General features: G+C 38.3%; 1 protein-coding gene across 1 annotated transcript; it reads right to left on the bottom strand.

The window, feature by feature from the left end:
* Positions 1-3,674: 3,674 nt before the first annotated feature.
* LOC124372329 (leucine aminopeptidase-like) lies at positions 3,675-57,473 on the bottom strand. Its single transcript, XM_046830711.1, has 6 exons — positions 57,249-57,473; positions 51,347-51,462; positions 50,093-50,229; positions 6,146-6,257; positions 3,952-4,020; positions 3,675-3,858 (listed from the first exon to the last, which is right to left on the bottom strand). Exons 1-6 carry the CDS (start codon positions 57,301-57,303, stop codon positions 3,709-3,711), a joined length of 639 nt encoding a protein of 212 aa, XP_046686667.1. The 5' UTR covers positions 57,304-57,473; the 3' UTR covers positions 3,675-3,708.
* Positions 57,474-63,639: the final 6,166 nt, after the last annotated feature.

The following is a 63,639-nucleotide window of genomic DNA, read 5'->3' as shown; positions in this document are numbered from 1 at the left end:
TATACCTAATAATTTTCCTTTCTATAACGTCTGGAAATTTTATATATAAAATTCAGAAAAATAAAGAGAACACATATTTACAAACACAGGGGCAGACTACAGTCTAATATTGCCAGTCAGAGGTCTGCCGTCCATGAACTTTCGCTAAGAGTTATATCTCAAAAATTAAAAATATCTTACCTTTAGGAATTAATTACATTTTAAGGCTTTAAAAAATGAACAGAAATGTCGCTGAAGACACATACATAAGTGTATGTGTGTCACTGTTCAGTTTTATACATCTGATTATAAGCTATTTTTTATCTTTACTTCACAGTACATAGTGAGTGTACAATATTGTTAAGAGTAAACACAGTCAGGGTGATGTATAGAAATGGATAAAAAACTATGTACAGCTTTAACCAGTTATTGTGTTAGTTAGTTTAAAACTATTTTCTTGGCAATATATATTGAGTATGTGATAGTGCTGAGAGTAAACACCGTCAAGATGATCTTAATAGTCCCTAAACCAAATCCGCTGTTCTGGGCTGCAGTCCTTTTTAACCCTGAGTATAATAAAATAAAAGGTTGATATAATTTTATATCTCTAGTTCTGTAAACCATTACTCACCAGTAATGTGGGGGTGACGAACGTGATACAGGGGTTTTCCATCCCGCCGAAGGGAAAGGAGGGGGGCAAGAGCAGCAGGTCATACTTCCCCCACACATAAGGCCCACACAGTGCCTCAGCATGCTGCAGAAAACTGCTCGGTCTGAAGACACAAACAATTTATGTAATCTTAGATAAAGTTCAACAAGTCTCAGTAATACTATGTGTAAATATAAAATGCAATATTCCACTTTGGGTTTCTGAATTCAATATATTACATACTTTTAGAAAGAAACATATTGAATATATAGTTGGTATATAACATAAATTTATAAGTCTAGACTTTGAAATGTAATTTATTCCTTACTTTAGATAATACATTTTTAATATCTTTTTTATGATTAAAAATAAACTAAAGAATAGGTAAAGTTAAGTATAAATTACAGATCTGATATTTTAGGAATAATTGTAATATAAACTAGCTATATGTCTGTGCTTTGGTAATATAAAGCCATGTATTTGTATTTGTGTTGTTAAGTAGAAAATATATTACTCATAAAAGATTATCTTGTAATTGGTGATGTTTTCTTTAAATACGAGGTGTGATCAAAAAGTGCCAGGCATAGTTATATACTATGGGAATGCAATGTCTCACAGCGATGCGTTTGGCAGCATTGTATTCCCTGACTCAACAGTAACACAGCTGTGTTTGCAGATCAATCATAATATCACTGAAAGTAACATTAGCACAGTTTGTTTGAGATTAGTTTTTATAGAGTTTGGCTATTGTTTTTTTAATGAAAATGAATGTGAAAGAAGAACAACGTGTTTGTGTGAAGTTTTTGTGTGAAACTGAACAAAACGTTTTCTAAAACCTTTTTGATGTTACAAGAGGCTTTTGGTGAAGAATGTCTAAGCCGATCATGCTGCCATCAGTGGTTCAAGAGGTTTAAAGATGGCCGAACATCCACAGACGACGATGCTCGTTCCGGACGCCCTTCAACGTCAATCAATGATGACAATGTTGCTAAAGTGAACACTTTCATACGATCAGACCGTCGACTAACAATCCGTGAAATGGCAGAAGAGTGTAACATTTCATTTGGGTCATGTCAGGAAATTTCTTCAAATGCGTCGTGTTGCAGCAAAGTTTGTGCCAAAAACTGTTGACTGAAGACCAAAAACAACACCGAATTCATGTTTCTGAGGAACTTCTTTCAAAAGGCAAATGACGACGAAAGCTTCTTGGATCATGTCATTACGGGAGACGAGACATGGGTTTTTGGTTACGATGTGGAAACAAAAGCCCAATCATCACAATGGACATCAAAAGGCTCTCCAAGACCCAAGAAAGCACGTCAAATCAAATGTGAAGGTCATGCTTACGGTTTCTTTGACTGTAAAGGTGTCGTCTACTATGAATTCCTTCCACAAGGTCAAACAATTAATCGTTTTGTTTATCTTGAAACCCTCAGAAAATTGTGTAATGCTGTGAGAAGAAAGAGACCTGAGCTGTGGCAAAGTGGTGATTGGGTCCTTCACCATGACAATGCTCCTGTTCACTCTGCATTAGTTATCCATGACTTTTGTGTAAAAAACGCAATGACTGTCATTCCTCAGCCCCCCTACTCACCTGACCTGGCTCCAGCAGACCTTTTTCTCTTCCCGAAGCTCAAGAGACCACTGAAAGGATGAAGATTTCAAACAGTTGACGAAATTAAAGAAAAAAAAACGACGGAGCTGCTAAACACCTTTACAAAAGAAGAGTTTTCTGGGGCCTTTGATCAGTGGAAACACCGGTGGGAAAAGTGTGTAGCTTCCCAAGGGGAGTACTTTGAAGGAGACAAATTCGAATAACCTGTATGTTGTATGAATAAATGTATAAAAATTTCAGTCCTGGAACTTTTTGATCACACCTCGTATTTCTATAATTACTTTATAAAATCAGATTCTTTAAAATAATACATAACATAAAAACAGTATAGTTTATACAAAATTAACTAGGTACAAACTATTTGAACAGTTTTCATTACAATTTCAACAGTACTTGTTGTAACGAAATCCGTCAAAACTCATATGACGGTACATATGAGTAGTGGACAGGGGTTATAATGTGTTATAACACTCGCTTATGTGTTATAATCAACACATAAGCGAGCACGACCACTTTAAAGATACACTTGCGCAAGCTGGGAGTGCCAAACATGGCACAGTTGAGAGGTATTAGGTTGTTTGATGCCTCTCTTTTTTAGTTATTTGACTTTTTTTATTGCTCTCTTATTTATTCAAACCTATGTACCAAATTTGGTTTCTTCAGTTTAATTAGTTTTAGGGATAATTTTTTTAAATAAAAAATATATCTTCAAAATCTTCATGGCCATCTTTGACATGTTTATATCACCTATAAACAACTTGTTTTACTCATGTTTAAATCTCACCATAGGTATTTGTTAACATTTCCCACACTTTGTATTTTTCACACAACATTCTATACAAATTCTTTGCTCCACTTTTTAACAAATGAAAATTGCTGAGTTAATAACCAGTCTAACCTTAACAGCTCCCACTAAAAAAGTAAACAATAAATACAGCTGGAAATTGTATTATACTTCATGAGCATGTTAACATCATAATATAAAAAAACCTTCCACAACCGGACTCAATAAACCAAATTAATAACCACACTAGAAAACAATAAAAATATAAAATAGTTCTAGCCATTGAACATTGAAGAAAACCAGCATCAGTTTTGTGAGATGATACTTAAATTTTCTGCTTTGTTGGATCCACTTGAAAATAATAAGCTAATATAATTTTAAAAGTTTCACTGCTTAATAAATCACTTTTCACTCATTTAAAAAATTTAACTCCAGCCGATCATTAAATTTGCTCTATCTTAAATTTTCAACCAAATTTTTGTGATTTTGTATTTAGTAAATACACATAATTTTTCAAACATTGAATTTATATATACGTTTAATTTTCTGACCTATCTCACTGTCTTCGTACTAGTTATAGACAAACAATTCAACAGCACATACCTCTGCAAATTCATACGCAGCTTTGTCAACAAACTGTGGCTCTCGGACCAAACATGTGAACGGGGACCAATCTGCCGACTAGCCAGGTTCTCCCACTACCAGTGCCAGCAGGTATGCTGGTGTCGGTACAGGTTGGTTGAAGTTATGTGTTCGCTGGCCACCACTCGATGCACTCACTCCTTCACTTAGTGCACTCATCAGAACAGTCAGCTCCTCTGGTGCTGAGATCTGTTTAAGATTATCATTTATCAATTTTATAAAACATAACTTATGTGTTTTTTGAACTCAATGAATAAAAATAAACAAAATAGAAATACTCACTTGAGCTTTGTAAGTCATCTTGACAGACGGACTGTCTTGACAAGGCACGATAGATCTGGCATGGATCGGCTGGAACACACAAAATTAAATAATGTGCAGTCAGATAGTGTATATTCGGATAATGACAAAAACTGTGTTTTAGAGTATTAAATCTCAATGTACTAGACTTAAAATGTGATTGAACGATACTTGTTAGAAAGTATCTAATGAATTACACCCATAAGGCAGATAGTTTAACTTTATGTGTGCATAATACTAAAGCTGGTTAAGAATTAGGAGTACTAAAGATAATTAATGAGTAAGAGCTAATCATTTGTTTCTGTTGAAAAATATTTCATGTAGAGGAATTGCAATTTTGGTTAAAAATCATAAGAACCACTACAGTCACAACCTATCCTTGATGAAAAAAGACTTTTGTTGATCTGTTGGTTAACCTATTCACCTTGTTTAATGGAAACCGTTCTGTGATGGCTATGTTGGGTTTAACATTTTCATGATGAAAACATTCTTGGATGAGTATGACACTTTGAAAATTTGTTGGTGTTTGCTTCGCTGTACTAATTTTGTAGTCTAGGTGTTTCTGGTATCAGAAACTGTGCAAGGAGTTCATTTTTAAACATCTTCATCACTGATTATTATGGATCTCTTTAGACAGACGTGGACTTCAAATTCCAGGAGTCAAGTCAGATTTCAGACATTGCAACACTAAACAGAAGGTGAATTAGAACTGAACTTAAAATTCCCATTGAATCAACACTTCCTACCATAACTACGTAATGTGTAGAAAACTCTGTGCTATGTAATATAGCTACCAAATTGAATTGTAATTTATTGTTAGTACTCATCTTGATGAAAATTTACATGTGATTAAATAAAGGAATTTTAACAATATTAAAACAAACATAATGAGTTCAGGCACCTAGTTGTGCACCTATTGAGAAATGTATTTAAATTCAGCATAATACCACAGTAAATGTATTGTGCAACTTTTTTACTACTTTTGATATTGGTAACAGTCCAACCAGGCCACTTCAGAAAATGAGAACAAATAGGGATATGTTAGAACAAGAAACCTACAGCACAATAAACAATAGAAGTGATGCTACTTTGTTATTTGGCTTCAAATTGTTTTCGATGTTTTTTCTATATGATTTAACCCTTTGGAGTGCCAACCACTTTTGAGAGGTTGGTGCTGTAAGTCCCAAGCATTTATGAAAGGTCACCTCTCTTGATGCCAAGCACTCTTTTGGTGTTTGTGTAATGTTCAGCCAAATAATTCATAACTTAAAACAAACAAAATATATATACACATAATGATATGATGTTTCTTTCATTATGTAGGGGGGGGGAAGTAGGCTATTATTGTAATACTTATATTGTAGTACTTGTAATATTTATTTGAACAATAAAAAATAATACAAACAAAAAGTAGACTTTTAAATTTTTGTAACTTTGGTATACCAAAACTGCAATTTTACAATCTTAATTTATTTCTATGCATCTATTTTATTGTTCCTTATGTACACAGGAAGAAAACATACCAAATTTCAAAAAAGTAAGTATCTGTATAGCTGTTATTATCTTTTTTATAACTGAGCTTTTGTGTAGTATTCCACAAAATAGTTCACAAGTTTTTCAAGAATAAACACAATGGGACGATTTTTGTTTTGTTTTATTGTGAGAAAAGTAGGATATGACTTATAATATTCCTTGGCACAATAAAATCAATTAAAATTGTAAACACAAATTCAATTTTTTTTTTATTTTCACATGTTGATAAAGAAAAATTTTACTTTTTTTATTTTAATGCATGTGTATGCAACTTTTTCATTGTTCCCTATATAAGTAGAAACAAGTATAACTTACCAAGTTTTTAAAAGTAAGTATCTGTAATAGTGAGTACGACTTCATATATATTAGTGAAAAATATTGAAAATCTGCACTCGCATAAAAGTTGTCTCTCATATATGGCAGATAGCTTTTATCACCTGTAAAAGATCAAATCAAGGTAGATAATCTATGTTTACTTGACTTATTGTGTATAAAATGAGACTTAATACAATGAAATATCTCAACATTTAGTAACAGAATAATAAATATTCGAATAGCTGGCATAGTCGGCCCTCTGCTATGTTCAGAAATGTCCGTAGGCTGATCACATTGACTCTTGGCTCTCAAAAGGTTAATGACTTACCTGACACTGGCTGAAGAGGTAGGGATGTTTACGACCTGCTGTCTGTTCAGCTGATAACCACTGTAGCGCAAACGCTGTAGGATCTGTCTCATATTGAATCACTATCTCTAGCCTACAACATCAATGAGTTACTTATAATAGGTCCCAAGCTATCACAGTAACGATAGTTTACAGTAAATCTGTACTATATATTTTAGAAAAAAAATGTACATATGGTATTATTGACTGCTTCCTGAGTAATGCACAGAACTTTGACATACTGCCTAGTTAGGATGACAGACAGTGTCACTGGACAACATGCCAGAATATGTTGAACAGTTGAAGAACCTGTGAACAGTAGCGTAGCCAGAAATTTCGTTCGGGGGGGGTCCGAAACCGGGGGATCCGGTGGACGTTTTGTGTGTAATTTGCCAATGAGTTTACTGGTAAAAGGTAAATACCAAAAATATGGGCTGTAGTAACTACGCCTTATAGAAAGTGGAAAGATGTAATAGGCAAATTAAACTCTCACAGCAACTCTAGTACCACAAATTTTCTTGTATAGGTACAGAAACTTTACGAAGTTCGATTCTGGCCGAGTAGAAGGCACCATTCACTGGATAAGAAAGAAAAAGAACAAAACAGAGCTCTTCACTCAAACGTATAATTGACACAACTATATTCTGTGGAGAAAATTAAATACCCCTTCGGGGACATCATGGGCCACTGACGGCCGAAAACCCTTAAGAAAAGGAGGGCAATTTTTGAGCGTTGCACGGGTACAGATCAAACTAACGGTCGGAAAATGCACCGGAAAAAGTACTGATTAGAAGTTCGGCTAGTTTGGATTTCACTGATTAAGGTATTTATGAATGAGTTATAATGACGATTTTTTTGTATCATTAAACTGTAGACGAGTATATAATTACCGGGAAAAATTTCAAAAAAATCACTTTCGGTCGGAAATAAAATACACCTGAAAAACTCTAATGATTAGAACTTCGACTACTTCGGACTTCAGTTATTGAGGTAAACGTGGTATTATTGATTGAGTTAGGACGACGATTTTTGTTATCACTAAACTGTACTTGACACTACCTATATAATTATCGAGAAAAAATCACTTCCGGTCGGTAAATACCGAAGAAAAGATCTCTACAGATTCAAGTTTTGATGATTTTGGATTTTACTGGTTGAGAGGTTGAGGTAAAAGTGGTACTTATAATTTTGTTAGGACATTGATTTTAGGTGTTAATTCAACGCCGACTAATAAATATATAATTATCGAGAAAAAAAAACAAAAATAATCACTTCCGATCGGAACTTCTTATCAGTAGAGCTTTTCCTCGGTATTTTCTGACCGGAAGTGATTTTATTGTTTTGTTTCTCGATAATTATATATGTATTAGTCGGCATTGAATTAATACCTAAAATCAACATCCTAACATAATTCTAAGTACCAATTTAACCTCAACCACTCAACCAGTGAAATCCAAAATCGTCCAAACTTGAATCTGTAGAGAGCTTTTCTTCGGTATTTACCGAAGGGAAGTGATTTTTTTCTCGATAATTATTTAGTAGTCCAGTCATTTAAGGTTTTATCTGCGGAAAAATTCCTATTGAGCTGAATTTTGGTATACACCATCATAATGGCGTTTAAATGAAGATGTGAAAAATCTAAATTGATATCGTGCCGGCTAAAAAAGTTCTAAGGGTTAAAATTTCACAAAAATCGGTTTTTCGCAAATATCTCGCGACCTATGGCTTGGAGGTCAATATAGGTTATTATAAACATTATTCCTTAGACGATTATTTACAAAAAAATATTTCTTGCATTTTTATGTAAAGTCAACCGTTTTCGGGCTAGAGCGCTGAGAAAGCGACTACATTATGAAGATGCACTCTTATCCGCACGATCTTTGAGGAAGAATGCAAGGCGCGTTTTTTACATGGTTTCCCCCATAGGCATAACCCATGATCTGTAATAATAGCTTTTTTATTTTTTGCTTAATAATTATATATTTTTAACATTGAAAAGTGGGGGAAAATTTTGTTTTTATATAATTTTCTTTTATATTCATTCGTCGACGATATCCTCAATTTCAACTTCATCAAAAGTTGCTGACAAAAAATCGAGTAGACTTATTGCTGTATTTAAATCAACATCATCATTTTCTTTGGACTCTGCGTTTAAGCATGACTAACCACAACAATGTTTACAAGCTTTAGAACATCTCAATCCACTTTTTTATATCAAAATTTGCCGCCACAACAACCTTTTGTACAATCAACAGATTGTGTTTATTAGATAATCGGGTGCTGGTGGCAATACATTATTTTGTTATTGGCTGTAATATATTATTTTTCAACTCCCAACCTCACAGTTCTGGATCAATTTCTTTTCCTAGCCAAGTTTAAATTTGATAATAGACTCGATAAATGTGCTGTTGAGCTGCTAAAGAAGTGGGTGGAAATAATTGAAATTTCACATCTGTGCTTTGTCTTGTTAGTTTAGCAAAGCTGCAGTATCTGTGATTAATTGTCAATTGAATTTTCTGATTTTGGAGCACCGTAAATTGCTAGTAGAAAGTATACTCCAGCATTGACAACGGGATCTCGAGCGCAATTTTCTTGTCAGAATATTCCTGCAGAATTGAGTAAATCGGGTCTTTTTTCAAACATCTTCATGACTTTAATTTTTCCTTTCCCAAAAAGTGTTGAAGTTGTTTCACATCCGGTCATGGCATGTAGAAAAAGAATATTTTTCTTGCAGTGTGGATACTTGTTGAGGCTCTCAGTCGAGTATATTTTTGTTTCACCATTGTTTTCCCTGTTTTCTTAAAAAAGTGGATGTCAAATATTTGCTTTTCGTGGTAATTACAATATTACTTCCATATCGAGCAATCAATTTGTTTATAATTGTCTTGTCATCTGGAACATAACCTTGAATTACATCTTTCAACTCAGCCAATTTGAATTGACAATCGTCATGGTATGGAAAACATTGTCCATAGCAATTCTGATATTCTCATCCGATGGACGGCCTACATCAATCTTTCTACTAAATAACAAAAAAATTGAGAAACACTTATCATGGTGCTTAGCTTCGACAAAGACAAGGTCATGCTCAAAATTTACTCGCTCTTTTACATTTCCTCCATATTTATCACCACGCGCCTCTGCAGCTTTTAATAGCCACTGTGTCTTTAAATGTAGGAATACTCACTTCTCTTATAGCGCGTCTGTATTTTTTTCTCTTTTTATTTCAATTTCTTCACTTGCCTCTTCTCCACAAAACAAACATTATTTTTTGAAATCAAAAGAATTGACTTTTGCCGGAGATGTTGATGTACTCGGCTCTTCTTGACGTCGTTTGAAGACGTCAAATTGTTCGTATAAATTTTACGACAATTACTGTGAACATTTACAAATGTTACAGTATTCAAATATTCAATGTTACCATCACTTCTAGCGACACTAGCATTTTTTAATGTTTGTAGACCACGTCTAACTTCTACTACGTCACCAGTAGATAACGATCCATTACATATGAAACATTTATCACTCATTATGAAAACTGCTCAAGAGCACAAAACTACGAAAATAACGTCTAAAACACTCAAGAAATATTTGTCCACTGAGCTAAACTCAGTCCGAGAGGCAGTAGCAGGTATAAAGGGACGAGTCTCAAAACAATAAAGAACATAACATCTGCCAGTGGAGGTCATTTATATTATATGTAGTAGATTTTACTAAGTTCCAAACCGTTTATAATATAAGTATATTCGTCACAAGACTCCCGACGAGTGTAAGTTAGAAGTGTTAAGAAAACTTAAATACATTGAAAAAAGCAATAGAGTTGACGCCTTATATGTATACGGTATAAAATACCCTATGTGAGTGCCTTCTACTCGCTTTCTCAGCACTCTAGTCCGAATACAGAAAAATGCAAGAGACATTTTTTGTAGATAATCGTATGAGAAATAATTTTTATAATAATCTTTATTGACCTCCGAGCCATAGGTCGCGAGATATTCGCGAAAAACTGATCTTCGTAACATTTTGACCCTTATAACTTTTTTAGCCAGCACGATATCCATGTCGATTTTTCCCATCTTCGTTTAAAAACGCCATAATGAAGGGGTATACCAAAATTCAGCTCACTAGAAATTTTTTCCGCAGATTGAGGTTTAAAAAACCTAAAATGACAGGACTATAGGTACACTGTACAGTTTAATGATAACAAAACTCGCCGTCCTAAGTCAATTGAAAATACCACTTTTACCTCAATCACTGAAGTCCAAATTAGTTAAAGTTCTAATCAGTAGAGTTTTTCAAGTGTATTTTCCGACTGAAAGTGATTTTTTATATTTTTTCGATAATTGTATACACGTCTACAGTTTAATGACACTAAAATCAATGCCGTAACTTAATTCTAAGCAGTTATTTTACGTCCCCAAGATTTGAACGAAGTGGTCACTAATTTAAACTGTTCGCCGTGTTACGGTTCAGGTTACTTTGCGACGTTACGTGACCGCGCCCTATAGAAATACCGTGATTTTACTACACTATCCGAAAGGCCGAGCCCAAAAGTATCGTTTGATACTTTATGATTTAAACAAAAGGACAATTATATTTTTAACAACGGTCACTTTCAATTAAATCAATCAATTTAATGTTTGTAGACAAGAGTAATGATAACTCTCCTTTTTTTCTCCTGCTCCATGCTTTATTTTTTAATATGTCTTGAAATTTCGGGGGGGGGGGGTCCGGACCCCCTGGACCCCCCCCTTAGCTACGCCACTGCTCTTGAACACAGAGGGCAGCTGTCTCTCAGCTGTCTTCTATCATTAAACAATGTGTTGCTTTAAAGTTAGCTTAGTTTCCTTATAATATAGAGCTTAATTTTTTCCAAAACAATGGTAAGACATTAAAAAGTATACATTAATTCTTGATCTGTACAACGGTAAATATTCAATTGGTCCACCCATTTTCAACACTCAGTAAGATATTTTTTTAATCGGCACACTTTTACAATATCCATTCTACTTGTATATTGTTACATATTGTTTTTTTATCTGAAAATATAGATATAATAGGTTAAATAAAACAATAAATAAAACATTTTTGAAAAGAGATAAAGGAAATGAATAAAAATTTTACTTTCAAGCATTACTTTTGTATAATAATAAATGTAAAGAAAATCCCAAATGTATAAAAGTAGTCTAATTTATTAAGGAACCTACATATATAAAGTTTTGTAAATACACCAAATGATCTTTTTATGAATTATTATATATCAATTGTTCAACGAGGGTAAATTAATAGTATTTTTTTAAGCCAGAATATTTTCCCTAAATTTGTAAAAAAATTAGTTATATGGAGTGAATTTAAATTTACTACTACAAAGTACTAACTCTTTTGGTAGTAATATTTTATTTTCACATTGGATCAACATATGAATTTCAATGTTATCAAACATTTTATATCGGGTATACAATATTTGAAAACCTATGTTAAATCAGTGTTTTTACTCTAATATTATTTAGTCTTCAAGATTATATCTCATTATTATAGTATGCAAGTTATCATAATTTATCAAATGTAGGATTGTAACTATTCTAAACTATTTATTTATTATAAATAAATAAATAAATTCAGATAAATCAAAGTATGATTGTTTTTGAAAAATAATATTTGAAAGTAGGAAAGGCTGCCTACATAAGGAACTTCAGAGTATGACAACAATCTACAGTTTGATCTTAAACTTGTAAACAAGCTCCATATTTAAGCATATAGAACACAGACTTTGATTGGCAGAGTGAATTGGCAAATGTTCCTTACATGTTGTTAACATAAGCAGGGGTCAGCCAACACAAAATTCAACCACGGACTCAGTTCTAAAATGGATGTAGAGGTAAGAATCCACGTTAGTCTTAAACAACTGTTTGCCCCAAGTAGATATTATCGAGGATTGTTTAACCTTTAATCTCACGCCATGATGGTTAGACATGAGGCAGATCCGCGGTGTGCACAGTAGTCAATCGCTCATTTCCCCTGCTACAACATTTGTCACTGTCTAGTTCAAATAGCTAGTTTACACTGAGCTGCATAAACATGGCCACTTCTATTGATTTTCCCGCTAAATGTAAATTGGTGAGTTTTATTTATTTCCTGCAAGCAAACGGGAATATGTAACAGATATCCATTCAAGAATGTGTCATGTTTATGGAGAAAACATTATAAATGATCGTGAATTGCGTCAAAAGTTTAAAGATGGCTGAATGTCAAATTGAAGGATCAGTTTCAGAAATGTCAAAGATGGAGCCATCTGGCGATTTTTTTGGGTGTCAGTCAACATCCATTAACGTACAACACCATCACCCATGTTTTCTCGTTAATATACAGAAAGCAATACATCAGGACATTGTTATATTACAATAATATAATCAGCGGCTCTTTTTCAGTAAATATCAAAAGTGAATGTTAAGTTTAGCTCCAGTCAACCTTCCGCTTAGTGCACCATCTGAAATCTGACGCTGTCACAGACTGCTAAAATCTGGAGTCATGTACGCCTGAAAAGAACCAAAAGATTTTGGTAATGAAGAAGCTCAAAAGAACTCTTTTTCATGATTCAAGATTCAAGATGTCTTTATTAGTCATTAAGCAACGTAATAAGTTACAATAGACTTCGTCACATTATTGGGCAGTAATACTTAAAAAATTAACAATTTTAGAATTGGAGACTTATTTTAAAATTAACAGGAATGTTGCAAAAGACATAAGAACTTACAAAACTAATAATTGGTATAAATAGAGAGTGGTTGTATAAAAATATTTAAGAAATAAGAAAGCATTGTGGGGTAAAGTATATAAAAAAAGACAGACTGGATAAGAAACACAAATAACACATACAATTAAAACCCAATGAAAAATGTAACAATATAAATATTTAAAATATGTAAGTCAGGTGGTTAAAACATAAAATCTCCAAACTATAAAATAAAAGTTAAAACTTAAAACTTGACTAGACAAAATTATAAACTTAAGGAGCTAATATCACAGGCCAAATATTCATTCACAGAGTAAAATGCCTTTTCTTTAAGCCCTTTGCTTACAACTCGTTTAAACCTATTTATATTTACAATCCATCCTCCTTTTGGTAATTTATTAAATAGTTTTATTTTCATATAGATATGACTACCTTTTGTTTTTTCAAGCCTGGTCCATGGCAGCTCTAACATGTACTTTTTTCTAGTTTTATAAGTATGTATAGTTTTTCTAACAGTATAATTTTGCATATTTGTTTTCACATCCAGTAAACAATAATATATATACAAACAGGGCAACGTCATGATATTTAAGTCCCTAAAAGCTTGCAGGCAAGATTCCCTTTCATTAAGATTTTTTATAATTTTTATTGCTTTTTTTTGCCAAACACTTTATTTGAATGGCAACTATTTCCCCATAAAATAATTCCATAGACTAAGTGGGAGTGGAAAAAAGGCATAGTAGGAGGTTATTAGCATTTCTTCCGTGATGCAGAGTTTCAATTTGCGCAATAGGAAAATTACTCTCGCCAATTTAGTACAAAGATTTTCTATATGGCTTTCCCAGCTTAGTCTACTGTCTAAAAAGATTCCTAATAGTTTAACAGGCTTAAAACATTTGTAAATTACATTGTCCATTGAAAAAATTATATTTTCTGTTTTGCTATTGTTTACAACAAGCCTGTTAGCCTGAAACCACTCAGTTGCTACCTTCATTGCATTTTCTTGTTGTTTTATTAAACCATTAAGTGTACTATGGTGATTTAGAAGAGTAGTATCATCAACAAACAAAACTGACATACAGGGTAAATTGAAAGGAAAATCATTAACTGCAACGATAAATAAAAAAGGACCTAAAACTGAGCCTTGTGGCACACCAATTTGAATTGTTTTTATGAGAGACGAATTAGAACCCTGAACAACCATTTGTTTTCTATTTTTCAAATAAGATACCAACAAATTCAACTCACTACCTTGCACACCATAGCAATAAGTTTACTTATAAGTAACTCATGAGGTATGCTGTCGAAGGCTTTAGACAAATCAATTAAGGTTGCAGATGATGTTGTTTTATACTCAAAATTATGAATAACATTACCAACTAGAGTTTCTACAGCTTTTGTAGTATTCAGTCCTGGTAAAAACCAAAACTGCTCTTTACATAAGAGACCATTTAGCATGAAAAAGTTTTGTAATTGGTTTTTTGATACAATATTCAAATATTTTGCTAAAAATAGGTATTAAAGATATGGGACGATAACTGGAAGGGTTTGTTTTATCACCCTTCTTATAGATGGGAACTACTTTTGCTATTTTTAAACATTGAGGAAATGTGCCTTCAATTAACATTCAATTAAATAGATAAGTTAGTGGTTCAGCTATGACACTGATAATCTGTTTAGTAATCTTATTTGAAAAACCATACTTATGGTTTCGATATCAAAGACACCTGTGCAATAAAATCAAGTATTGTCATTGTCTCATAAGATACACAACTAAGACACAGAAGAGTTCAATGAGAACACCTCTTCACCTAGACTACACTTGATTTTTTATTCTAGGTGTCTCTGATGTTGAAATGATGAAAAAGAGTTTGATTTGAGCTTCTTCATTGCCAACCGACTTTTTTTGGATATCCTCAGACGTACATTGGAGTAGTTGTAGGCAAAACTCTCTCCTGGAATGTGTAACGAAGTGTTTGAGTCCCCAAGTAGTAACGGGGGAAAGGCCGTACTTGGGCGTGGAAGATCGAAAGAGATGAGACAATTTGTGTGGGTGGGATTAGAAATGTATAATAAATCAAGCAATGCCCTACTGCTTGCCAGCCCCCACCATAACAGGCAACCCCCACCACAACTCTTTCACTAGATAAGCAGGAGGCGTGGAGCACGAGCTCCTCACGCCTGGAATTTAATGGGGTGATCAACCGAGGCGGAGAGAAAGAGTGGGGATGGAGGGGCCCCTCCTGCCAACTACAGATAGCCCGTGTATTAGAATAGTGGAATGGGCAGTCCGCGCGTTCTCGCTCTGTACTCATCTGAATTTAATTTATTCAGCACCTGGCAAACCTATTAAAATGTATCACTGTATTTTCAAACCCCTTTCCGTAGTTTAGTACAGCATACATATATTTAAATTACATTTTCAAAGCTGGATGTTGCAGGATGCAGCACAATTTAATTATTGCAGGCAATCAATGTGACAAGCCTCTTAAAATGTACCTCTGTGTTTTTAGCTTCTACTCTGAATTAAACACATTTCAGTAATTTGGTACAACAACATATATATATATATATATATATATATATATATATATATAAGTAGATATGAATGTAAGGGTTCTAGCGCACTTTTGGGACAGACAGAAAATCAATGTAAAATACTGTCCATTGAACCATAAACAAATCTGAGAAATCACGAATGTAAAATAACCGAATCTATAGCCGTTTTACTGTTCATTGTAGGCTTCTAATTTCTTAAGCTGTTTTAATGAAAAAATCCAGAAATCTTCGAAATCTTTATTCCACGAAGTTAATTGTAACACAGTCTTTATCTTTAATAGTCTTCTTTCCAGTAACAACCAAGTGTAATTTTTCATTTTTGTTCAATTCTTTAATCTTTTTTTCATCCAAAACAGTCAAAAATCTGTTCGGCAAGTGTACTTTACAATCTTCCAACTCGGCAATTATTGTAAACCCGAATTTATCTTTCATTTTATCCAATGTCACAATTTTTATACTTCTTATTTTCTTCTAAATCAATCAATTTCTTATATTCTTTGAACTTTAAATCACCAACCTCATTTAATTCCTTTAGTAGCTCCATTTACATAAGAAAAAAATTATTGAAAAAATAGTATAAAGAATTTAAATTGCCCCCTACAAACCAATATAGTACTATTTTGTCCTATAATTATACTATTTTTTCAAAAATTTTAAGTCTTAGTTTACAGATTTTTCTATAATAAATAGAAGAATCTACAGCTGTTTCACCAGAAATTGTGCTGATTTGTGTCAAGTTGTCACAAAAATCACCACTTCTCAAAATTTTAGTTTACAAATTTTTGCTCTTTAAATATGGAGAGGAAAAAAGGTATCATGTCCATACTGCAAAAAAGATGTTTTTGAACATCATTTTACCCGACATTATAAGTCGAAAAATCATCTGAAAAATAAAGATATTTATGAAAAAGAATTAAATTATTTGAAGACTTGGGCTAAAGAAAATCAAATTGCCGATCACCAAAACATGTATAATATAGAAAAATTGCGTGAACTAAAGAAAAATTTCAAAGTTGAAAAGAAAAATCTCAATCTATTTAAAGATGAAAAAAATTCAATCAATCGCTGAGAAATTGTCCATTGAAACAAACGATAAAACTAAGTCTGAAATGATCGAAGAAATTGACAAAACTCTTAATGAGAAACCTGAAAATATCATTGATGTAGAAGTTTTATCCTCAATACACGGTCTTTTCAAGCAATACATTTTAACAAACTTGAACGATAATTCCATGTCAATTTACAAATATCTTTCTATTTTGCGCCCGGAAATTAAAAGTTTAATCGAAAAATTTCAAGAAAATGTTAAAAATAGTAAAGGATATCTCTCTTTGGAATGCGAATACGAAAGAACTTTAGTGAACGGTGAAACACAAACGTGTCCAATGTACTTTACTATAAAAGCAGACGAAATCTTTGACATAAACGACTTTATTACTAAGCAATTTAATAAATTAACACATCGAGAACAGACAAATCATCCAAATCGAGGTTCTGGATGGACATTAAAACGCTGTAAACAACTGATTTTGAGCCTTAATAAACACGAATTTATGAACGCAGGATCATATATCGATTTACCAAAGAAAATCAAAGATAAGAAAGCTTGTATAAATATCAAAAATAAAGATGATTATTGCTTTATTTATTCTATCCGATGTGCTATTGAAAAACCCGAAAGAGACTGCGAAAGATCAAAACAATATGAAAAATTTGTAAATGACGAGATATTTTCAGGTTTCGAGTATCCAATGTCTTTAAAAGATATACAATTATTTGAAAAACGAAGCAGTAAAGCAAAGTATAATTATCCGAAAATGTCTGTAAATGTCTATAGTTTTTGATGAAAAACTCAATATTGTTCCGTTGCAAATTTCAGAAGTTTATGATGCCAAATTAGAAATCAATTTATTGTATGTAAAACAAGATGAAAAATCTCATTATGTTTTGATAACAGATTTAAACAAACTTGTATTTTCTCAGTTATCTAAGTGTAAAAATAAAAAATTTCTATGCAGAAGATGTTTAAGCCATTTCTACAAATCTGGAGATTTAACAGACCATTTAGAAATTTGTAAGCAACATGAAGTTTGTAAACCAGTTATGCCGTTTCCTGGTCAAACAACTAAATTTACTAATTATCAAAAGAAGTTTAACCATCCGTACGTTATTTATATGGATTTTGAAAGCATATTAGAGAAGATTCCCACATGCAAAAACAATCCGCAAAAATCGATCACAACCAAGATTCAGAAGCACATTCCATATGGTTTTACTCTATACTTAGTGTCTAATGTGACCAATCGTATGTACAAGCCGATATGTTATCGAGCAAAAAATGAAGAAGATTTGCCAAATGTTCCTGCAAAATTGTTTGAAGAACTTAATAAATTATCGAAATACATAGCTAAAAAGTATAATTCTAAGAATAAAATACCTATGAAATTGACCGAAGAAGAAGAAAATTGCATATCAAAATTCAAATCTTTGCCATATTTGTGAATGTGAGGGTTTTGATAATCAAACAAGAAAAAAAGTACGAGATCATTGTCATTTAACAGGTAAATTTAGAGGTTCAGCTCATTTATCTTGTAACTTGAATCTCAAATTTCCTCAAAATATTCCAGTTTTCTGTCACAATATGTCATGTTACGACACTCATTTGTACATAAAAGAATTGGCTAAACAATATGGAAACGTTGATTTGATCGCAAACACCGATGAAAAATACATAAATTATTCAGTAAATTCAGGATATGGGTATGAGTTTGAAGATGATAAACCAAGAAAGTTCATCAAGTTTTCTTTCGTAGATACGTTCAGATTTATGGCATCGTCTATAGAAAAGTTAGCTAAAAACCTCAAAAAAGATGATTTCAAACATACAAATCATTTTATACAAGATGGTCTGAACGCAATTCTAGATAGACAACCAAATGACGAAGAAGAAATCTTTAAAATTCTATCTGGAAAAGGCATATTTCCTTACGAATTTATCGATAGTATTGAAAAACTTGATTACACAGAAGAGCTAAAAATTCAAGATTTTCTATTCACTTTTGACAGATGAGAGCATATCTGAGAAAGATTTTCAACACTACTTAAATGTATGGAACAAATTAAAAGTAAAAAATCTAGGAAATTACTCCGATCTCTATAACATTCAAGATGTTCTATTGCTCGCTGATATCTTTGAAAATTTTAGGAATATTTGTTTGAATTGCTATAAACTTGATCCAGCACACTATCTAACAGCTCCCAGTCTTGCATGGGATGCTATGTTAAAATTAACGAATATAGAATTACAATTAATTAGTGATTATAATATGTATTTGATGATCGAAAAAGGTATTCGCGGAGGCATTTCTCAATGTATTAAACGATATGTGAAAGCAAATAACAAATATTTAAAAGATTTTGATAAGACAAAGCCCGAAAACTATTTGTTTTACGTCGATGCAAACAACCTTTATGGGTATGGACTTATGCAAAATTTACCATATAACGAAATCAAGTGGATGGATCCTAAAACGTATACAACAGCAGAATGGAAAGAAACAATTTTGGAACTCACTGGCGACGAAGATTATGGATATATTTTAGAAGTCGATCTAGAATATCCGAAGAATTTACATGAAAATCATAAAGATTTGCCTCTTGCTCCAGAACATTATAACAACAAACTTTGCACAACTCTACTGGATAAAAACTGAATATGTTGTTCATTTGAGAAATTTGAAATTCTATCTGGAACAAGGAATGGTGTTAAAACATGTGAATAGAGTTATTGCATTCGATCAGAAGCCTTTTATGAAAGATTACATTGATTTTAATACTAGTATGAGAACCAAAGCTACAAGTGACTTTGAGAAGGACTTTTACAAGTTAATGAACAACTCAGTTTTTGGAAAATCTATGGAAAATGTGAGAAACAGATGTGATATTAGACTAGGAAATGAAGAATTTTCAATGAAACAGGCCAAGAAAACGAACTTCAAATGCTTTAACATCTTTGACGACAACTGTATAGCGAGTCACATGTACAAACAAAAGGTTAAATTTAACAAACCGATTTACATAGGATTTTCAGTTCTCGACCTCTCAAAATTGCTAATGTACGAGTTTTATTACAACAAATTAAAGAAGTTTGATCCAGATTTGAATCTGTGTTACATGGATACAGACAGTTATTTTCTAGAATTGAAACGAGATCCTTTTAAAATTATTAAAGAAAATATAGATGACTTTGATACAAGTGATTATCCAAAAGATCATGAATGTTTCACTACTAAAAATAAGAAGGTAATAGGGAAATTCAAAGACGAATTGAACGGCGAGATATTAGAAGAATTTTGTGGTTTAAGATCAAAGATGTACTCGTACAAATATCTAGACAAAAATCCAGTTAGGTGTAAAGGAATTAAGAGAAGCGTTGTAAATAAAACATGTTTGTTTTAAATATCGAAGATTCCCAGATGTTTGTTCGAAGATAAAGAAGAATTTAGGGAGATGACTGTAATAAAAAGCTATAAACATGAAATTGTATACCATCACCATAAACAAGCTGGCACTGAACGCTAAAGATGATAAGAGAAATGTCCTAGAAAATAAGATCGATACAGTACCGTATGGCTATAAAAATGAAGCAAAATCTGATATATTAGACGAATTAAATAAACTTGGAAACTTTGAAAATTGAGAAATAACCGGAAGTTTTTACGAATATGAATTGAAAAAGTCAAAGCTGTAATTTTTTCTATATAAATGGAGGCCCAAAAGAAATGTACAATATGTCAAGAATTTAGACTTTTTGAAGAATTTTCTAAAAATAAGAATACCAAAGATGGATTATACTATTATTGTAAAGATTGTAATAAGAAATATAGAAAAGAATTATATGATAAAATGGAAAAATTAACTTTAGAAGAGAAAGAATGCACACGCTGTAAAATAGTTAAGAATATTTCTGAATTTAACAATTGGCATTATAGTAAAGATAAAAAACAAGCATATTGTAAAGAATGTATTAAACAAATCTTTGCTAGACCAGTTCATTGCGTATGCGGAAGAGAAATTCAACATTTCTATAGTCTTAAAAGACATTTACAAACAAACTATCATAATTCGAATGTTTAGTAAAATTTAGAAACATTTTCATCGTGTAATTTAGATATTCTATAAATCAGTCGAGATTCTGTCATATTTGTAGTAAAATGATTTCCGTTGTATAAAATATTCAAAGATTCTTTCATTTGGTTGTAGAGATTTATACTATTTGGATCTCCATGTCTTAATAAAATTTCCATTTCTGGGTAATCAATTTCAAGTTCTTTCAATCTTTTCGGTATTTCTCTCTTTTGAGCTCTGATAACGTAATAAGGCCATTCCCACATGTGATTCTTCTTAATTAACACAAAAACATGGTGTTTTTTCTTATCAAAATCTTTACAAACAAGATCTGGTTTCATTAAGTCAATTTTTACACTTTGTTTTGCGATTATTTCCGTTTTTATTTCATCTTTAATTTGCAAGTGTTTTAACTTCGTCCTCTAAATATTTAATCTTGTTTTCAAGTTTGTACACACCAAATTTACGAATGCTTGGTAAAACATCTCTCGTAACCCATTGTTGAAAGCTTTTTGCTTCTATTTTATGAGATCTTAAAATTAACGAATAAAGTCCTGATTCATTAATGAAAATAGTATCTTTGTGAATATTTGCGAGGTGGCCCTCGAGGGCTACCTTATCTTTTAGATAAAAGTATTGAGATTTGTCACCTTCATCGACATTATTTCTAATCGCTTTTTTCTGTATTGTTATATTCCAATATTTCTGCAACATCTTTAGCCTTAAACCAAAATTCATTATTTTCGTCAACAATTGTTAAAATTTCTTTATTATTGAATTTTAGTTGATTATTTCTTAGATCTATGACTGACTCCATTTAGATAGAAAAAAATTTAACAAGCAATTTTTTATTTTGAGAGACCTGGTTCATTAACGAAAACAGTGTTATTTTGGAAGTTTGAAGGTAAGCTATTTATAGCCCCCCTTATATTTAGATTAAAATAGAAGTTTTTATCATCTTCGTCAACGTTTATTCTGATCGTTTGCATAGTATTTTCATATTCTAGAATTTTTGCTACGTCTTTAGCCTTAAACCAGATCACATTGTTTTCGTCTACAATAGTTAAGATATTCGTGTTATCGAATGTAAGTTGGTTATTGAGCAGATCCACAACTGACTCCATTTAGAAAGAAAAAATTTAACAAGCAATTATTTGAGTGTAAAGTCCAGATTCATTAATAAAATTGAACTAGGATGTAATGTTTGTAAGAGTCGCGATTCGATACCCTTGTCAGAACGTATGTTTTTGAATATTTTCTCGGGGTCTATGGGATAGACTCCAGTGATTTATACATTTAAGGGCTATTTTCTCGTCATTATCGTCATTTTAATCTAATCGCCTCTCATCAATCTTAAATATATTGTTGTTTTACTCTCATTATTTAATAGATTTCCTTCAGAGTCTTGAATAGTCAGAACGATTTTTTTAATTCTTTTAATATTTTTTCTAATTGGAATATAATCGATTTCATTTGGTTTTTTCACTGATTTTTGATCCATAAGCAACATTTGGGAAAAAAGTGTACAAAATTTCAGATTCTTTGTGTAAATGTTCGGTATGATTTTCAAAACTAGGTTCAACGAGATTGCAGTGCACTTCAATTACATCGAACGGTCTAAATTTTTGGCGTTTTATTTCCTAAATATACCTGATTTGGCTCAATAGTTTCTTGAACAAACCCTAACAATTCTACAATAATTGCTGAAAACATTATTCTTACTGGTGATTTTAATTGAATTTTATTAGAGAGATAATTTTTTTTGCATTTCAAACTTGTTTTCGTCAAAGTTTAAAGATTTATCTGATTGTTTGAATGTTTTTCAGATAATTTTTAAGGGAATTTTTTATTTGATCGAAGGTATAATATCCTTTGTTTAAACCATAGTATTTTGTTATGTTCTTCTCACTAAATCCTATGCAATAAGGAGAACTTTCACTAATATTTATTACAAAATTGTCAGAATAAAAACCGCTTAAACCGATAAAATAATTTGATTCTTCCTCTAAGTGTATAGGATGTTCCAAGTTTAAAACTAATTTAGAGCTTTCTGAAGTCAACTTGAACAGCTTCATTTTCGCAAGCGTTGCTTCAAGATGAAAATCTTCTATTTAATGGAGAAATTTTTTAAAGCAAAAAGATCAGATAAAACTTCAAACGTTTGAAGAAAATAAGAAAGATCAACCAATCAGATTGTTAATTGTTGGTTCAAGTGGATGTGGAAAAAACAACTTTATTATTGAATTTTATCTACAATAGGTTGATTCCTTATTCCAATTTGTATGTTTTTAGTAAATCTTTAGAACAAGACGCCTATAAAAAATTACAAGAAAGATTTGAAAATATTGAGAAAAACTTAAACAAAAAAATATCACATTTTTATAATGCTTCTGAGGACATAGTTCCGTTAAGCGAATGTAAACCCAATTCGTTAATCGTTTTTGATGATTGTATTTTGGAAAATCAGGACGTTATTAAGGAATATTTCGTAATGTCTCGTCACAAAAACATATCTTGTATCTATCTTTCTCAATGCTTTTCAAAGGTTGATAAACAAGTTATAAGAAATAACCTGAATATGTTGTGTATTTTTAAGCAAGATGATCACTATTCGAGAAAGATTTATAACAATTATGTGGGATCTGATATGAGTTTTAACCACTTTATTGAGTTATGTGATAAAATTTGGAAGGAAGACTACGGATTTTTAACTATTAATCTAACTTTGAAGCCTAAAAATGGTAAATATCTGAATAAATTTTCTAATATAAATGCTGCTCAGTGGTCTACTTGATAAAATATTTGTTACAATTATTTTTACATTATCTTTACTTTTTATTTACATTATGAAAATAACAGAAAAACGGTAAATCTGTTCACGTTCCACGTTGTACGTTCCACGTTTTCACGTTCACGTTTCGTGTTCACGTTCTCGTTCACGTTTTACGTTCCACGTTCACGTTTTACGTTCCACGTTCATGTTTCACGTTCGTGTTTACGTTTCACGTTCGTGTTTCACGTTCGTGTTTCACGTTCCACGTTCACGTTTTTACGTTCCACGTTCACGTTTTTACGTTCCACGTTCACGTTTTTACGTTCCACGTTCACGTTTTTACGTTCCACGTTCGTGTTTTCACGTTCCACGTTCACGTTTCGTGTTCACGTTTCCACGTTCCACGTTTACGTTTCAAAATTTTTCTAATTAAATGGTGAACGTAACTTCTGAAGAAGCGAAAAAACTTGATCAAATCGAAAAGAAATTAATCAAAGAATTTAAAGAACAGATTCGAATTGATGAAAAAGAACAAGAATTTATTCAAAAAATTAATCAACCTGTAACATCTGCAATAAAAAATGTTGAGGGCAAAATTGAAAATGTTTTAAGCGATAATCAAAATTTGATGAATTTGGTTCCAGTTGTACGACAATTTGCTGATATTTCGATACCAGAATCTGAGTTTGAATTGCCAAAATTACCATCTTCAACACCATTTAGACCTCGAATCATTGAAGACTCTACCATAGTTGAACCAATAAGTCCTGGAACAACGGATATAATAATTGGTGAAATTGGTAAAAAATTTCTTCCTAGAGCAAAGGATGATAAATTTGGTTTTGTATTGGGACAGAAAAAAGAAAAGTTTTATGATTGGAAATTTGCCCGTGAATTTTGAACAAAATGATATAATTATTAATGAAAAAATGTATGAAGGTACTCAAGGTTTATGGAGATTATTAACAGACAATGACGTTCCAAAAGATAATTTATATTCTGAAGAAGATTTGAAAAAAGTATACAGAAATTTTATGGGAATCTGACTCAATTTACAAAAATAATGATCCATCTACTAAGAAGCCTAAGTCAAGTAGAGGTAAAAAATATATCAATTTGATTAAACCAATTTGGGAAAAACGAATCGAAGGATCAGGTGTAAGAAAATACAATGATAATAAGATTGAGTACAGATATATCGACGATTTGACAAAACTCGATGGAATTATTAATTATATTTATGCTCAAGAGAAGGCTGGAAATAACAATTTTTTGAATGAAAAGAAAGCAATTAAAGATTTTATTTCGAACAAACTTGACGAAATGATTGAAAAACCTGATGGAATTAAATATTTAAAGCGAGTTTTGCCAGCAATAAGTTCATCTATGATTGAAGGTAGCGGACTTTTGAATGATTTTATCAACAATTTACCTTTTGAATTACACGTACCAACTTATCAGTATCTGGGGCCTGGCACAAAACTCGAAAAAAGACTAAAAAGAGGAGATCCTGGTATAAATAAATTAGACCAAGCTGCTATGGAACACGATATTTTTTATGCAAAACATAGAGACACAAATTCCAGACATATTGCGGATAAAACTTTGCAAGATAAGGCAATGGATCGATTTTTATCAAAAGATGCTAGCTTAGGTGAAAGATTTGTTGCACTTCCAACAGTTGGAGCAATGTTTTTGAAGAGAAAACTAGGAATGGGAATTGAAGAGAACTTGAAATTTTAACTATATAAATGGAGGTGAACGTAAATTTCAGTAAAAATCAGAAAGAAAAAATAAAATCCGCTTTTAAGAAAAAAATACCCGTTAGTATTCAATTTAAAATAGATCAACTAAAAAATGGCGAAGATAAGATATTTTTAACAAATAGACAATACAATAAACTCGAAAAACATAAGAAAAACAATAAAGGAACCAGAATAGAATTTTCTTATAATCAGTTGAAAGAACTTAAAAATGGTGGACTTTTGAAAGATTTATTAGATTTTGGAGAAAATATTCCAGTTGTTAAAAATGTTGTTCCTTATGTTCGTAAAGCTGCTCCAATCGTTAAAAAAGATGTGATTCCTATTGTTCGAAACATTTTAAATTGGTTAGATAAAGAGTTGGAAGATGTTACAGGATCTGGATTAGATGAAAAAACTTTGAATTACGTGAAATCAAACATTGAAAAAAAAATTTAAACCTTTAACATTCGGGGAATTGGAAGAAATCTGCAAAAATATTAAACATTTTAGAGGAATTTTCATGAGAGATACATTACCCGAAAAAGTTAAGAAATTCGAATGTGGAATTGTGAATTTAGACTCGATTATGGGAAGTGGAACGCATTGGATTTGTTATTATAAAAATGATAAGAATGCATGTTATTTTGATTCGTATGGAAGAATTGAGGACAAACCACCTATAGAATTGATTAAATATTTGAAAAAATCAAGCGTCTACTACAATGATTCTCAGATTCAAGATTATAAAGATCCCCCAATTTGTGGTCATTTATGTGTTTTTGTTTTGAATGAACTGAGTAATGGTAAAGATTTTAAAGAAGTTGTTAACAAATTATTGCTTAATAAATATGGATTCACAAAATATTTTTGACGTATTTGGTACACAAATTATTCAAAATGTAGATAATAGTTTGAATTTTGATAGTTTGAGAAATGAGTTTGATAACAAGTTAGAAAATGTATTACAAAACCTTCCAGATTCAGATATGTTTGCTGTCGAGATTGAAGATTTTAAAGCAGAATATGATAACAAACTTGCAAATTTCATGAGTTCAAATGAAGTTGCTGATAAAATAAAAACATTGGAAAAAGAAGTTGATGATGGTGTAAAAAAATTATTTACCAATTTAATGTCTCACATCGAAAAAGCTGATGAAATTACTGAAGCGATCAAAGTTGAAAAGAATTATGTTAGTTTGGCTAATAAAAAAAGAATTGTCGGTGTTCGACCTGGTATTGACAAACATGATGTTGTTGTTAAAGAACAAATTTTAAAACCTCTAAAATTATCAGAAAACATCGATATTGTTGATTTACATGATCCGAATGTTAAAAATGCCTTAGATTTTAAAGGAAAAAGAATTAGCGGTGTTAGTAAAGGAATTAATCCATTTGATGTTGTTGTAATGATTCAATTAGATGATCCTATTAAAATGATTAATGAACTAAAACAAAATTATGAGAATCATAAACAGCATGTTAAAGATTTTACAACAGAAGTCTATGACAAGTTAGAAGCCAGAAATAGAAGATCAGTAGACGATGTTGGTGAAATTAATGAAAAACTTACTAATTTTAAAGAGTCTTTTGATAAGTTTAGTTTAGATGCTACGAAAACTTTTGAGAATATTGGTCATAAATTTGTTGAATACAATGATTCTTATGCTGTCAAATTTCAAAAATTAGAAAAAAAACTTAATAATATGGAGGAAGATCTTACTGAAATAGGTATTCGCGTAGGGTTTTATGCACGATAAATTTTCCCTAAATAAATGGCACTCATATATTGTGTGAGGTGTAAGGCAAAAACTGAAACAAATGATATAAAATACTATGCAAATATCAATGGAGTTAAAAGAATTTCGGGAAAATGTGCTGAATGTAACTCAAAAAAGAGTCAATTTATAAAAACTTGATTTTGAAATTTTTTCCTAATAAATAGAGATGGCGGGACATTACAGTGCTTTCGATCTTTTTATCATGCAACACGAAAGAGATTTGAAAAAAGAACATTGGGATGACATTTCTCAAAAATATGAATTATCCGAAGATATGATGAGATTATACGTAAACAAATTGAATTGGTATAACATTGCTAAATATCAAACTTTATCATCAGAGTTCATTCAAGAAAATATACATTATCAATTAAAAGATCATATGTCTGTTCTTTGTCTCTATCAACACTTGAGTATAAAGTTTTTGGATGAAAATAAAGATACAGTTGATTGGAACAATATTATAGATAGCGGTTACTATCCTGTGCAAATTTTATTGAAATATGTGACCGAGATCGCAAAATTTAAGGAAGAGAATCCTGAATATGACGAAGTAGATCATTAAAAATGACTCTAATCTTTTTAATTATTTTACTAAAATTTATATCTTTTCTTATAAAAACGTACATTAGATCGATGAAAAAATGATATCTTTCTTATACATGATGTTTAAAATTTCTAAATTTTCTCTTATTAAATGGCGGACTACAGAAAATATGCTAGTGATATTGAAAGGGCGGAGTTTAAAAATTTCTATCCAATTAGTAAACAACATTTGAATGAACCGAATAAAAGAACTGAGTTTAATATTGATTTTGGAGATAACTTTTGCTCGTCTAACTTCCAGTTTTATATTTCTGGAACTTTAACAAAACAAGATGGTCAAGCATATCTTGGAACTGATAATGTTAGATTAATCGATAATTTTATACCGTTTTTATTTTCTAAGATTGAAGTAAGAAAACACAATAAATTGATAGAAGAAGTCGAAAACTGTGGCCAATTAAGCACAATTAAAGGAACTATTTCGTATTCAAAAAGTGATGTTATTTCTCAAACTTCTAATGGCTTTGAATCAGATTTTAAATTTGGTGTTTTTGAAGCAGCTGGAAATTTATCTCATTTTGGATTAGGATTTTTTGAAAATGTTACTATTCCGATCTATAAAGGAGGATTTTATCTAAGTTTTATAAGAGCAGAAGACGATGATGTGATTCTGAAGACTGCAACTGGAAATGTTATGCCTGTTGATGGAAAAATAACAATTACAGATTTTTTTATTAGAGTTCCAATGATTGATTATAAAACCACGAGTAAAATTAGGTTGATTGATGAAATTACAAAAAGTCAAAACATTATGTTTAATTTTCTAGATTGGCAATGTATTGAACAAAAAGGTATTTCCGGAACAACTTATTCGTTCGATATTACAAATATTTATAGAAATATCTTCAATCCCAAGTTCGTTATCATTGGTTTTCAAACAGGTAGACAGAATAATCAAGAAAAAAAATCCTTCAAAGTTTGATAGTTTGGATGTAAAAAATATCAGAGTAAAATTGAACGGTTCTTATTATCCAGATGAATTACAAAACTTAAACATTTCAGGAGGTCTTTTTCAGAATCATGTATCAGATGTATCAATATTTTAAGAAAGTTTACTGTAATAATAAGGAAATGTATTACAATCCTAAAGAATTTTTAGCGAATAGACCTATTTATGTCATTGATACAACAAAGAGTATGACAAATATTTCTGGTTCAAAGAACGATATAATTATCAATATGGATTTTCAAAAAGCTGTTACAAACTCGACATGTTATGTGGTTGTGGTTTCTGAGAAATTTTTAGCCTATGATGTGATTAAGAACGATATTAGAGAAATTCAGTAAAATTCACGTTATTTTCACTATTATTCATCGGATAATTTTAAAACTTTACAGAATTGTTAAAGACATTGATATAAGTATTCATTTTTAATTTCAAAAGAATATCTTAAAAAATGGGGATGATATTAACAAAAAACTATTCCAAGGTCATCTTAAGGGTTGGACCGGAAGTTATGATTTTAAAAAATACTTTAATATTTACTGATCCTATATACCAAATTTCAGCAAAAAAGCTCCAATAGTTCTCGAGATATAAGAGTTTTAAGATAAGGGATGATTGGGGTAGTTTTTGAAAATTTTGTTATTTTCATGAAATTTTAAGTTGAACTCGCTTGTTTTTGAAGTTTCAGATTTTTCTGATAATTTTTTTTATTTTTTTATGAATATTAAGAAATAGGGGATGATTTCACCCTTATGGATAAGTTAAGTCGAAAGAGTTAAGTATTTACTATATGTGTACCAAATTTCATTAAAATCGGTTGAGTGGTTTTTGAAATATAAAATTATTAATAAACTTGTAAACTAGCACTCCTAATTGAACAACTTATATAGCAGAGATATAGCTTATAACTTTCGAGACTCTCCGTAGCTCAGTTGGTAAGACGCTTGCCTTCAAAGCCTGAGGTTCTGGGTTCAAATCCCAGAGCTTCAGGCGCGCTTTTTATTGAGGAAGACATGGTTGTCGTTCAGTGGTTGGGGACAAGTCTTTACACGAGTGGCCATAGTGTAATGACTATAGAACAAGCCGAGTAATGACAACTGTGGTTGGCGCGCCATTTGCTTCCTCACCTTTCCACTTCATTCCTTAATTCCTTCTCTTCCTTAATTCGTACATTCCTTCTCTTCCTTAATTCGTTCATTACATTCATCATTCACATCATTCATTAATACAACATTACACTTACAAAACACCCGACACAAATTCCCTAATTGTATCTCTCCATCAACTTCTACACAGTAGTTACCAAAGAAAAATGAGACTTGGGAAAAAAAAAAATTCCAGAGTCTAAGACCCGAATTACAGCTCCTAGCCATTAACTTGGTTGGACAGTAGCAGTGCAGGGCCAAGTCTCTAAACAATAGACACCGTAGAAGTTGAATGTGATGTGATTCCCCATAGCGCAAACACGCACACTAACAACACTACACCAAATACACAATCATTCATTTTGTCTTTTACAATAATTGATGATGTTCATATTATTCTCTTTCATTCCTTCTAAAACTTCAAAAATATACTCTTTCGCTGATGAAAAATCTCGATTTCTTCCGGTATAATCTTTGTAATCGTACACATAATATCCTAAATAGTTGTACAATAGAATGAAATTATTTCTATTTATCTCTGTTGTAGAAATGTAAACACAAACATTTGCGCTGAAAAATCTATATCTCGGCAGACTTAGTTCCATAATCTCCATTTATAAAAAAATCTTTTTGTTTAAATGGAAGAGTATAATGCCAACTGTTACAAGTGTTCTAATAGAGGAGAAATTATCGATAAAAGATATTTAGTTTGTAGAGGTTGTAATTTAATTTTGTTAGAAAGACCTAAACCTAAGAAATTTCGAAATAAATTAACACATTTGAATAACCTGCTTACAAAATTGCAATATGGAGACAAGAAGCAAACAAAATTTGTTACAGAATTTAGAAAACAGAATAAAAATTTTTACTTATCTCTTGGAACCATTGACAAAATTATTTTCCTTTTCAAAGAATACATTAGGTTTGTAGGTATCGATACACACGTTTATTATGAAAAGATATTACCTGTATTTTTTCATTATCTGGATGTTGAATTTGTTTATGATTTTAAGCCAGAAATCCTCGATGATTTTATAGTACATTTGGAGAAATTAAACGAAGAACCTCTTGAAAAGAATGCGGTTTTACTCACATTCTCCCCGACTTCTCGAGTGAAGGTTAGCGAATTTCATTTTTTCCGTCTTTAAATTTTTTCTATTTAAATGGAGTTCTTGAAGGAGTTAAATGATATTGGAGAATGTAAGTTTAAAGAGTATAAGAAGTTAAATGAATTGGAAGAAAGGAAGAAACATAGAATCTTGAATTTGGAGAAAATGAAAGATAAATTCGGGTTTACAATAATTGCCGAGTTGGAAGATTGTAAAGTACACTTGCCGAACAGATTTTTGACTGTTTTGGATGAAAAAAAGATTAAAGAATTGAACAAAAATGAAAAATTACACTTGGTTGTTACTGGAAAGAAGACTATTAAAGATAAAGACTGTGTTACAATTAACTTCGTGGAATAAAGATTTCGAAGATTTCTGGATTTTTTCATTAAAACAGCTTAAGAAATTAGAAGCCTACAATGAACAGTAAAACGGCTATAGATTCGGTTATTTTACATTCGTGATTTCTCAGATTTGTTTATGGTTCAATGGACAGTATTTTACATTGATTTTCTGTCTGTCCCAAAAGTGCGCTAGAACCCTTACATTCATATCTACTTATATATATATATATATATATATATATATATATATATATATATATTACATTTTTAAAGCTGGATGCTGCAGGACTCAGCGCAATTAAATTTATTTCATTAAACCTTGATTTTACAACGTAATTAATGGCAGGCAATTACTCTTGTCTACATACAAATAAACCAATACAACAGAGTATCGAAAGACCCAAAAAGACGTAAGGAAGTCTAATGTAACAAAGTAACCTCGTTACATTCAGTGGCGTAGCTATAAAACAGACAGAGAAATATATTGCTATTGCTATAAGTTAAAATTTGATCATAATAATTTGAGGTTACTAAAATATGAATACTTAACAAAGTGTTTCAAATACTAAAGTTCTCAAAAGAAAATACGATAAGATATCAAAGGACATGCCACAGAAAGGAGATATGAGTCAACCAACACTGCAACCCTGCACCTGGCGTAGAAACGCTGGCTTGACTTATCAACTATCCAGCCACTTCCGTTTCATCCCAAATTGGACTGGTCTTCCCTCCAAAATTATAAATAGCTCAGAACTAACAATCAATAATTTTCAGAACGTCTCATCGGACAGTAGCAGTGGTGTGGTGTGTGTACTACACACACACACACACACACACACACACACACACACACACACAAAGTTTCTTTTTTAATCTTTTTTAATACCCTTAGTTTATTACAGCTATTACATAACTCTTATTACACATTTTGTAGTGTAATTATTAATTTATTTACTACCAATTAAGGACTCCACATTATAATATGTTGCTTTTGCCCTATTAATTTGAATATATTCCAATAGCACAAAAAGACTGTGCACCATCTCACATTTTGTAAAGTGTCTTTGGAGTTATAAAGAAAGTTCAATATTAATATAATTAATTCGATATAATTTCTATGTTTTGCAGATATGTTCGTGTAAAGTGTCTTTGGAGTTTTAAAGAAAGTACTATATTAATATAATTAATTCGATATAATTTCTATGTTTTGCAGATATGTTCGGACATAAAACGACTCATTAATTCGGATATAAAACGACTCATTAATTCGTAAGATAATAGAAATCAGAACCGTTCCGAACTGAGGTCGCCATCAGCCGCATGTACAGAGTTTGTCAGGAATTTTCGGGATTTATCGGTACTGCTCGGCTCTGTCCCCACTCTTTCTCTCCGCCTCGGTTGATCACCCCATTAAATTCCAGGCGTGAGGAGCTCGTGGCGTGGAGCTGGCAAGGCAGTCGGGCCCGAGCGGCCTGACCAGTCGGACGGGCGTGTTGAGCCCCCGACATCCCCGCATGGGCGTGTTGAGCACGCGGGACACCGGACGGGCGTGTTGAGCCCCCGGTACCTCGTCGGACGGGCGTGTTGAGCCCCCGACACCCCCGCATGGGCGTGATGAGCCCGCGGGACACCGGACGGGCGTGTTGAGCCCCCGGTACCTCGTCGGACGGGCGTGTTGAGCCCGCGACACCCCCGCATGGGCGTGTTGAGCCCGCGGGACACCAGACGGGCGTGTTGAGACCCCGACACCCCCGCATGGGCGTGTTGAGCCCACGGGACACCGGACGGGCGTGTTGAGCCCCCGACACCCCCGCATGGGCGTGTTGAGCCCGCGGGACACCGGACGGGCCTGTTGAGACCCCGACACCCCCGCATGGGCGTGTTGAGCCCGCGGGACACCGGACGGGCGTGTTGAGCCCGCGACACCCCCCATGGGCGTGTTGAGCAACCGACACCCCCCATGGGCGTGTTGAGCCCGCGGGACACCGGACGGGCGTGTTGAGCCCCCGGCACCCCCGCATGGGCGTGTTGAGCCCCCGGCACCCCCGCATGGGCGTGTTGAGCCCGCGGGACACCGGACGGGCGTGTTGAGCCCCCGGTACCTCGTCAGACGGGCGTGTTGAGCCCGCGACACCCCCGCATGGGCGTGTTGAGCCCGCGGGACACCGGACGGGCCTGTTGAGACCCCGACACCCCCGCATGGGCGTGTTGAGCCCGCGGGACACCGGACGGGCGTGTTGAGCCCCCGACACCCCCGCATGGGCGTGTTGAGCCCGCGGGACACCGGACGGGCGTGTTGAGCCCCCGGTACCTCGTCGGACGGGCGTGTTGAGCAACCGACACCCCCCATGGGCGTGTTGAGCAACCGACACCCCCCATGGGCGTGTTGAGCCCGCGGGACACCGGACGGGCGTGTTGAGCCCCCGGCACCCCCGCATGGGCGTGTTGAGCCCGCGGGACACCGGACGGGCGTGTTGAGCCCCCGGTACCTCGTCGGACGGGCGTGTTGAGCCCCCATTACCTCGTCGTACGGGCGTGTTGAGCCCCCGAAACCCCCGCATGGGCGTGATGAGCCCGCGGGACACCGGACGGTCATGTTGAGCCCCCGGTACCTCGTCGGACGGGCGTGTTGAGCCTCCGACACCCCCGCATGGGCGTGTTGAGCCCGCGGGACACCGGACGGGCGTGTTGAGCCCCCGGTACCTCCTCGTCGGACGGGCGTATTGAGCCCCCGACACCCCCGCATGGGCGTGTTGAGCCCGCGGGACACCGGACGGGCGTGTTGAACCCTCGGTACCTCGTCGGACGGGCGTGTTGAGCCCCCGACACCCCCGCATGGGCGTGTTGAGCCCGCGGGACACCGGACGGGCGTGTTGAGCACCCAGCACCCCGCATGGGCGTGTTGAGCCCGCGGGACATCGGACGGGCGTGTTGAGCCCCCGGTATCTCGTCGGACGGGCGTGTTGAGCCCGCGGGACACCGGACGGGCGTGTTGAGCCCTCGGTACCTCGTCGGACGGGCGTGTTGAGCCCCCGACACCCCCGCATGGGCGTGTTGAGCCCGCGGGACACCGGACGGGCGTGTTGAGCCCCCGGTACCTCGTCGGACGGGCGTGTTGAGCCCCGGGCACCCCCGCATGGGCGTGTTGAGCCCGCGGGACATCGGACGGGCGTGTTGAGCCCCCGACACCCCCGCATGGGCGTGTTGAGCCCCCGGTACCGCGTCGGACGGGCGTGTTGAGCCACCGGTACCTCGTCGGACGGGCGTGTTAAGCCCCCGGCACTCCCGCATCGGCGTGTTGAGCCCGCGGAACACCGGACGGGCGTGTTGAGCCCCCGGTATCTCGTCGGACGGGCGTGTTGAGCCCCCGACACCCCCGCATGGGCGTGTTGAGCCCGCGGGACACCGGACGGGCGTGTTGAGCCCCCGACACCCCCGCATGGGCGTGTTGAGCCCCCGGTACCGCGTCGGACGGGCGTGTTGAGCCACCGGTACCTCGTCGGACGGGCGTGTTAAGCCCCCGGCACTCCCGCATCGGCGTGTTGAGCCCGCGGAACACCGGACGGGCGTGTTGAGCCCCCGGTATCTCGTCGGACGGGCGTGTTGAGCCCCCGACACCCCCGCATGGGCGTGTTGAGCCCGCGGGACACCGGACGGGCGTGTTAAGCCCCCGGTACCTCGTCGGACGGGCGTGTTGAGCCCGCGGGACACCGGACGGGCGTGTTGAGCCCTCGGTACCTCGTCGGACGGGCGTGTTGAGCCCCCGACACCCCCGCATGGGCGTGTTGAGCCCGCGGGACACCGGACGGGCGTGTTGAGCCCCCGGTACCTCGTCGGACGGGCGTGTTGAGCCCCGGGCACCCCCGCATGGGCGTGTTGAGCCCGCGGGACATCGGACGGGCGTGTTGAGCCCCCGACACCCCCGCATGGGCGTGTTGAGCCCCCGGTACCGCGTCGGACGGGCGTGTTGAGCCACCGGTACCTCGTCGGACGGGCGTGTTAAGCCCCCGGCACTCCCGCATCGGCGTGTTGAGCCCGCGGAACACCGGACGGGCGTGTTGAGCCCCCGGTATCTCGTCGGACGGGCGTGTTGAGCCCCCGACACCCCCGCATGGGCGTGTTGAGCCCGCGGGACACCGGACGGGCGTGTTAAGCCCCCGGTACCTCGTCGGACGGGCGTGTTGAGCCCGCGGTACCTCGTCGGCCGGGCGTGTTGAGCCCGCGGGACACCGGACGGGCATGTTGAGTCCCCGGTACCTCGTCGGACGGGCGTGTCGAGCCCCTGACACCCCCGCGTGGCGTGTTGAGCCCGCGGGACACCGGACGGGCGTGTTGAGCCACCGGTACCTCGTCGGACGGGCGTGTTGAGCCCCCGACATCCCGCATGGGCGTGTTGAGCCCGTGGGACACCGGACGGGCGTGTTGAGCCACCGGTACCTCGTCGGACGGGCGTGTTGAGCCACCGGCATCTCCGCAGGGGCGTGTTGAGCCCGCGGGACACCGGACGGGCGTGTTGAGCCACCGATGTCATTAGTAACAGATGTGGTTGGATGGGGATGGCCCCCACTCCTTCCACATGTTATCTGATACATATAAAGAGTTTGTATGTTTTCAGATTCATTCTGATGCAGGATCGCTACCTGATCAGAGGTACTCGTAGGAGTCGTGATTTTGGATGTGATGGTCTGCCAGCCAGTCGAGAGGACACGGAGCTAGGGGACATCATACGCCGCTGTTTAACCGGGGACCATAGAGTCATGACAGCTATGCTGATCTCCGAAGCCTGCTACTAGACCTCGAGCACTTCAACGGAGGTTAAGGAGCTTACGGGGGCTACCAGTCGATCCCAGGACTACACCTGACGAGATCGTGGTTCGATACCCAGCTCGGCCATCCAGCTCCAGGTCCAGTGCGGGAGTTCTCAAGGGAACACTAAGTTGTAAATATTAGAATTAAGGAATCCAGCTCATTTGTATAGTGTACATAGATTGGGTATAGATGTAATAAAGCAGACCAGTGTTTCACTTAAACTGTGTTTCTCATTTTACTTTAGTGACCCAGGATAGAATCCCCTTACAAAAGACTAGTGCGGAGGTGGGTTTTCCCGCGGGATAGAAGTGTTTAGTGAGAGAGGGGAAAACTCTCTTACATATTTTGGCGCCCGAACAGGGACTGTTTAAAGTATTTTGGGTGCAGTTTGTGAGACATTGTGTTTGCTAAATTTATTTTTAAAAAAAACTGTTAAAATTTTTTGAAACACTGGTTTGGATTGTGATTAGTTGTATATATTAGATTTATAATGAAACGCTGGTTGTACATATAAGAACATTATTATTGGTACGTAAGAACATAATAGGACCTTGCCCCTATAATATTAACACACATAAACTTAAGAACTTTAAGATTTGTTCGCTAGTTATATGAAAATTGTGAAATCTCTAAAACTTGTTTCAAAAGTGTCAGACTGTGACTCGGACTCTGAGAGTGTCGCGACCGTCCAAAATAAAAAGAATCCACGGATCTCGTGGATTTATCAGTTAAAGAAAGACGAACTAATTGAAGAATTGAAAAAAATTTCGCCTTCCCTCCGCTGACACCGTAAAGGAACAACGAAAGATCCTTAGTCAATTCCTAAAAGGAGAATATCAATTAAACATTACTCCAGCACCTAGAGTCAATTATCCAAGCACTTCAGAACAAAACTCAAGCTCTTTGCCCTCCAGCGATAGCACAAGTATATGCAATATGGTACGGAAATGGAACTTGAATTATGATGGCGATAGAGATGTAATGCTATTCCTTGAAAGACTGAATGAGCTCAAAGAAGCATATAATACTAATTCGGAACATCTCCTTGTAGCTTTACCGGAACTATTAGGTAACCTTCTCAGGAGAGGCAGGACGTTTGGACGAGGATACAATGACCATCACGGTACCCAACTCAACCCAACCCAGAGATCCATCTTCAACGGAGAAAACAACGAAGAAGAGGCAAAGAGACAGGAAGCAGCGGACCAGAAAAGTGAAGCGGCTGGGGAAAGGTACTAGGAAGTACAGGGACCGACAAACAGGATCCAAGTACTGGAAGAAATAACCTTACATTTATTGTTTATTATTTTGTGTTTATAGTATTAAAAAGTTATTATTGATTTTTATTATTATTATTAAGAAGTTGTTGATTTTTATTACTATTAAGATGTTATTTTTATTCTTTGATATTGTTAAACAAAAGTTGGTTAATTTATGTATCTTATGTTGGTTTCTATTTTTCTTTGACAGACAAAAAGTTCTTAGATTATGTGTGTATAAAAAGAGATAAAAAGGAAAAACAAAATTATTATAAAGAGAAAAAGTATTTTTGGTTTCTTTATTATCCTTTTAATTTTTTAGAAAGAAATGGGAGAGTGTAACGAAGTGTTTGAGTCCCCAAGTAGTAACGGGGGAAAGGCCGTACTTGGGCGTGGAAGGTCGAAAGAGATGAGACAATTTGTGTGGGTGGGATTAGAAATATATAATAAATTAAGCAATGCCCTACTGCTTGCCAGCCCCCACCATAACAGGCAACCCCCACCACAACTCTTTCACTAGATAAGCAGGAGGCGTGGAGCTGGCAAGGCAGTCGGGCCCGAGCGGCCTGACCAGTCGGACGGGCGTGTTGAGCCCCCGACATCCCTGCATGGGCGTGTTGAGCCCGCGGGACACCGGACGGGCGTGTTGAGCCCCGGTACCTCGTCGGACGGGCGTGTTGAGCCCCCCGACACCCCCGCATGGGCGTGTTGAGCCCGCGGGGACACCGGACGGGCGTGTTGAGCCCCCGGTACCTCGTCAGACGGGCGTGTTGAGCCCCCGACACCCCCGCATGGGCGTGTTGAGCCCGCGGGAAACCGGACGGGCGTGTTGAGCCCCCGGTATCTCGTCGGACGGGCGTGTTGAGCCCGCGGGACACCGGACGGGCGTGTTGAGCCCCCGGTACCTCGTCGGACGGGCGTGTTGAGCCCCCAGCACCCCCGCATGGGCGTGATGAGCCCGCGGGACACCGGACGGGCGTGTTGAGCCCCCGGTACCTCGTAGGACGGGCGTGTTGAGCCCCCGGTATCTCGTCGGACGGGCGTGTTGAGCCTCCGACACCCCCGCATGGGCGTGTTGAGCCCGCGGGACACCGGACGGGCGTGTTGAGCCCCCGGTACCTCGTCGGACGGGCGTGTTGAGCCCCCGACACCCCCGCATGGGCGTGTTGAGCCCGCGGGGCACCGGACGGGCGTGTTGAGCCCCCGGTACCTCGTCGGAAGGGCGTGTTGAGCCCCCGACACCCCCGCATGGGCGTGCTGAGCCCGCGGGACACCGGACGGGCGTGTTGAGCCCCCGACACCCCCGCATGGGCGTGTTGAGCCCGCGGGACATACGGTTGTCACCGGATGCCGGTGCTGGGGACTGTCTCGAGAGGCTTTCGCCTATTCCGAGTGCCAAAGGCGCCCCACTTCCCAACCGCCAGACTTCTAACCTACTGACGATCGGCAGCGTGTGTGACGGCGGGAAGTGCAACTTTTGCTTCCCCCATACCAGTGCAATGGCATGAAGGTCCGGCAGTTTGCGCTCCGGCGCCCCCCTACCAGCTCACAGGGGCTTGTGAGATAACGCTCCCACCGGGCGTTCCGTGGGGACCCTCCTGGGCCCGGCGCGGTGTTAAACCACTGCCAATACGAGTCCAACCGCAGTTTGTGGGGGAACCTCCTGGGAGGTCGGGCTCCCCCACACCCATAGTACCTTGTTTGCCGAAGCCTTTAAGGTAGGTCTTAAGGTCAACCTACCCGGCGTGCCATGCTTCACGCCTACCCATTTGCAGGTTTGCACCCTGCCTAAGCATGGGTTTGCTCGCTTGCATCTGCGGCACGTCTGGTTGTCTGGTGTCCTTTAACCAGTCACCTGGGGGTGGGGTCTTCGTCCCATGATGGGGCTCGCCGACCTGGGCACCAGCGCCAGCGTCCGTCTGCGTTCGTCAGGTTGCGTGTCACATCCGGGTATTGTCATTCCTATCTCCCAGCCGTGTTTCTGGGAGATAGTTTTTGTGTCAATTGGTAGCTTGTCTCGTCATCGCAGTCGGCATGGGGGGAGGAGACCCTAGGTACGCCGGCCGCCTGCAGGTCGAGCTAGTTCGGCTGCCTGCGCCTGCGCGTCCCGGGACTCTCTCGCTTTACCCATCCGTACTTTTTTTTTTTTTTCATTGGATATTGTCTGCACCTGGTACCCACCTTTACGGCATACCCAGGTTTACTCTTGCGGTCCGATTTTGTGCTTAACTGTCGTTATCCCTGCAGACGTTAATCACTTCAAGTTATGTCCCTATCTTCAGATGGCTTATGCTACACGTCTAGCGTACTGGGCATTTATCAACCACTGCCCCCCCGACACCACAACTCCATGCTGGGCAGAAATAGAACTATTTCTGGGGCACCCAGCCCCGGGGGCCTAAGAGTAACTGTTAAAGTTCTAAAATAATAAAAAGGAGCTGCGGTTCCTTTTAAAATATTACTAACATGCAATGGTTATTGCATCACGTTTCTGCGCTCCTTGATCGAGCGTTGATCCTTATAACGTGTGCTATGTTAGTATGTCATGCATAAAATATATGGTCATGCAATTAAAATTCTTAAATCGAAGATTAAAATATCGTGCCTTTCAACTTTCAATTCGTGCTACAGATACCAGACGTGTGGAAGCTCTTGGTTCGGCACCTCTCACCCTAAGGGCGACCTGATGTCTGGTACTGTAATGGGTAGCGTTGCTTGGGGCGTTAAACTTCGGGACTGCACACTGCTGACATGTGTTAGGTGGAACCTTGACGGCCTTTAGACATTTCTTTTGGCTTGGACTTGTGTAAGGAAGTTCCTAAGACCACGGTACACCCCCTCACAAGATAACATGTGAGTGACCGGGCATGGCCAGACTAGTTGCTCATCCTGCACACAGCGGATTAGAGCTTGACGCTCGTCCTCCAACTGTGTACAATCGAACACTACATGCCCTGGAGAATCCTCAGCCTCACCGCAAGGGCAGAGCGAGTCCTCCGAGTGTCCGAAACGGTATAAATAGGAAACAAACGCCCCGTGACCTGAGAGGAACTGAGTCATTAAGTTGTCCGGCTTAAACCAGGTCCATCCCAATCTTTCCCCAATGTCTGGGATCCATCCGTACGTCAATCTACCGGTCTCTGACCGGGACCATTCTTCTTGCCAGGTGGACAGGGTACCCTGCCGGATTTCTCTCTTGGAGATATCCAGGTAACCCCTCTGGACTTGACGGATTCTCGGCATCTCCAGCACAATGAGGTCAATCGGGACTTTACCAGCTATCACCGTCAGCGCAGCAAACGAGGTCGTACGGTAAGCACCCGTAATCCCTAGAAGGACTGTTCTTTGGCTGCTTCGGAGAGCCCTGCGGACTCCAGTGGTCGCGCTGCGGTGCGCCCAGACACTGGCACCATACGTGACGATGGGTACGAATACACCATCGTAGATAGTGCTCAGTGTAGTTGGAAGGATTCCATACTGGAATCGAGTCACTCGCATGAGCTTACCGAAGAGCATTTTGGCTTTTTGTCCAACATATTTGGCGTGGTCAAGGAAGGATAGCTTGTCATCCAGCATAATGCCAAGGTACATTATGCACCTGGTCATCTCAATGCGTTCGCCTTGCAGTGTTACGATCGGGGGACGTTCCCGATGTAGTTGGCCCTTTAGAAGCATAAGCTTCGTCTTGTTCACTGCAAATCGCATTTTTGTGGAGATGGCCCAGGTTTCCATTTGAGTTGTAATAGCATGGAATTTGTTTTCTATCTCGTTCCTAGACCTTGCCTGTATCAAGATCAAACCATCGTCAGCATACGCAATGACTTTAGTTCCTCCGGGGAAGTCCAGCCTCAGAAAGTCGTCGAAAACTATGTTCCAGAGGATGGGACCAAGAATCGATCCCTGGGGACATCCTTTCGTTACATCTCTGGTGATACTGGTCAAGCCAGACTCCAGAGTGACGGTCCTTTCGCTCAAGTAGCTCTTTATCGCGGCGACAACGTTACGACTGCAGGACATACGCAACAGCTTCTCGATGACCCCCGGCCACCATACGGCGTCAAAGGCGCCTTTGATGTCGATGAAGAGGCCCACTACGTATTTGTCTGTAGCCTGCGAAACGAACTCCACTAGCTCCTCTAAAGCATCGACTGTGCTTTTCCCTGAGATAAAGCCGTACTGCCCGGTGTGAAGTTTTTCATTTAATGAGATGTCGGCTAAGATGCGCGTAGCGATCAGCCTCTCATATACTTTTCCCACAACCGGTAGCAGGCTAATCGGTCTATAGTTACCTGGGTCAGCCCAGTCTCTGTCCCCCGTCTTTTTGATGATTTGTAACCTCGAGGTTTTCCAGCACGCTGGAAATATTCTCTCGTCCCAACATAGGTTAACAAGACTTAGGTAACAGGACTTGATTTGGCGATCCCAGCATTTGAGCACTTCAGGGGGGACCCGGTCTGGTCCCGGAGCTTTTCGTGGTCGAGTTCGCTTCATGGCTAAATCAAGCTCTTGCATAGTGAATGGGACCTCTTCCCATGCTCCCTGTCCAGTTTCAGAGATAGTTCTTATATGGGCATGCTGCTCGTTTTCACCCATTTCGTTATCTGGTGGAACCAAGGTGTCAAGAAGCAAGCTGAGCGTCTCTTCTATGGAACTAGTCCATTGTCCCGCGTAAGCAAATCTGCCCACTCTCAGACTTGAAAGAACATTTTGAAGTCGTAACTTGTCCGCTCCGAGCTTGTATACGAAACCCCAAGGATTCGAGTTGCCCACCTCCTTCACGAGCGTTTTCCAGCAGGCACTTTTACTGTTTTTGATGAGAGACTTGTACTCCTGTCTCAAGCGCCGATAGGTATTAAAAAGCAATTGTCGGTATTGGCACGGACAGCATCGCTGAAACCGCCGTCTGGCTGCTTTTAAAATCCTTCTTTTGGCTGCAATTTCGCCGGTCCACCAGGGCACTGCATTGTTAACAATAGCCCGTTTCGGGATGCCTTTGTCGCATCCCTGAATGACACATCTCGAGAACTCGGCTGCTCGTTCCTGTACATTCTGATTATGCAAGCCATCACCGATATGAGCATCAATAATCCTTCTATTTATTTCGCTCTTTACTTTATTCCAGTCTGCTTTTCGGACAGCATAGTTTCTGGATCTGGCCACTCTACCGTGCTGAGGGCCCAGCGAGACAGACCATGTGATCAGGCGATGGTCGGAGCCAATGTCCGTGTCATTGACGCTCCAGTCGTTAATTCTGTTTGCGATGCTGGGCGATGCCAGCGTCACATCAATGTTTGTTTCCCCACGTCCATGTAGAACCCAGTACATGTTGACGTGGGTCGACATTTGACCATCCCTATTCAAGATCACAAGACCGTGCGCTAGTATAAGGTCTTCAAGAGCGGCACCTCGCTCGTCTGTTCTATCGCTGAACCACAGTTCGGATTTCGAGTTAGCGTCCAATCCTATAATTACGTGCTCACCTCTTAGAGATTGTAAAATTCCTCGCAGATGGGTCAAGTATGGCTCAATATCGTGAGATGGCTGAAAATAAGCGCTTATTGCGTACAGTTTACCGATCTCTGTGTCAATTTGTGCACATGTAAAATGGCTAGTTCTGAATTGCAGTAACTCCAGTGGCTCGATCGCACTGTTAGCCACCGCAACGGCGGACCAGGGTCGACCTTCTTGTGCGGTTCTATGGCCCAGATACATTGTTCTGAGGCCCAGTCCGGACAGTTTCCCAACTGAGGAGTACGGCTCTTGGATTAGCACGATATCCAGTCCATCCTCCGCAATAACCTGCCTGAGTTGATATACTGCCGTATGACTGCGTTGCAGGTTGATTTGGCCAAATTTTATTTGTCCACCTGAACGAGGTCTTCTAGCAGCCATAGTCGGTCAGTGATATGAGGCGGTTTATCTCGTCCTGGTGTTTAGGACAGTTGCGGTCCCCTGAAGGATGGCCGGATTGCTTACCAGAGCTCCTTTCTCCGGAGCAGTGCACGCACTTAGCCTTAGTTTTGTCACCTTTGAAGGGACAGGCTTTGGTCTCGTGCCCTGTCGCCGCACAGTGGCCACAGACGTCGACTTCCGACTTGCAGTCTTTAGCCATGTGTCCGTACCTCTGGCACTTATAGCATCTTGTCACGATGTGGTGGTCTATGACTTTGCAGCTGGCCCAGTCAATAAAGACACGGCCAGCTCTTATTAGTGAGTTTCTGGTCTCCGGCGCAACTTCACAAACCCAATTATTTGTAGGTTTGTTCCTTGGTCCAGTCTTGAAGAGAGGCTTAAAGTTTTTCTGGAACTCTTCCAGAGTGCACTCCGAGTGTTCATTATTTTGAGCAAACACTACCTCGGAAAGAGTTTTGCCATCTAGGTCCTTCGGTACGTCGTACACCAGTACTTTCGGCCTACGCTTTTTGGGCTTTTCTATATTGACAACGCATCTGAGCTCCTTAATCTCCTCTAATTTTCGCAGTTGTTCTGCGTTCTCGACTTCTAGCGCCACTCCATTATTACGTATTTTAGAAATACGCCTGATCCTTAAGCCCATGGCTTGCGGTTTTACGGTCATCTGTATCAGGGCTTTCGTGGTCTCGCTAGATGTGTTTGGTGTCGAGTCTTTAGGGTAGATAAGGGCCGTGCATTTGTCTCTAGGCTTTGCAACTTTTCGCCCTTGGCCTTGGACTGTGACCGGGGGAGCCACCGCAGCCATGGCTGCGTAACTCGGCCTGCCGGTTTGCACTGGTGCACCCGCACTCATGATCTTAGCTGTCTTTGCGATTTCAGACATCGCATTCTGGCAAGTTTGTAACAACTCTTTTCCGACAGGTGATCCAGCTGCCCTCTCGCTGAGTTTGCTCTTTAACACCATGTTTTCTTGGTGGAGATGCACTGCCAGATCTCTGACTTTTGCGAAATAATCCTCAACTGCAATCTGGCCAGGATGTGTAAGTTTGTTGCGCATCTTGCCAAGGAGACGACTCAGCTTTAAGCCGATTGCATTGCATATTTCCACAGGATCGTGACTTAACTCAGCCGAGGAAACATAATCCCCTTCAGGCTGGCTTAGCTCAACAGATTGCTCAACAGGGTTTGGTCCCTTCGGACGCTTCGGACTTTGGTGCACAGAGTCCTCATCTGAACTGGTGCTCAGCTGCGGCAGTCTCTTAGAGACGCCTCCAGTTTTAGCTTGGGATGCCATTGGCAAACCCTCCACTCTGTCCTATCTTTCAACTACCAAGATCAAAACGTGCCTTTTAGCCGCTAGCAGAATGTACACACTAGACTGCTAACGTTGCCCAGCTTCGCCCCGGGGAGGCAAGCACACCCACAGTACACAAAGGAGCGTAAGCCCCACGGCCCACACTTACCGCTTGCTTACGACTCCTCAAAGCTTGCTGAATGAGATCGCAAATAACCAAGAAACTATTGCCACACGGACAATATCACAGGAAAAAGAAAACTTCCTTGGCACTCGCAATTAGCTCAATCAAGCACGCAATATATCATTCACTGTGGCCGAAGCCAACACCCATCCGTACTGCGTGATTCAGGAATATTGCGTTGCCTTCCGGCGTTCTGAACAGTGAGCGGAGAGTGAAGTCTAGCCCGGCCTCAGCGAGGACCGCGACCAGCTCCTCCCGCTCTCTTTCTGTTGCGGTGCAGTGGAAGAGTGCGTGCTCAACGTCATCTTCCACGTGGCAGGATATACACAACGGTGAGTCTGTCCTCGCGAAGCTGTGCAGCTTCCCTCGGAAGTTCCCATGGCCACTAGCGAACTGGGTCGTGTAGTGGTTGGTCGCAAACCAAGGTGAGGCCATCCTCTCTCTGACACTAGGCCAGACCTTGTGTGTCCAGCGGCCCCCTCCGCTGGTATCCCATCTCCTTTGCCATTCGTCCATAGTTGACTCTCGAGCCAACTTAGTTGCCCTACGTTTCGTGGTTCCGTCCCGGACCATCTGGCAAGCAGATGCCCGTTCCTTCACCAGAAGGTCGATAGGTATCACTCCGGCTATTACCGGCAGTGCTACCCCGGACACCGTCCTGTAGGCCCTAGTGACCATCAGGAGCGCTGTCCTTTGTGCTGATAGCAGCTTGGTCCGGTTTTGTTTTATGTCTAGAGCTGTGCTCCAACTGTCACTTCCGTACGTCACCATGGATTCGAAGACTCCACGGTAGATCGTCCGGAGTGCACTGAAAGATAGGCCCCAGCTAGCCTTTGTTGCATGCGACAGTCTTGCCAGGACTGTCTTTGCTGTCTCTCCAGTATCCTGACAGTGATGTCCGAAGTGGAGGAGCTCGCCTACATGCAACCCTAGATATTTGTGTACGTTGACCCGCTCTACTCTGGCGGGCCCCGCACGGATGCGAGGTGGCCGCTCAGGATCGAGCCGTCCAGCCAACATACTCATCTTTGTTTTTGCAGGTGCAAAAGGTCAGCTTCATGCGCCCACCCCATTCCAGGACGGTACGCATGGCTGTGTTTGCCCTGATCTCCAGTTCCGCTCGCGACCGTCCTTTTATCAGGAGCAGCCCGTCATCTGCGTACGCATACGCCTCTACGCCCACCCCCAGGTCCAGCTTCAAGAAGTCGTCATAGACGAGTCTCCACAGAAGTGGGCCAAGGATCGAGCCTTGTGGACAACCTTTGGTTAGTCCTCTGCGGATCGTCCTCGTCCGAAGTACGAGCGATCCGACTCTATTATTTAAGTAGTTCTGCACTACGCGCGGGTGCAAGTTCTTTGGACAATGCATGCGCCGTAGTTTCCAGAGTATTCCTGGCCACCAGGCGCTGTCAAAGGCCCCGGAGATGTCGAGGTAGACCGCCAAGACGTATCTTTCGCGTGATTCTCGAACGTGAGAAATCACGCTACGGAGTGCGTCCTGCGTCCCCACTCCAGCCCGGAAGCCAAATTGCCTTTCAGAAAGTCGTAAGTGCAAGGGAACCTCATCTAGCCAGGACGTGATACGTCCGGCTATTACTTTTTCTGCCATTTTCGCCATAACAGGTAGTAGAGCTAGCGGCCGGTACGACTTTGGATCCGATGGATCTTTGTCAGGTCCTTTGAGCAGGAGCCTGAGGTCGCCCTCCTTCCACAGAGCAGGAAAGGTGCCTGTTGCTAGCATCCTGTTTATGACTGTCAAAATGTGTTCTCCCATTACTGGCCAGGCTGCACGGTAGAGTTCCACCGTGAGCTGGTCCAGTCCTGGGGCTTTGCGCTTGGCCATCGACCAGAGTGCGCTCGTTAGTTCTGCTAGGGTGAACGGTGGAGTGTCCGGTCCATCCGATCCGAGTAGGCTTTGCGCTCTGATGCCGGCTTGCCATGGGGTGTCCCCCGCTGGGTCGTCGGCAGGCAGTAGTCGCTCAAGCAATGACTCTGCCGTTGCCACAATGTCCATTGTGGGCGGCGAGCCCGGTATCGTGATGCCACTCAGCACCTGTTCTACCCTTAGTTTTCCAGTCAGGACCTTGTAGGCGATGCCCCAAGGGTTTTCCTGACTGTTGTCTGTCACGAAAGATCGCCATGCTTCTTTCTTTTCCATTCTTATTTGTTGCCTGTATCTATTGCGGGCAACTCTATACGCCTCACGTGTCTCATGGTCCGGCAGTCGATCTACCCTACGGTACATGCGGTGGAGTGACCTCATCCGCTCCAGTCTCTGGTTCCACCAGGGGACTGGGCGTCTGCCGCCTGCACTTTTAGGTATCGCCGCTCGGCAGGATATTTGGAGACATTCCGTGAGCGTTTCAACTGCCGTATCCAGTTGTTCCTGTTGGTCTCGCCAACTCCCTACGGTCCCCCGTAGTGTTCTAGTGAACAGGGGCCAATCGGCCCTGCTCGTCATGTATCGTAGTCGTCTCACCTCCGGCGCTTGCTCTTGGCGCTCTCCGAAGGTGGCGACTATTAAGCTGTGATCACTGGTCGTGGCGTGCGGTAACACCTCCCACGAAGTCATCCCGGGGGCCAGGCCCTCAGAGCAAAATGTGACATCGATCTTCGATCGGAGTCTACCATTGTTGCTGATGAAGGTATCCGGCTGGCCCGGGCGGTTCATGACACGCATTCCCCGCCGCCACAGCCCAGTCTACGAGCCTCCTTCCCCTTCTCTCCCGTGGTCTGCGCCACCATCTGGACCTCTGGCTGTGCCAGAGTGTACGCTGCGCCTTTTGGCGGACGAGGCACTGTCCCCCTAGTTGTTACGTAAGGTTCTTGTACCATCACCGCCTGTAGGCCGCCACCAGTTCCAGCTCGCTGGGCGTGGATCTCCCCCTCCCCAGATTGGACTGACCGATCCTAAGATCCATAGTCCGTTCTGTTTCGGAGGTTCGCCGCCGCCCGTTGCGTTCCTGGACAGGCCGTACCATGCGTTGAATGGGCGTCTGCTCGGCCCGCTCGCCTGCACAGAACACAGCGTGGCTTCTGCCGTTTGTTACGGCAGTTGGCAGCCACGTGTCCTCGCCCTGAACAGTGGGAGCACACAACCTCGGTTTCCCCACAGCTCCGCGCAAGATGGCCGTAGGCTAGACACTGGACGGGCGTGTTGAGCCCCCGGTACCTCGTCGGACGGGCGTGTTGAGCCCCCGGCACCCCCGCATGGGCATGTTGAGCCCGCGGGACACCGGACGGGCGTGTTGAGCCCCCGGTACCTCGTCGGACGGGCGTGTTGAGCCCCCGGCACCCCCGCATGGGCGTGTTGAGCCCGCGGGACACCTGACGGGCGTGTTGAGCCCCGGTACCTCGTCGGACGGGCGTGTTGAGCCCCCGACACCCCCGCATGGGCGTGTTGAGCCCGCGGGACACCGGACGGGCGTGTTGAGCCCCCGGTACCTCGTCGGACGGGCGTGTTGAGCCCCCGACACCCCCGCATGAGCGTGTTGAGCCCGCGGGACACCGGACGGGCGTGTTGAGCCCCCGGTACCTCGTCGGACGGGCGTGTTGAGCCCCCGACACCCCCGCATGGGCGTGTTGAGCCCCCGACACCCCCGCATGAGCGTGTTGAGCCCGCGGGACACCGGACGGGCGTGTTGAGCCCCCGGTACCTCGTCGGACGGGCGTGTTGAGCCCGCGGGACACCGGACGGGCGTGTTGAGCCCCCGGTACCTCGTCGGACGGGCGTGTTGAGCCCCCGGCACCCCTGCATGGGCGTGTTGAGCCCGCGGGACACCGGACGGGCGTGTTGAGCCCCGGTAACTCGTCGGACGGGCGTGTTGCGCCCCCGGCACTCCCGCATCGGCGTGTTGAGCCCGCGGAACACCGGACGGGCGTGTTGAGCCCCCGGTACCTCGTCGGCCGGGCGTGTTGAGCCCCCGACACCCCCGCATGGGCGTGTTGAGCCCGCGGGACACCGGACGGGCATGTTCAGCCCCCGGTACCTCGTCGGACGGGCGTGTTGAGCCCCCGACACCCCCGCATGGCGTGTTGAGCCCGCGGGACACCGGACGGGCGTGTTGAGCCACCGGTACCTCGTCGGACGGGCGTGTTGAGCCATTGGCATCTCCGCATGGGCGTGTTGAGCCCGAGGGACACCGGACGGGCGTGTTGAGCCACCGGTACCTCGTCGGACGGGCGTGTTGAGCCACCGGTACCTCGTCGGACGGGCGTGTTGAGCCCGCGGAACATCGGAAGGGCGTGTTGAGCCACCGATGTCATTAGTAACAGATGTGGTTGGATGGGGATGGCCCCCACTCCTTCCACATGTTATCTGATACATATAAAGAGAGTTTGTATGTTTTCAGATTCATTCTGATGCAGGATCGCTACCTGATCAGAAGTACTCGTAGGAGTCGTGATTTTGGATGTGATGGTCTGCCAGCCAGTCGGGAGGACACGGAGCTAGGGGACATCATACGCCGCTGTTTAACCGGGGACCATAGAGTCATGACAGCTATGCTGATCTCCGAAGCCTGCTACTAGACCTCGAGCACTTCAACGGAGGTTAAGGAGCTTACGGGGGCTACCAGTCGATCCCAGGACTACACCTGACGAGATCGTGGTTCGATACCCAGCTCGGCCATCCAGCTCTAGGTCCAGTGCGGGAGTTCTCAAGGGAACACCAAGTTGTAAATATTAGAATTAAGGAATCAGAGCTCATTTGTATATAGTGTACATAGACTGGGGATAGATGTAATAAATCAGACCAGTGTTTCACTTAAACTGTGTTTCTCATTTTACTTTAGTGACCCAGGATAGAATCCCCTTACAAAAGACTAGTGCGGAGGTGGGTTTTCCCGCGGGATAGAAGTGTTTAGTGAGAGAGGGGAAAACCCCCTTACAAATGAACAGATTGACCAAGTATATGGAAAACTGAGCTCTGCCTTAAACATGTTAAGAAGACTAAAGCACATTGCTACCATAGAAGTGGCAAGATTTACATACTTTTCTATCTTCGAAATCAATCTGAAATATGGGATAAATGTTTGAGGCAGCTCCTCCAAAGTCAACATACAAGGGATAATGGCGGTACAGAATAAACAAATCCATATTCCAACAGGGTTGAGTCTACAAGAATCAAGTGGAGGTGCCTTCAAACAGCAAAAGAATACTGACTGTAGTAGCCCTGTACGACTTACGAGTTATTTATGCAAGTCAAAAATACTTGATAAGAGGAGCCGATACATATTCCCATGATAGAAGAGTAGCACAAAATTACAAACATCCCACCCACTGACTCAACCTTTTTGAAAAACATCCCAAGTATGCTCTAACTTAAGAAATCAAAAACACTATAGAAGAGCAGTAATTAAGAAGAAAACTGATTTCCTGTCTTGTTCTCCGACTTTTCTAATCCATAGATGAATTTTTTAACTGGAAGACAAATGACTAATCTACATCTCTTCAACCACACTGCACTGTCTATTTTTTTGGTTTAGTTTCTTATTATTTTTACTTCGGTGTAATGACACCATTCTAACCTCAAAGATTATGAATAAAGGATACTGTCTCTTTCTCAAAACAACTCATAAACTTTACTGAAATTTAATTATCTTACTCTGATTTATCGCTGGGAAGTTTTATATCCAATTTGCTGCCAAAAATGTTTATTGGTTCACTTATAGTGAAGTCCAGAGCTTGGCCTGTCGCTCCATCGATGATTCTCTTCACATGTAAACCGTTGCTGTCCAAAGCCTACAATATAGAATAAAATATCATTACAAAATTGGAAACTATACTTTATAATATACACTGTAACAAAGAAATAATATACTATTTTATAGTAGTATTTAATTGAATTTACATCTTTTTATTTTTAGTATTAACTCTTAAATTAAGAGATATGGAATTGTTTGTTAGGGTAGCTCACTATTTATTGAACAGATTTAACAAATTCAAAAGATAGCAATCCGAATTCTAAGAAATTTAAAATTTAATCAATCATGTAGGGACCATTTTGAATCTTCAATTTTTGACAGCAAGAAGTATTTTACATAATGGAAGTTTCAGCTCAAACTTATAAAAAAATACAGTCCAATCACTTCATATCCCATCACAACTACATAACACTAATAATAGTCATTATCTACCTGTGCTTAAACAAAGAACAGTCAATTTGAAAACATCTTTCTGTTAAAATAGTCAATATTTTTTAATAAACTACCTGTCGCATCGAGAGATTTCTACATTAAAGGCTTTAAAAACCCCATTAAAGAATATATATTTCAAACTGAAATTTATACTTTAATGATTTTTGTCCAAATTCACCAGAATATAATTAAGATTTGAAATATCATACTTCACTTAGTTTTAGCTATATGATACTAGTATTTTTTTATTGTTTATATATCTTGGTGAGTCTTATAAAAGTGTAATATTCTGTTGGGCTAATAAATCATTTCATAGATAAACAATGAATTTTTCTCATGATATACGTAATAAATTTCTCAACTTTTTGAGCAATAAGTTTTGATTTTGCTTACGACATCCTTTACAAGAGTAAACAATCAAAATATTTATAACTTTATACAATCAATTTTTAATTTTACTATCCATTTCTCCCCACTTTTGGTATATTTTAAAAGTGTTCCCTTAATTTACCTAACCTTTTATTAAATTCTCTATCTCATATCTTTATAAACTCTGTTTTGAAAAGAACATTAATGAGAACGTTTTTATTTTATATTGTACTTCATCTACATGTATTGTGGGTAATCAAGTTTTTTTACATCAGCAAGATTAATGTAGAAAATAACACCCTGTTTACATGTCACACTAATCAAAATAATAATAATAACACATGTATACTTACCAAGTGGTCGACTCCAGCTTGAACTTTCTTCACACTAAGTTTGGCTTCACCTGATAGTATCTTTTTTGAAAAATCTACCAGCAAGTTTAAGAACAGGGCAGTTACAACTGCTTCCTCTGAAATACAGGATTCATATTAGCACAGTCACGATATCTATACAATAATGGTGTGTCTGTTAAGATGCTCTTAAGATGTGTCACAAAATGCCCTATAGTGACACTATAAAGTCCTACAAGTATAGTATTCTAAATATTATTTAACTGTTCCATAGACACAAAGTAGTGTGAAACAGGTGACATAATTAATTGTAAGTTAATTGTGGGTATTATGATAGACCTTGTGTAAGATTTGTTGTTATTTTGTATAGTGTGAACAATTTCAGTTACACGATCCTATTAATTTGTTTGGTAATTATTTCTGTACTACCTTTATTTTTTTAAATACATTGGTACAAATAGAAAAATACCAAAGAATAAATATATAGCAGAATAAAATGATAACCTGACTATGAAAATGAGCTAGACCTAAACCTGGATTTAGATGTTACCTACATTCGAACATTACAACTGATTTAGCACAATGTTTCATACTGAAAATGGTTTATGTACTAATTACATCTGTAATAAATTAATATATACAATATCTCATTTAAGCCTCAGCATCAGCTATGCCGGCTTTGAACTGCACTGGCTTTTTTTTATTGTCAAAGTACATGATTGGACCTCCCCAGGATTTGAAACCCGTTTCTTTTAAATCATAACATAGTGCAATAACCAACCAGATGGTCTGGGTACAAAACAACAATATCCTATCATTGTTCATATTAATTAATTGGATACCATTTCCTGTTTAAGCTTCATCTCAACATTTTCATTCCAGGCCTGAAGAAATTAAATTTTTTGAGTAAAAAGCCTAAATTTCTATTACTTAAAGAAATCTGATTTACCTTAGACACCTACCGTGATCAAAGATACTATCATTTTGCTGAAATAAATTTATCCTTTATACTTATTCTCTTGGGCACAATAATTTAATCTATTTTTGTAGATTAGTACAAAGTCATTATATTAACAAGCAATCTTTAAAAAGTTATCCAAATTTTTATTGAAGTTATTTCACATGCAATTTAATTCACAACATTAAATTACCTAATCCTATTAAATTTTCTCAAGAATTTTATTTCACTTAGTGTCCCCAATGTTAAACTCAACAAACTTTAGCATTTTACTTTTGGAAACCTAACTTAACCCTTTAACTGTATCACTGGTTTGTAAGGCGGGAATGGGATTTCGTACTATTAAAATTGGCACATCTGGTTTACCGTGCTCCTCTCCACTGTCAGTTGGTCTCTACTATTTCCTCCTGAGGAGTTATTGATCAGTTTCATTATCGTGTGTTACGTGACCTTGAAATTGTCTAGTTATTCTGGTAGTGGTATGGTGTATTGTACTAGACAATAAAGTTACTGGGATTTTTCTACAGGTCTGTCATACCGGGTGCAGAGCCACAGCTAGGAGGGGCAGGGGGGGTCGTTTGCCCCGGGCGGCAAAATGATAGAAGGTCCAGTCGTTGCATTGCAACTGCTGTTAAAGCATAATTCTGTTAGTCTATGCACCAATCGCTTTACTATCGGGTCAAAATACATATTCCCGTGTTTTAAAGTCAATTACAAAGTAACTAGCAGAACTACAATTGCGGGAATTAATTAAATAGATTGTTTATTTCTGCATTTATACATATAAAACCGATTATTTACGAATAATAAATTTCAGTTATGTCAGAAACGGTTTTGGTGGTTACCAACCATATTTCAATTTTAAAATTTAAAATAACTCGGAAACTTGTGATTCCTCAATTAAGACCAAAATTTTCACACAAGATAGGTACAAACGTACTGTTTTAGCACATAATTTAGACTTATATTAAAACGTTTGTTATTAAATTACCATCTCAACTTATACTCTTGACTGAGCGGATCAAAAGAGTCTACTTTAATCACGGTAAATAGAGCTATTAAAGCGATTATCCTGGGCTTGTAATTTTGTAAATCGCTATTTCAAACGTTTAATTTTTAACACAGAGTTCAAGGTTTTGTTAATTTACCGCGGCCAGCGCTCATTTTGAAAGTACAAACTGCCAGACTACCGTGTCAACACAAAAAATAATGACAAAAAAATTCTTTTAAAAGTTCACTGATTCTCTTCTCTAACCTGTCAAGATAAGTTTCAAAAGTTATACTCCTGTCTTAAAATTCATACAAGTTTTTGCTAGTAATTAGAATTGTAAAATATCAAAATGTTGATGGTTGAAGAAACTTTAAATATTTAATACATATTTATGGTTAAAGAATGAAATTTTTTTTAAATAATGATTTAGATTTAATTCTTTATGTTTCTTGAATTGTTTTATCCTTAAATATAAACATATGCGGCGTTAGTTAAGCATGTTACATGAAACGGTGGGTGACGTACTCTTACCTTATAATTATATAAGTTATTTTAGCGATATTAACACCAGTTTTAATGCATTAGAAGATGTAAATAGTAAGTTTTATATTTAAGTGGTTCTCAAACAGTGTTGTAGCCAGCAGAAGAATATCAGGATAACACAAAAATTTAAATAAAAACTTTTTTTAATTTTTTTGTTTGTTTTTATCTTTCTAATCTTATAAATAAAAATAAATCGTTAAATGTGTTTCTAAGTGCTAATCTCGAAAATGTATGGGCCCAATTTGGCTAATTCTTTTTTACAATATTCTTTGGAGTCCGATAAAGGTTTTTATGGAGAGAAAATCGGAAAAGATTTCTGGAATACTTTATAATTTGGAATAATAATCATAATATTTACGAAAAACAATCCCAATTTAACTAACAGTAAACACCTTTAGCTGAAGCTTAACAAACAGACAAAAACATTTGTTTACACTTAAATTTTAGAAAATACTAAGTACACAGTGGCCTCGGGTTTAAGAATATCTAAAATGTTTATCTCTCCTTATGCAAAAGGGTGGATAGCTCTCCTAGACCAGAATAAGGAGGATATAAGACTGATATTGGGAATGTTGACAAGACATGGCCCTCTGAGGAAGCACCTTTTGAAGGTAGGCCTTAGTCGGAGCAGCGAATGTAGACTCTGTGGAGAAGAGGAGGAGTCAGCAGAGCACATTTGGTTGGATTGTCCTGCCATCGTAGAGACTAGGAAAAGATACTTGGGAGCATATCTCCTCAGCCCCAAGGACATCAGAGAACAGGAGCCCTTAAATCTGATTGGTTTTTGCAAAAGCCTTGGTTTTTGAGGGCACAAATGAAAGTAAGGGAGGCGCAAAGGTCCTTTTAGGACTAAGTGCGGGGACAAAATGTCCTCTTCCCTCAGAAAAAAAAAAAAATTGTTATTACAGATTTCACCTGCAAAAAATTACACTATGTGATATATAGGAAATACTATTTAAATGTTATTATAAATGCCACATAAATGAACAAAGATGTGGATGTTTGCACGTAAAGTAGTCGAAGCTGGGTGGTTCCTTTGACTTAGTATATGATATTTTTACTGTGATTTCAAGAAAATCAGGGGAATGGATACAAATATGCCCCAACGACTCATTCTTTTCTAGACTACGGTCTGAAAAAGAACAAAAATTCCATCTTGCAGAGCTTATTTATAAACGATTATTTATAAATTTTAAATGAACATAGCTGAAACTATCCCATATACCGGAAGAAGAACACAAGCGACCGAAGTAGTCTTTTTAAGCTTTTGTATGCTTATATTTTTTTGATCGGGGTAAAAAATAAAAAATATTACCACAAATATTGTAGACCAGAAATTGAGGCTATATCTTCTAAAGCCTACATGTGAACATATTTTCTTAATAGGTGCAACAACGCAAACTCAACTATGAAACTGTAAATAAATTAGACAAGAAGTGAATTTAAACAGCTGAAATAGATATATTTAACCGCAGTAACTTTTCAGTCTTATGTAAGTATATTTATTTTCTTTGTCCTAATAAAAAGGCAAACCCAAATATGGCATTTGAAGCATCTTAGACCGAAAATAGATTACAAGGCTCAGTAGTAGACATTTTGACAAAAGTAGGGCTTGAAAACCAACATATGTATATATATATATATATATATATATATATATATATATATATATATATATATTCTTTATTAGGACAAGGCAAACTTAACTGTGGCACTGTGTTAGACTGTATGAACGGTGAGAATGGGCGCTTTTAGACCGTTCGTTGGTAAAAAGGCCGGAGACCATCTTTTTACTCCTTCGTAGTTGTACATATTTTCTTAATGGGACAGTAAGAAAAACTCGACTTAAACACTGGAGATATCTTTCAACGGATGTAAATTCAAACAGCCAGAAGTATATATTTTTGGCCAAAGCAGGTTTCTGAGACCTGTTTGTATTTCCTTGATTGGGATGTTAGGAAAGGGACTCAACTGTAGTGTCAAATATGTAATTTAATGAAACCAAAAATATATATTTCGACACGTGCAAACCCTGAAATAAGCCAGTAAAGATTTTATTTGACTTTTAAATCTCTTAACCACGGGCATTAAAATAATAATTACCAGATATATGCCCACATTTAAGTGAAAAAATTGTCATAAGATTCCATCATAAATGAATTTACTAAGAAGGACACTCTTAAACGCTTTTGAAAATTACATGCGATGACGCAGGTAACTGCTAATAACAAATATAATAATAATTATTAAGTACTTCTGGATTATTTACATGCTGATGGAGAAGTAGCAAAAACAATTTTTTTACAACTGATGTTTTTACAACTGGTGGAAAGGGGTGGCAAATTCAGAACTTGCCCCCCCTGAAAAAATGTGTAGCTGCGGCTCTGACCAGGTGATACTGATAAGGTGAGAATATTCATTATATATATATATATATATATATATATATATTATATTGTACGTACTTTGGTTCAACATTTTGATTTCAGTACTTTAGATAATCATGAATATCAATAATTCAATTGTGATGGTGGCCGTTTATTATACTCTAGCCGATGACTTCGTTCAGGATCATCTGATCTCTTGTTGTGCGACAAATGTTTATTAAAACTCAAGAAGGAACGAATACAGTGTGAACTCAAGTAAATGTATAATTAAGTTTAACTGAGTAAAAGTATTTGACTCATCTAAAAGACCTAACCACTTTGCAGGAAGCCAAAACCATTTTGGCCTTTAGAGGATACCATGGTCTCCCACTTCCTACAAACAGTCTGTACTCTCTTGGCTTCGAGTAAAGTTCGATAAAAAATCCAGGTGTCACTGACAATATAAGATAGCACTACTTTTGGTTTGGATTGTAACTATATAATTATGTAAGCATGTAACTATATGCTTTCAAGTGGATTAGAGAGGGAAGACTGGCTCGTGCATATGCACTAGCCAGCATCTCCTGCTACATGGTTCAGTTAGTATCTCTAGTGTGAAGATTAATGATTTAATGATAAAGAAAAGTATGGTTACTTTATCATTTCCACAATATAGCCTAAATGATAACAGTATCATTTATACATTTGATCCAATTATAACAATACAACATTATTAAAAGGTTTAAATATATTTTTATTGTAATTCCGTATTATAATACAAGTAACCTAAACTGTGGCTGTTATTATCACCCTCTCTGCTTCTAAAACCGTGATGCACAGAGGGAAACTTATCAGGCTCACCCTGCTACCCCTCATCTGACGGCCCTGCTGTTTTCTATGATAATCAAAATTTACTTTCAAGTAACACTAATTGTTGAGTTTGTGCAAACAATTTTGTAATGTATTACAATTGAACTAATAGAATCACAAGTATTCATTCTGTTTGATTAGCTTAATAAGTTATGCTTATCGGTTTGGTTAACTTACCAGGGTTAGAAAAAGAACTTGGATCGTTTTTACTGAGAGTTGCAACCGATGTCATGATAGCTTAGTTAAAAATAAAGGAATATTATTTATTTTAATACAGACTGAACATAAATATAAACAATAAATTACAAAATATAGAATATTTTCGGTAAAATTGGAATTTTTGAGGTTAGTTTTAATTGAACGACAATATTGTTAGCAAGTCAGTGTACCAACTTCCAAGTGAAAGTGGTTTGTTTCAAGAGTCATGTGATTTATAATTTTCATCACGTGTGTGTTTCAAACATATGTGCTAACTAGCAGACTAGACTCCAAAGATATGAGTCAATGCCTTTGATTTTAATTCTACTTGTCTCCAAAAATTGCTGGAGGTATTTTAATACGTATAGCGTCGGAGTATGCTCAATATCACATAAAACTTATATAATATCTTTTATATTGACTTATGGACATCACCAGTCTAAGTGAACTATTATATATCGCCATTACAACTGTTTTAGAATATAATATAATTGGTAACATAACTGTTGCTCTCTTCTTAATATATACAGCAATATATACACTGGTACGTAAAGGGAACAAACCAAAAAGATTTAGAAATACGTTAAATTTTAGAGGGAAAAGAGTAGAGTTAGAGTTCATTCATGAATCTAACTTATATATACCTTTACCTAACTTGTAACTTAAATGAAATTTTAAGATAAACAAAAACAGCGGAAATATGAGAGAATACTTATATTATTAGTTCAAATTAAATTTAGGACGCCTATTTCTCTTGTGCGTACACACGCTTTGAACAAGTTCATTAGCTAGTCTAAACCACTATTATGTTTCAATACAGTGGCCAATTAATTGGTCATTAGGAAAAGTATTCTTCTCTAATGTTTAACATGGACCAAAAATTAAGTGTTTTATTTTTAGCTGAGCAATCTTTAACATGATAAGGAAATTCGTTGGTAATGTGCTTTATCCGGTGAATTGCACCTTCGTAGTCTGGCCGTCGAATCATACTGTAAACCATCTCCCATTTAAACTCTTGTGATATATTTTTTTAGATATTATACAATACATAATAAATTGGATGGTTCAAGTATTTGAGATTACTTATACTTATACTGATTAACTAGTTTATCAAATATCCTTAAAACTGTTTAAAAGTTGAGAATCATAATTTTACATTTAAAGCCTATAAGAATTTAAAGTTTAATAGATGGTGCATGTAATTACTTTTTACTATTATTATCAATATTGCGTCAAAATATCCCTCCCTGATCGGGTAGCTTGGAGAACTGTTGAAGCTTTTCTTCCTGTACTCACAGAATGTGGCTATGTAGAGGTAAAGCCGTGTGAGAGCGGTTATTTGGGCCTTTCGTTATTTCCTATAAATGGACCAGGGATGTCAGATGTATGTTTAACAGCATTTCAGCCCAAATGGCAGTGACACGACATTGAGCGCTTATCGTCAACGTCTCATTGGGTTTCCACCATCGGTACGTTCGTGGCAGTGAATGGACTTTCCTTCCGTATTGGTGTAGACTTTTTTAGTGAGTGATAGGAAAATGAATTTATCCACACAAGTGGCCAGCCTATAGTATGGGACTCTCACAAAAGATGTAAACTACCCACTAAAAAACCTCCTCCATACTTCAGGATCCTAACCCAAAAACTGTTTGTCACATTATTTCAGGTTAGGTCTGATTTTAACCTAAATCTTCAGACCTTGCGTCGATCTGGCCTTCAAAGAACTAAGGTCTAGATCACGTGATGATCCAAATCAGCCTTCTTTACGCGGAGGATGTCCCTGACGAAGTGCGGCAAACAGGCCCAGTGTTCCCAACCTTCCAGTATCACTTCGTAGACCGCGTCTACCGAAAAAGCACCAGCTGTGCGCGTTGCCTCGTAGGGGGGCCCTTCTCAACGCGAACAGCGGAAGGAAGTATGTTCCTCGTCGTCGGGTACGCCCGGGCAATAGATGTAGTTCGGTTACGCGGTTTTGCCCATACGAAACAGGTAAGACAGGAAGTATTCGTGTCCAATCAGGAATTGGGTACATGCATTAGTACCCAATACCATTAGTATTATGTACATGCAGCTTTGCACTTTCTCAATATGTTCAATAATTAAAATAACGTCTTTTATATTTGATAAATCTGTTTAAGCCGTACATATTATTATTGACTACATAAAGAAGCTTCAGTGACAGAGGGATTTTTTAAAATTGTTCAATGTCAGTTATAATCAATTTCCAGCTACAGATTATATTGCTATTGCAAGACACGAGGACGGAAAACAGTTTTGTTATAGGAGTCATATTCTTATAGCAAAAATTTAAACCATAATTTTATAGTTGTCACAATTGCCATAAGCAATGGAACCTTGAATCAGTAACTGAGGAGGAGATCAAAATATCAAAAATGACAAATCTCATTAAGAAAGGCATAATTAAATTTGGTAGGTTTGATTAGGATAAAGTATGACAATTATCTTGCTTTTGCGACCCTCCTTCAATCAGTGAAGTTCTTTCCACCATATGCAATCCAGCACTAATTAGAGTAATACTATTAGGTGCTTCAATGTTGCTTGACTTTACTGCGGATTTATCATTTTTTTGCCTATTATCTTGCTGCAAGACATAGTTGCTGTGAATGCAACTTAAATCAATACCGTAAGAAATTATATGGGTGTCATTCTGAACCTACATATCAGTAAAGAATTACACCATATTTTACTTAGCCTCATGAGCAATTGAACTTCATATTCAATTCCTAAACATAATCATCCTTGAATGAAGAATCTTCGAGCATTAGAAAAAACTTTAATTTAATTACTGTTCAATAGTAAAAGTAATATTAGAAAATTTTGTATTCATTTATCAGTGATAGTAAAATAATCATTCTTCTTTGTAAACAGATTCAGTATATTTCAGGACAAATGACTTGTTTTATTACTATTGAAAATCTGAAACTCAACTATATTTATGTTGAAAATTGCATTAACTCGAATTCCTGAATGCTTTGAGCTTTGTTACTTATGTATATGTATACTATGCATATGTATACTTATATATATATATATATATATATATATATATTATATATATATATATATATATATATATATATATATATATATACAGGGGTGCTGAAAAGTCCCGGGACGGTCTAATAACTTTTGAACTAATTACAATATAAGAACCAAAATTTACATCAAGCTTTTGCTCATATAAAACTATTATTTTATGTATTTCACCATGATATCCTGCTTATGGGGGACGTCCCGCTAGGGGTTGGTGAAAATTCTTAAATAGAAGCATAGGTCGAGTCGTACATCAAATTAAAGCTCTTTTTAATTGAAACATTTTGGCGAAAATCTGACGTAAAACAGTTGACGCATTACAAAATGGCGGACACTCAAAGATTATAAAATACAGAATTTTTCAAATGCAAACATTCTGGTTGTTAGAGAAAACTGAGACACTTAATCTTTTATTTTACTTCTTTTACTTCAAATCACTTACCAAAACAGTTATAACAAATGTTCAAAGTGTTTGCCTTCAGTTTGCTGACAATATCCCAATCGATTGTAGAACGCTGATATCGCATTGTTTATCTGGAAATTCCTTATCAGCAGGTAAGGTTATTACCTTCCTTCTCTGGAAGGTAATCAGCTGGAGCAAACAAGACCAAAAAGACAACAATGAAATTGCCAGCTGACAGATACAGTTGTTTTATCAACTCAGTCACTTAGAAGTCTTCAAGCCCTAATTTTGCAAGTAGTTTCAGTAGTGCTAGTTTATTTTGCTATGGCGCTTTCCGAGAGAGAAAGAATAACTTTATTAATGATGCGCGGGTTTGGTGACCGTATTAGATCATGTGATGAGGTAAGGCATCTGTTTAATGATAGTTTTCCCAGATAAGGAAGGTAATAACCTTACCTGCTGATAAGGAATTTCCAGATAAACAATGCGATATCAGCGTTCTACAATCGATTGGGATATTGTCAGCAAACTGAAGGCAAACACTTTGAACATTTGTTATAACTGTTTTGGTAAGTGATTTGAAGTAAAAGAAGTAAAATAAAAGATTAAGTGTCTCAGTTTTCTCTAACAACCAGAATGTTTGCATTTGAAAAATTCTGTATTTTATAATCTTTGAGTGTCCGCCATTTTGTAATGCGTCAACTGTTTTACGTCAGATTTTCGCCAAAATGTTTCAATTAAAAAGAGCTTTAATTTGATGTACGACTCGACCTATGCTTCTATTTAAGAATTTTCACCAACCCCTAGCGGGACGTCCCCCATAAGCAGGATATCATGGTGAAATACATAAAATAATAGTTTTATATGAGCAAAAGCTTGATGTAAATTTTGGTTCTTATATTGTAATTAGTTCAAAAGTTATTAGACCGTCCTGGGACTTTTCAGCACCCCTGTATGTATACTTACATAATATATTATGTATATATGTATAAAAGTGAGGTCTGTGCTGATAACTTTGGGTCTGTTTTCAATGCTGTTCTGTCCAAATGCTTCTTAGTATTTTATGTCACATTAACACTTATAATTAACTAAAGTGTTAAGGATATACATGCGATCTCATTAACACAATCTGCCAACCTCTCTAATGTCCTATAACGATCTTTTCTGAAGATTTTGAGGAGGGATGAATCATGGTGTTAGAACAATTTGCAGATTAACTCTTGCCATTATAACCTTCTGCCACACACATTCACTATTATTGCTCAAGAATTTTTTTATGCTGAAGCAATTTCAAGAGGTCTGTCAAGGGACTCTGGAGTAATATTCTAACAACTGCATTTTGATAATTACACCATAAATATATGGCTTTATCGCTAGATAAATCAGGGGAATCTAAAATCCCCATAATATTTGTCCTTTATTGCAATTTGATAAAACCAAGGTTGAAAACAGAATGCTTGATGATCTGACATTTCAGACATTGACAGCTTGGTAGCTGCGTAAAGCACTTTTTAAGACTGGTTGATATTATGTCACTATTAATAATTTGACAAATAAACTTGGTCAGCAACCATGATGTCTTACCTGTATAAGAGATACTGATATTAAGTTAGAACCACTCTCTATTATAATAGTAGGCCTAGTCATCTGATTTTATTTCCTTGCTTTGGTAACCATTTTTCTTCTGAGGTATTTTTTCATTACATATCTCTATCTCATTGAAAAATATCTGTCCTACCAATAAAACAAGACCTGTTACTAACAACTATGGCTAGTTAGGTAGTGCTATATAACCCTTTTAGATAGTTATCCTACAGCTCTTGAAAATTAAACTGAAGGATGCATTGTTTATCAATTAACACCCTTAGAGTTAACATCGACAACACTAGCTAATCAGGTACTGTTATATAATCCATAAAATGAGTATCATATTGTTACCCTACAGTTTTTTAAGATGAGGTTGCACATATTGAAAAGTTGATATAATTGCTATTTAATTCCTCTTAAAAAGTCAAGAGTAGTAAACTGTCCATTTATACTCCTAGTATTAGGTCATGAGCAGCAATTTTTATAAAATTAGGAGTATTAAAAGTAGCTATGTAAAACTAGAACACACACAGATAAAAATGCACATGTGCGCACTTAAAATCTCCTCGGATTTAGTAAATTAAATACCATCAAATTTTTAATTACCTCACAACAATGTCATAGTAAAAGGTTTAGTTGAAATATGGATTTTGCTAAAATAATATGCATCACATCAAAATTTAAAATGTAATGGTGTGAAGCATAGTACAACAACCATATCCTTAACAATCATAACAAATAAAATAATATAATGGAAAGAAACCACCAAAGTAATTAAATTATTTGAGAAACAAAACAGATACCATCTAATCATTAGCAACTCATCTAACATTTAAGTTTAAGAAAGAAAATGTAATAATATTAATATTATGAAAACTTTTGTATTAGGTTTATAGTTGTATGTATGATAGTGGAAGAATTTAGGTCTTTACTAGAGACAAATAAGTAAAGCCGCTCGAAGAGAATACTTGCCTTCCTCTCCCATATTAAATGTCAGAGGCATGGCCAGCAGCATCAGGCATATGAGTCTGAACTTATTGTATGGAGCAGCAATTGATAAGGCAAACAATAGCAAGGCATTTATTAGCAACAATTAATGGTAGCATATAATATACAATTAATAAGCTACAAAAAAGACTATGATTGGGCATAATAAAAACACATAATTTATTTTAAATTATTTGTATAATTTATTATAAAAATGTCTACTTTGAAAAACTACTAATTGATTAAATCAGTCTTTTTATAAAAGGAAAATATTAATAAAATAAATGAAATACAAATATTATAAAATACAATAGAATAACAGGTTGAATAATAAGATAA

Source organism: Homalodisca vitripennis, unplaced genomic scaffold (genome assembly GCF_021130785.1).
Source record: "Homalodisca vitripennis isolate AUS2020 unplaced genomic scaffold, UT_GWSS_2.1 ScUCBcl_2925;HRSCAF=8089, whole genome shotgun sequence".
Taxonomy (NCBI): Eukaryota; Metazoa; Arthropoda; class Insecta; order Hemiptera; family Cicadellidae; genus Homalodisca; species Homalodisca vitripennis.
The sequence above is the reverse complement of the archived record's forward strand: the minus strand, read 5'-3'. Positions and strand labels throughout refer to the sequence as shown.

Excerpts from the sequence above, each read along its gene's own strand:
- LOC124372329 (XM_046830711.1), bottom strand. The coding sequence starts at position 57,303 with ATGACATCGGTTGCAACTCTCAGTAAAAACGATCCAAGTTCTTTTTCT. Across the intron at positions 51,463-57,248 it reads AAGTTCTTTTTCTAACCCTG|AGGAAGCAGTTGTAACTGCC; the intron begins GTAAGTTAACCA and ends CCTGTATTTCAG. Across the intron at positions 4,021-6,145 it reads ACCTCTTCAGCCAGTGTCAG|CCGATCCATGCCAGATCTAT; the intron begins GTAAGTCATTAA and ends TGTGTGTTCCAG.